General features: G+C 37.4%; 2 protein-coding genes across 12 annotated transcripts; one reads left to right on the forward strand and one right to left on the reverse strand.

Moving 5' to 3' along the window:
* Positions 1 to 18,946: 18,946 nt before the first annotated feature.
* Positions 18,947 to 54,929, forward strand: LOC110111761. 11 transcript variants are annotated; one of them, XM_028701007.1, is made up of 15 exons: positions 18,948 to 19,175; positions 19,333 to 19,393; positions 28,047 to 28,176; positions 32,473 to 32,816; positions 35,142 to 35,179; positions 35,505 to 35,584; positions 36,043 to 36,110; positions 37,402 to 37,702; positions 38,280 to 38,392; positions 38,479 to 38,544; positions 52,472 to 52,562; positions 52,693 to 52,760; positions 52,998 to 53,035; positions 53,127 to 53,333; positions 54,826 to 54,929. In XM_028701007.1, exons 1-14 carry the CDS (start codon positions 19,150 to 19,152, stop codon positions 53,302 to 53,304), a joined length of 1,602 nt encoding a protein of 533 aa, XP_028556840.1. In that variant the 5' UTR covers positions 18,948 to 19,149; the 3' UTR covers positions 53,305 to 53,333; positions 54,826 to 54,929. The 11 variants fall into 11 exon arrangements, with proteins under 11 accessions (XP_028556842.1, XP_028556845.1, XP_028556843.1 ...); XM_020843799.2 differs by lacking the exon at positions 54,826 to 54,929 and having other exon boundaries at positions 53,127 to 53,692; XM_020844002.2 differs by lacking the exon at positions 54,826 to 54,929 and having other exon boundaries at positions 18,949 to 19,186; positions 19,322 to 19,393; positions 53,127 to 53,692.
* A 1,273-nt stretch (positions 54,930 to 56,202) lies between these two features.
* LOC110112325 (cellulose synthase-like protein D1) lies at positions 56,203 to 59,869 on the reverse strand. The gene is made up of 3 exons (XM_020844545.2): positions 59,116 to 59,869; positions 57,407 to 58,990; positions 56,203 to 57,326 (listed from the first exon to the last, which is right to left on the reverse strand). Exons 1-3 carry the CDS (start codon positions 59,700 to 59,702, stop codon positions 56,378 to 56,380), a joined length of 3,120 nt encoding a protein of 1,039 aa, XP_020700204.1. The 5' UTR covers positions 59,703 to 59,869; the 3' UTR covers positions 56,203 to 56,377.
* Positions 59,870 to 72,089: the final 12,220 nt, after the last annotated feature.

Consider the following 72,089-nt stretch of genomic DNA (forward strand, 5'->3'; position numbering starts at 1 on the left):
TTTAACTATTTTGACTTTTTTAAGTAAATATATTTGCTTAATAATTTAAGAATTTTAATGTCGTTGCTGGCGTGTCAGACGCGTGTTGAGTCGGATCAATACGTGTCAGACGCGTGTTGAGTCTGATACGTGTCGGATGCATGTCAAGTCCTATGTGTGTCATATATTACATACGTTTTTGAAGAGAAATGTTGGTGCATCATAAAATTCTTTAGTTGATTGAGGTGAATCTTATTTCTGGAAAAAATTTTCATAACAGCAAGCTTCTGGCGGATTACTTTGGGATTCAGAATAGTTTTGTTAGAAACAATAGGGTTTGTATGGTCAGGTGGGTTAAACCTTCCATACCGTTTGTTAAGTTGAATACTGACGGCTCTGTTAAGATTAGCAAAGCTGGTATATATGGGTAAAATTATTAGGAATCACCTCGGTAACCCCATTGCGGTTTATTCTGCTCCTCTGCCTTCTTGCTCTGTTTTGACATCTGAATTAAAGGCTTTGGATCATGGTTTACAGTTATGTTTAAGAATGGGTTTACATAATGTGGATATTGAAGTGGATTCCACTCTTGTAATTCATATTATTAACGAGAAAGATGTTTGTTTCCCTCATAATGTTTACACTATTAGGAAGATTAAAATTGCTCTCTCTTTGCTCAACTTTACTATTTCTCATATTTATCGTGAAGGCAATGCTTGTGCGGATTGGCTGGCTAATTTTGGTTTTCAAAGTGATATTATGCGTGAGCATCCTGTACATGAGCTGCCTATTCCTCTTAAAGGAGTGATTAATCTTGAGAAGATCGGTTTACCTTACATTCGTCATATCTAAATTTATGCTTTGGTATCCTTCGGTTTGAGTTTTGAGCTGTGAGTTGGTTTTGTTTCAGTTGGCTGGTATTGGTTCTCTTTTGGCTGGTGTGGTTTTTGCGTGTATTCTGGAGTTTTATTTTGACTGGTACAGGATGTTCAATGGGAATTGTAAGGCTGGGAATCTTCTTTTAATCCGCTGGCAGTATATTCTCTTATGGGTTTTTGGCTGGAGTAGGTGGAGAAAGTGGGGGGTTTCGCTCATCAGTACGTTGTTTTCTGGGATTTACTACTTTAGTAGGTTAGTGATGTGCGGGAGGTTGCAGGTCTACGGAGTTAATAATTGCTATAAGTGTAATTGTGGTTTTAGACATCAGCGGGTTGTTTTAGATGTTATGGGGAAGAGGTATTACCTGCTTATTAGCTGGGCTTGCTGGATCCGGCTTGACTTTCTGATGGGCTATATTGTCAGTTGCTATCTCTATGTTATTGAATTATTATCCTGTTGGCTATTTCATCAATCTAATACTTCTGATTTGAGAGTTCTTTACAGGTGGGTATTTTCTTTAATGGCGCGGAACATCAACGACTGCAAGGTACTCTTTGTTTTGGTTTTTTATTTGCTTCTCTACTCTGTTTTGTCTTAACTATTTTACGTTAGATTTATGAGTTTCAGTTCGTAGAAATTGTTGATTAAATTTCCTTTATAAAAATATTTTTGTATTATTTTGAATCTATTGTATGCTTAATTCTTAAATATTAATTTTATATACTCATCTTATAAGTTATGTGTATTTAACTCTTCGTTCTATATAATCAAATCACAAAATATTATTTTTTAATGTTTTTTATTTTATATTCAAAAAATATATTTCACTCTTATGACTAATATAATCATTTCTCAATTCACCTTTTTTAATTATTGTTGCGTCCTGGAGTACTAGCGGCGGCAGAGAAATAAATAGTTTAACGTCTTAGCATTGTACGAAGATCCAGCACACAATCATATAAGAGAGAGGGTGTAGCATTCATAAGAGACACCAGAGTTTTTCCAAAACCCCTGAAAAGGGAAAAAAATCACGGGGCCTGGCCCAGTTTGAATGAATCCACTAGTATTTGCAGTCGATTACAAATGAGGCCCTTCTTAGGGAGAAGGCAAGCCAATGTACGTCATATAGAGCGCATTATATGGTGGGAGTTACAATAATCAACATAGACATGTTTGTTTGGTTGGAAGGGTCATTGTCGGTGATGGAGGTCAGAAGGATCATAGTCGGCAAGAGACAGATGTTAGAAAGACCGTTGTCTGGGGTTGTAAGTCGGAAGGACCGTAGTCGGCAGGAGACCGAGGTCAGAAAGGTCGTTGTCTGTTGATGGAGGTCGGAATGACCATAGTAGGCGACGGAGGTCAGAAGGACCGTAGTTGGCAGGAGACCGGGTTCAGAAAAGACCGTTGTGTGTTGATGGACGTTGGAAGGACCATAGTAGGCGACGAAGGTCAGAAGAACATTAGTCGGCAGGAGACCAGGGTCAAAAAGACCGTTGTCTATTGATGGAGGTAGGATGGAACACAGTAGGCGACGAAGGTCAGAAGAACCGTAGTCAGCAGGAGACCGGGGTCAGAAAGACCGTTATCTAGAGATGGAGGTTAGAAGGACCATAATTGGCAGGAGACCAAGGTCATAAAGACCGTTGTAGTAAGGCGGTACTCTAGTAGAACTCTAGGCGTCAAGTGGTGGCCGAGCAGAAGTCCGGGCCTTAGGTGGTGTCCTGGTGAAGCACGGGGCCTTAAGTGGCAGTCCGGCGGAGCTGAGGGCCTCAAGTGGTGGTCCGACGGAGCAACAAAGTCAGGCAGTGGTCCGACGGAGGTGATCGAGGGCCTCAAGTGGTGGTCCGACGGAAGTGAGGGGCCTCCGGCAGTGGTCCGGCAAAGGTGAGGGCCTCCAGTGGTGGTCCGGCAAAGCTCCGACGACAGACCATCGGTGGTCGAGGAGGAGCTTATTCCTTCTCTTCTTCTCTTCTTGCTGGAGGTCGGAAGGACCATAATTGGCAGGAGACCAAGGTCATAAAGACCGTTGTAGTAAGGCGGTACTCTAGTAGAACTCTGGGCGTCAAGTGGTGGCCCAGCAGAAGTCCGGGCCTTAGGTGGTGTCCTGGTGGAGCACAGGGCCTTAAGTGGTAGTCCGGCGGAGCTGAGGGCCTCAAGTGGTGGTCCGACAGAGCAACAAAGTCAGGCAGTGGTCCGACGGAGGTGATCGAGGGCCTCAAGTGGTGGTCCGCCAGAAGTGAGGGGCCTCCGGCAGTGGTCCGGCAAAGGTGAGGGCCTCCGGTGGTGGTCCGGCAAAGCTCCGACGACAGACCGTCGGTGGTCGAGGAGGAGCTTATTCCTTCTCTTCTTGCCCCCCCCCCCCTTTAAGAGGAATAAGGGGTCTATTTATAGATTTTTGGAGTGACATGACCTGTAAATAGGTGAGAGATCAAGGGTAAATGGGGAGTGGTTGGATGGACGGCCGATATTCAATCCCTTGATCATGCACCGTTCGTCAGATAATGGAAGGCCTTAATGATGTCGGAATTCGGTGATCTTGGGCTCGTTGGATTCGTCGAGTCGAGTCGCTCGATTCGACTATAAGCACGTCATGTTTAGAAACTGTTTGATAACCCAAATTGTGGTTTGAACCTTTCAACAACGCTTCGGGTCCTTGATTTGTACTCATTTGGGCCCGGATTGAGTCGAATTTGGTGTCGTTGGGTTCGTCTTTCCGAGACGCTCAGTTCGATTATAAGTTTGCTGATCGGAGTTTGGATGGTTCCAATTTTAATTTTGGAAGTTTCCAACTTGATTTTTCATCGAGATTCGTGCCCAATCAATATAATTTTTATAGGACGTATCAATTATGTTTATTGATTTTAATGGAACCCCACTTATCTATCATTCTTATGAAATACTTTATAAATGTTTTGTTTCAGTAGCAAGAAATTAACTGTAAGTTTGCAACAGTAATGAAGAACAAATTGAGGCTTCTCCTGCATGGATATGATTTCTCCCTTTGTTTTGGCGAATATTTTATCTGTTTGGGCAACCATAGCTTTTTATAAAGTTAATTGTGAAGTTTATGTGGAGAAAATAATTTAAGTACTCTAGTTGTAAAAAGTTGCTTTCAACCACAAAAATTTCAAAAACTGATAAGGAAACAGTAAGAAAGTAGAAGCCACACAAAATTGTGGTTGTCATGTAAAAATAAATAACAAGAAAGCTATCCCAAACAGACCGTTTGTTTGAGAGGCATGTTTCCAGGAAGAACTTACAACACGCGCATATTGCTAGATATATACTCCCTATACAATTTGGATATTAAATATTGTGAATGCTAAGACATGCTAAATACAACTAAAATTTACAACAAGCTCGAAATTTTGCTAGAGCTTGACATGCGAGCTCGATAAATTTGACACACGAGCTCGTTCACAAGTCGACCCAAGCCGTCTCGTGTATCGACTTACTCAGTTGCAGCCGTAAACAATAATAAAAAAAAAAAAACACCTACATAAAACCAAATTTGAGTATTTTCTTAAAACTATCTTTATTTTCAAAAACAAAAAAAGAAATCTAAAAAACATAAGCTACACATATTTTTTAAATTATCAGTCGGTTGCATGTTGCTTGGTACCATGCCATTCACTATTGTCCAGTAGAAATATATTTTTTCATTTATGTTTCCTTTATGATAATTTTGATCCATTATTTTTTCACTGTTTTTAAAAAAATATATTAAAAAAAATTACTTCAAAAATATTAAAAATAAAAGTCTCAAACAAAAGCTAAATGGCAATCCAATTTGACAAGTAATGCTAATTAATTGTCAATGTAAAAAGTTAGGTATTGGTTGATTATGATACACTCTTAATTAAGATTGTAGCTGTTGAGAATTTGTTGTTGCTGTATTAAAGAGAGAACATTGTTAATGTTACAGAAACCTGTAACTTGAGAGTAAAACATAGAAGACTAATTTTAATTGAGAACAGTCAAAAATTGTTTTGTATTTCTATATATGGGTATATAAAGAGGTAAAGAGGACAGCTGCTGTGTTTGGTCAGAAGAAGTGGTTCTCCTTTACAAGTGTAGATAGAGATTTATTTTGTTTGTTTTAGGGCATCTCTAACCGAAAATTTAAACTTGCTTTCCACTCCAAAATGCAGTAAGCCACATATCAAATAGTAATTTATTTTTAACTGAACTTATTTTCCAACTTCAAAAAGGAATATTCTTTCTCTATCTATTTTTTTTAATGGTGGTGAATAGTGCGATGCAAATATTGGCGTTGCATTATTCAAAACATAAAAAATATATTTTTGAATGCCGCTCGGTTGGACGCTTCCGTGAACTGCAAATGTTCGAATGCCACTTTTTTGGAGATATATGCCCTTTATCATATTGCTATTCTTTGAGGTTGTTGTATTGACTGCTCCATTTGCTTGGTAGTAGTGGCCGTCGCTTTATTGATTGTCAATTTGTGGCGAAGTTGCTGAGATCTGTGTGGATAATGATTTGGTGAAAAAGTCTGTTGTATAATCATGTGACGTGACGGTGAATTCGACAAGCACGAAAGCATTCTTAATGAAAATGGTAGTCAATTTTAATGTGTTTTGTATGAGTATATATGAAAGACTGAGTTGTTAGCAAGATAAATAGCTGATACACAATGAATACATGTAATTTGATATATTCAAATGTTGAATTCAAGTATGGGTGTTAAAGCCATATTTATGTTGATGATAGCAACTCCCAATGCTCTATATTCAATTTCGATAGAAGACAGTAAAAGTGCATTTTCTGGTGATCATGGGGTGACTTAGATCGAGGGGATTACAAATGAAGAGGTGAATGACTAGAGGTAGAATATTTCTGATTGACGGATGGATGTGGAGAATTGAAAAACTTTGGGGATTAATGATCTGGTGTGTGTAGTGAATGGGGATGGGTGCTAAGGTTGGAGGGAATTGGTGGTTTCAATTGAAATTGGTGAAGTAGTTTGTGATGTTGGGGTGAGTAACTATGGAATGCAGAGCATTTGAAGGCATTAGAGAAGTTTGGGTTGATATGGAAATGTGGATTCATCCAATTGGACATGGTGATATATAATGAGATGACCTATTTGAGGATTGAGCTATTTGTAGCATTTGTGACTATTGAGTATCTGAGAAAGGCACATGGGTAGTAGCCATGGAAAGTAAGCACACCCGAATATGCAAAGATTGATTATTGGAATAGCACCTTTATTATTCTCAAGAATAGGAATCTTAGGCAAAACTTAAAAGGTAGGCTTATCTTTTTCCTTATTTTTTTCAACTACTTATTCAAATACTTATTACTAGTATCATCTCCATATAGCTCTTCATTTAATTAGCAAGATGATCTTTCTTAGTAAAATTTTCTCAAGTTTTTGTTCTCATTCATCATCAAAATTTCAGACTTACTTTGAGCATAACATCATATCTCGTATGACTTTGTTGTTTTTTTTTTTAAGATTATACTCAATACTCCTCTGAGATGTAGTTTAATAGTTTTTAAAATGTCAAGAAATGTAAATTTGAGTCACATTTTTAAAATGAAATGTAGGTAAAATGTAATTGGTTTAGCCACATAATTTCTTTTCTTATAATCATATTTTTTAATAAGAATAATTATTAATGATGTAATTAAAAATGTTAATCATAAATTTTGTTAACACTTGGATGATATGCATCTTTTATCACAAGGACTTTGCAAACAATCACTAGCTATATTCTTGAAAAAATGTTTATAAACTCTTTATTTATTTTATTTTGCCTCATTCTTGACTATCAATTTTCCCTCTATTTATTTTGTTAACTGGCCTAAATTGTGCTAAGAATATCAAGCTTAAAATAACCATGATCATGAATCTCCCAACCATAGTGCTAAGCTCGTTGAGGTGTCAATGAAGTATGTAATGGAAATAAATACATATTTTCACGGGTTTCTTCTCTTAAAGGTTCATTTGACACTAATAAGATTGGCATTTTAGTAATATAATCCATATAAAATACACATTCAAATCTATATAGGTTAAATTGATCAACACATTATGTAAGTCTAAGATGGGGTAAATTACATGCTAAGAGCATATTCAACGTTTGTCAAACTCAAAGTTGAACAATATATCAAACCACCCAAAGTTGCCTCTCGACTGATAATTTGCAAATGATCAATATAGTTTAGAATATTCTATAAACATATGATTGATTGTCATTATATATTGGCCAAAGTTAACTCAAATTAAATCTAGGGTGATTCAACTTTTGTTAATTGGGCTAAATTGTGCTAAGACAAACAAGTTTAAAATATCCATCATTCTGAATCTCTTAACCATTGTGTTAAGGCTTGTAGAGGTGTCAACGAAGTATGTAATGGAAATAAATACACATCTTCATGGGATTCTTCTCTTAAAGGTTCATTTGAGACTAATAAGATTATCATTCCGGTAATATAATCTATATCAAATGCACATTAAAATTTATATAGGTTAAATTGATCAAGTCATTATGTAAGCCTAAGCTAAGGTAAGTTACAAGCTAAGAGGTTATTCAACATTTGTCAAACTCAATGTTGAACAACATATCAATCCATTCAAAGTTGTCTTTCGACTGGTAATTTGTTTCTAATTTATGGCCTTAAATTAGGGTGGTGCCCAATATGGCTGGGACTAATTTGACGTCACCATTTTTCATTAGGAATCTATTTGCCTGAAATTGTTTCAACATTTGGTCTTTTTATCTCAAATTTCTCTTAGAAAATTTAAATTCTGACTCTAAATCATGATTAAGTTTTTGTAACCTAGACATATTTTGGGAAATTGGATTTTTTATTTAAGTAAATACTTAAGGATAATTTTTTGTAACTCATACTTTATTGGGTGCAAATGATCAACATAGTTTGGAATATTGTATAAAAACATGAATATTCTATAAAAACATGCACATGATCAGCATATTTCTTATAACCTTCTTATATATACAAGCTAGCTTGCAGGAGGCAAATTTTATAAGCTAACTTGAATTCCTAATTTTGTATGCTCTATATATTCAACAATATTTTGGTTATTTTGAATGTTAGGACTTTTCACTTATATTTTAAAGTAGGCCAATGTGATTTTTGAGTCTTATTGCTACCAATTAAGCAAGGTGACTTGTTTGAACATTAATTGTGGCTGTTTACCTTTATTTTTAATTAATTTAAAATGAACTATTATGCTTGATGAACTACTTAATACTCATTTATTTAATTTTTTTAGATTGTTGAACAAGCTTGAAAATTTTTTGAGGAGAATTTGGTAAGAAACTCTAGAAAGATGCGAGCTTCTTGGAGAGTGCTTACATGAGCTCAGTGGTAACTAAGTGTAGGAGCATCTCAATGAGTTCATGAGGCTATGATTGACTTCAGAGCTTGGTGAATTTTTTTAAAGTATTATGGGATTGAATTTGATTGGCTTTAGTTTGGATTTGATAATTATACATGGATTACATTAGTTGTAGACACGTAATTTAACTTTTATTTTTTTCTTTAAAGTTTAGTAATTTAATTTTCTTTTTTTTTTTTTAACTTTTGGTCTATTATATGAGAAAAATATAAATGAAAGTGTTGAATATAAGGAAGAGCGTTAGCTTGATAAAAAGCACTCGAGGTTAAAATGTCCATGTTAAATACTAATGCTATATTTTGTTCTTGTTGGAGCAATTTTAGTCAAATATTTATGCATAATCTTATGGTGTCCCACTTTAGGCTTATGCTCCCCCTCTAATTAGTGGTGCTTCAACCCCATCCATTCATATATATAGGGCTAAGTTTAGAGGAAGAGAATACCAAATTATATCTTTATATTTTAGCGCAAGAGGAATCCCCATTTTCTCTATCCTTAAACCACGAGCTAGCATTACAAAGAAGGTGATGAAGAGCCACTTGGATGAGGAAAAGCTCAAAAAACACTTTAGATTATATGCATAGGGATGCTTTTGATGATGTAAGATTTTTTTTTCTTTCTTTTTTTTTATTTATTTAATTTTTTTTTTAGGATCAAATTTGAGTATTAATAATTTTGTGTCAATTAATTTTTTACGTTTAATAACAAAAAATATTAAATATTAAAAAAAAACTTAAGGCTTTCAAATAAACATCTAAAAAAAGAGACCAAGATGTTATAAATCCCTTGAAATTTATAAATAATAAAAGAACTTTTCCCTTTAAAATTTCTCAACAAACTCTCTATTTTGTTGGGCTATCATATCCAAGTGCAAATAAAGGCAAAAAATTGTTGAGCCATTGCCTCTTAATGGACCTATATGTTTCAATTCCAATAAAACGGGATGTGGCTAAGAATATGATCAACTTGAACTCATGATTGAATAAGAATGAACCCTAAGTATTGCTATTGCTATTGCTATTGGATCAATAAGAATGAACCCTAAGTAGAGAATTGCTAAGGAAGCTTTATTATTTGGTCTCACACTATCGCAACCAAATTGTTGGGAAGAAGTGGCGGGTTGCAAAGAAAATCATTTAGGAGATAAATTGTAGGTTCTCATACTATATTATGAGGAAAATTATATATATATATATTGTTGCGGGCTAGAATATACGCAGCAATAGAGTTTGAAAATTTCTGTCTCAGCACTGTACGGATATCCAGCACACAAACAGAAGAAAAATAGAAACAGCATGATTTTTACGTGGAAACCCTGGAAAGGGAAAAACCATGGGGCCATGCCAAGTTTCTAAAGTTCCACTAGTGTTTGCTTGAGATACAAGAGGCTGACTCTTCCGCAAAAGTTAGGACAATCAGATTACAATGAATCACTTCTGGATTGAAATTCAGTTACAATGTCGGGCAGAGTTCCGGCGTCACTTGAAGATCGGGCAGAATTGTGGCATCCTTTGGAAGTAGAGCAGAATTCCGGTGTCGTTCAGAAGTCGAGCAGAATTCCAACGTCGGTGGTCGAGGAGTTTCTTCCCTCATAATCTTCTTCTCTTCTCTTCTCTTTATTCTCCTATTCTTCTTGCTTGAGTCCCCTCTCAAGAGAAATAAGGGGCTATTTATAGTTTTTTGAGGACGGCATGACCCATAAATAGGAGGAGGATCAAGGGCAAAGGTGGAGAGGTTCAGATGGACGGTCGATATTGAATCCCTTGATCGTGTACAGTTCGTCAGACATTTGAGGGTCTTAATGATGTCGGAATTTGGCGATCTTGAGCTCGTTGGATTTGTCTCGTCGATCCACTCGATTCGACTATAAGTACTTCATATTTGAAAACCGTTTGGTAACTCAAATTGTGGTTCGAACTTTCCAATAGAGCTTCAGGTGCTTGATTTGGACTCATTTGGGCTCAGATTGAGTCGAATTTGGTGTCGTTGAGTTTGTATTTCCGAGACATAATTTTTTTGATTATATATATATAAGATATGTTTTAGGTTCCATATTATATTATAGTCATTAAAATTCATATAAATATTTTTTCGAGTAGATAAAAATTCTCTCAAAAGAATTTAACTTTTATAGAAAAAAAAAGACTAGGATCGTAAAATTCAATATCCTTTTTTAAGAGGGTTTATTTCTATCTCATTATTATTTATTATTATGTTAGAAATATATAGATAGTCTCAATTTTAGGTTTTTTCAGTTCATTTCTTTATTTATGTAGGTATAGTATAACATCATTATTCACATTAAATATCTTTGTGATTTTTTTCTCTTTTAATGATTTAAAATAAAAAGAGTATTATTTATTTTAATTTAAAAATAAAATATTAATTCACTTAATCAAATAATGATGTGACAAATTTTTATAAGGCTTTTAGAAATTAAAATAGTCTCATATAGGTTAGTGAATATTGGCCGATGTGGGCGTTATTCATGCCGGTGTGATAACAGGGATCAACAATCCATTCTGAACTAGTTGTCGCCCCTTTTTTTTTCTTTAACCTGAAAGGATTAGTTTTTTGGTCATCATCTGGAACTTTTATTTGGTCCGGTCACATGACGTAGCTCTATGTTCTGCTACCAGTAGAATCGCGCCATGCGTTCTCACTATTTACCGCGCGCCCCGACAACCCGACACGGAACGGACCCAGGATGGCTAGGTATTTCTCGATTTTGCTAGGTATTGCTCGGTATTGCTAGGTATTGGTCGATTTGCTCGACAATAACCAATACCGAGCAAATACCGAGCAATGCTGAGCAAATACCGAGTAATACCGAGCAATACCGAGTTGTATCTAGTTTTTTTAGAAAACTCGGTACAACTCAGTATTGCTCGGTATTGGTCTTCATAGAGAGGTATTTCTCGTTATTGCCAAGCAATACCGAGCAATATCGAGCAATACCGAGTAATACCTCGCAATACGCGAACATAGCATTCCCGGGTTCCGGTCTGGATCAAGTCGTCGGGCCTCGCAGTAAAGAGTATGAGCACGTGGCGACATGTTATTGGCGGCAGAACGTAGCTCTACATCCAGTCAGAGGACGTAATAATTGTTCCATCATCTGAGACTCTTTAGGGCTATTTGGCAAAAGTAGAACATAACTTTTATAGGATTTAGTAAATCCTGTAAATCCATTATTTAATAAAATCTTGGATATGCTAAATCATGAAAATTGTTTGCTAAAATAATTGTTAAATCTTGTTAAATCCAATGAAACTATTTCGCAACATCATTTAGAATTTAAGGTGGTTGGTTCATTTAAAATTTAATTTAATTACATGTTAAGTACAAGTTACTTATTAATTTTAATTTTAATCATAATTAACAAATTATAATGATAAATAATTTAATTAGAAATTAGCTTGACTATTAAATTATTTAATGACTAATTATTGTATTATTTATATAATTACTTGTTTATGTGTTAATTTAATAAGTATTTGATATCTAATTATATTAATATAGTTTTTTTAAATAACTAGTTATTTAACTAATAATCCTACTAATGATTTAATTAAATTTAAATTATTATTTAATTAGTTTTAATTATTCATTATATTGTTAATTATTTCATTATTCATTTAATATTATAATACTAATTAATTATTTGATTATTATTTATAATATTATATGGTAAGTATACTATTTGAAATTATATTTAATCCTATCGGTTATTTTGAAACAACTAATTATTTAGGACATCTTCAACCGAATTGCATACTCTCATTTGCCGTCCACCATTCGCTCCACCCGAACTCCAAGTCGCACGCTGCATTCACAAGGTGAACAACGCGACATCAATATTGGCATCCTACTATTGTTCACTGACGTCAAATCGTACGTTTATATATGATTCGAAGGAGCAGCAACAACGACAATATGAGAAAAAATATGCACAAAATTTTTGTTTTATTGTAAGGAAATGAAATTTAATTAGAGTTGAGTTACTGCATTTTAGAGTATTACTATATTTTGGAGTAGAAAATGAGTTTTTCGGTTAGAGATGGTCTAAACTAATAATTTAATTTGTTATTTTTAATTATAAATTAAATTATTAATAATCTCATTAATCACTTAAGAATTTTACTACTCGTTAATTATTTAATTATTATTTACACTATAAATTGTACATTTAATATTTTCTATTTTAAATTATATTAATTAAGCTAATTACATTTTTATTACTAATTATACTATTAAATATTTAATTAAACTAAATTAAAGTTTTTAATGCATTAATTATATTGCTAATTATTTAACTAATTTACTTAATTATTAATATTTTAAATTATTTTAATTAAGTTAATCAATAATAGCTTAGAGACGTGGTTTGCTTTTCATCTTCTCTTTTTCGCAATGCTTTAAAAACCGGATCAAACCGATCAACTTAATCGGTTGAAGCAAAATAGTAATAATAATAACTGATATATCATCAAAAAATTATATTGAACGTTCACGAATCTAGAGGAAAAATCAAGCTGTAAACTTTCAAAAATTAAATTCGGGATCACTTGAACTATGATTTTAGCAAACTTATAGTCAAACTGAGCGTCTCAGAAATACGAACCCAACGACACCAAATTCAACTCAATCTGAGCCCAAATGAGTCTAAATCGAAGACCTGAAGCGCTGTTGGAAAGTTCAAACCACAATTTGGATTACCAAACGGTTTCCAAACATGACATGCTTAGAGTCTAATCGAGCGGCTCGCGAGACGAATCCAACGAGCACATTTTATATGATGTATATTTGTTACTTCGAGCCAAGGCCTTCCTCCTAAGGATGGGCTTCATTTGTAATCAATTACATGCACTAGTGGATTCATTCAAACTGGGCCAAGCCCTGTGGTTTTTCCCCCTTTTTAGGGGTTTCCACGTAAAAACTCTGGTGTCTCTTATGAATATTTCACCCCTTCACTTATCTGCTTGTGTGCTGGATCTTCGTACAATGCTAAGACGTTAAACCATATATTTCTCTGCCGCCGCGAATATTCCAGGACGCAACAGTTTGGCGCCGTCTGTGGGAAATGATTCCTAACTGGGGGGCAAACTTATGCAAGTTTCTCTCGCCCCTCAGGTATCAACCAATGATGCATCAATGTCATTAGAATCTTATGTAAACTGGGGGGGCAACCTTGGCCATGAAAATTCCTCCAAATCTTCCAACATCCACAATAGTATCTTTGGAAACTATTTTTTATAAAGCTGCTATCAAATGCAAGGATTTTTCCAAAGATTGCAAGCTGTTTACAATCTCTAGTTGAACTTCTCCTCATTGAGCATGGTCTTAATCTCAACCTCAAAAAGATAATAACGGTCTAATGATAGACCAATCTTCACATTTGATTTGGGTTGCATACAACATATGCTTTCTTTCCAATCAAGGCATAATCGATCCCAGGGGGATTAGATTCGACCTCTTCCATACAGGTTAACATCATCAAGTGAAGCTCTGACAAACAACCTCGGATAGGTCAAACATCCTTAGTGGATTTCATCGACCTCTTCCATACAGGTTAACGTCATCGAGTGAAGCTCTGACAAACAACCTCGGATAGGTCAAACATCCTTAGTGGATTTCATCGACCTCTTCCATACAGGTTAACGTCATCGAGTGAAGCTCTGACAAACAACCTCGAATAGGTCAAATATCCTTAGTGGATTCCATCGACCTCTTCCATACAGGTTAACGTCATCGAGTGAAGCTCTGACAAACAACCTCGGATAGGTCAAACATCCATAGTGGTTTTTCTCGACCTCTTCCATACAGGTTAACGTCATCGAGTGAAGCTCTGACAAACAACCTCGGATAGATCAAACATCCATAGTGGATTTTCTCGACCTCTTCCATACAGGTTAACGTCATCGAGTGAAGCTCTGACAAATAACCTAGGATAGGTCATTCATCCTTGATGGATTTTCTCAACATTTTTCATACAAGTCAAGCAACGCTTTGACAAGAACCTTGGATAGATAAACAATTCTTGGAGGCTTTCCTGGACCACTTCACATAGTTCAACATCTTTGATGGATCCCATCAACCTCTTCCCTGAAGCATTTCGAAGCACTTCTTGGTTCCTTCAAAGAAGGATTAAATCCTCGATAGGCCTCCACTAGCATCCTTAGAGGGTTGCGGTTGACACAATATTTGACCCCCACCATCAAATTGTTAGTTATATGCCCCCGTCATCATGCATACATTCTATCTTCAACAAAATGCAGCTTAATTATCATCATCAGCTCATCGTCTGTTCTCTAACGTCGGAATACCACCTAACCACTTTCAAGAGGCTTTCATTGCCATACTCCATGCATTAAAGGATCGATTTATAATCGTTGAATCTCTCCCCAAGGAAGGCCACCGTTGGGTTGTTTCTAACTTTTGCAATAAAGCAAAATTTCAATCACCATCAATGCCCTCCGAGCTACCAATCCACACAAGGACCGGCACAAGAGGGCAATGCTTTGATTGTCGTCGGCACCCGAGCTGCCAATCCACAAAAGGACCGGCACAAGAGGGCAAAGCTTTGATCACCACCAACATTCTCCGAGCTACCAATCCAAAGAAAATTTTGGACCGGCACAAGAGAACCAGGCTTTGATCGCCACCAATGTTCACTTTGATCTCCACCTAGGCTCCCCGAGCTACCAATCCAAAAAAAAAATTTGGACCGGCACAAGAGAACTAGACTTTGATCGCCACCAATGTTCGCTTTGATCGCCACCTACGCTCCCCGAGCTACCAATCCAGATGAATGCTTGGACCAGCACAAGAGAGCAAGATTTTGATCGCCGCTGACAATCTCCGAGCTACCAATCCAAAGAGAGGGCTTGGACCGGCACAAGGGATTGTGCCTTTCATTCTCCACCAAAGGAGGTATTTATAGTTACATGAGGGGAGATGAAAAGTCTCTCTAGAAATTTCTATAAATAATTTTGGGAATTTTAAGAGACAATAATTTATTATTGTCATTTAACATATAAATAAATATAAGAATTCAAAAAGTCATTACTTAAATTTCTGAAATTTTTGGGAATTTAAAAAGTCAAAATATATGGTGGCGTAGCTGCTATGATAATAAAAGTTTCGGTTTTTTCTAAAATCTGAGGCAGAAGGCCTAACGGCCAAAAAAAAAAAAAAGGGGGAGACGTCATGGCTTACATGAAAACTAGTGTACACATTATTCTTTTAATACTATACAGTTATAACTTCAAATATTAGATTGGCCTGCAACAATTTAGCATTAATGAATAACTTCTTAAAAGTTATCATAAACATAATAACGGAAGATGAAATCCTCAATTTATTAATAATCTACATAAACACTAGACATAATTCATAATGTTATTTGATCTAATGATTAAGATATTATTTGTAAAATTTTATTATAGATATATATACGTCTAATTTGTTTAATAGAAGTATATTAATCACCTATTAAACAAAAATGAAGCAAAAGTCTAAATGTATCATACGCTTAACATTATAATAATATTATCAGTCACAAGAAGCTCATAAAAGTACAAATATATATTTTAGGACTCTACAAGCACTGGCGTTCGAAAATAGGGGGACAAATGATATGTCACCAAAAATTAACTTGATCAGGCACGAATCTCGAGGCAAAAATCAAGTTGGAAACTTCAAAAATTAAATTCGGGAGCACCTGAACTCCGATTTCAGCGAGCTTACAGTCAAACTGAGCGTCTCGGAAATACGAATCCAACGAGCCCAAGATCATTTAATTCTGAAATAGTTAAGGCATCCAATTGACCAATAAACAGTCCATGATCAAGGGGATCAATATCGGCCGTCCATTCAAACACTCCCATTTTGCCCTTGGTCCTCCACATATTTACAACCCATGCCACTCTCAAAAAACTATAAATAGGCCCTCATTCTTCACATGAAGGGGAAGAGGAAGAGGGAGAAGAAGAGAAGAAATGGAGGAATTTGGGAGCTCTCTTGCCATCGACCACCGCCGGAGTTCCTGCCGACCACCGCCAGGATTCCTGCCAACCACCGCCGGAGTACCTACCGACCACCACCGGAATTCCTGCCGGCCACCACCAGAGTTCCTGCCAACCACCGCCGGAGTACCAACCGACCACCACCGGAATTCCTGCCGGCCACCACCGGAGTTCCTGCCGACCACCGCCGGGGTTCCTGCCAACCACCACCAAATTTCCTGTCGACCACCTCCGGAGTTCTTTCCGACCGCCGTCGGACTTCCACCCGTTCTCAAACCACCGACAGACTTCTGCCAGTTCGTCGACCGCCTTCAGACTTCCACCAGCTCACCGACCGCGGCTGGACTTCAGCCCAACCATTGCCCACTGACGGACTTCTACCAGTCCGTCTACCGACGTCGGACTTCCACCAATTCGCAAACCACTGACGGACTTCTGCCAGTCCGTCGATCGCCGCCAGACTTCCACCCGTCCTCTGACCGCCGTCGGACTTCTACCAGTTCATCGACTGCCGCCGGACATCCGCTTGCCCGCCGACCATCCTCAGGCTCACATAGTTTGTCATCCGCCATCGGAATTCTACCAGTCTGTCGATCACCGCAGGACTTCCGCTAGTCCGCCAACTACAGTCCTCTCAACCACTGTCATCCAACTACCATCCTTCCGATTTCCGTCGTTTGCATACTATGGTCCTTCGGACCTCCGTCGTTTGCTGACTACATTCTTCGTCGACTATGGTCCTCCCGACCTTCATCGCCCACCGACTACGGTCCTCCCGACCTTCGTCGCCCACCGACTACGATCCTTCTGACCTTTGTTGTCTACCGACAACGGTCCTTCCGACCCCCGTCACCCGGTGACTACGATCCTCCAGACCTCCGTCACAATACAACGGTTCTTCTGACCTATGTCGCTCACAGAATACGATCCTTCCGACCTCCGTCACCCACCGAATATGGTTCTTCCAATCTACATCACTCGTCGACTATGGTTTGCCGCCCCAAACAAACATATCAACATTGATTCTTCCAACTTCCACCATGCAATACATTTTATATGATGTATATTTGTTACTTCGAGCCAAGGCCTTCCTCCTAAGGATGGGCTTCATTTGTAATCAATTACATGCACTAGTGGATTCATTCAAACTGGGCCAAGCCCTGTGGTTTTCCCCCCTTTTAAGGGGTTTCCACGTAAAAACTCTGGTGTCTCTTATGAATATTTCACCCCTTCACTTATCTGCTTGTGTGCTGGATCTTCGTACAATGCTAAGACGTTAAACCATATATTTCTCTGCCGCCGCGAATATTCCAGGACGCAACAATTACCTAGTAATACTGAACAATACCGAGCAATATACGAACGTAGCAATTCCGATTCAAGTGATCGGGTCACACGGTATTCAATAATACGACGTGACCAAATGTTATTTGCGTCGGAACATAGAGCAAGTCAGGTCACCTGAGGTAATAATTGTTCCCGTCTTCGTTGCTTCCCAGGAGTTGTAGAGATTGCACGAGTCACTGCTTCGGTTCTTCGTTGTTGTTCGACTTCGCTCGTTCGACGACGTTCCCTTCCTGTCGGATCGGAAGTTAGCACATTTTGATCGGAAGCAATGACCGGAGCTCGCTCGCTGTGAAGGTAACATTCTCCTTTTCGTGCGCTTCTTCGGCCAATTCCCATAAATCCGCCAAACTACGGGGCTGTTTGGTATCGGATTTATCATGGGATTTAAGTCAGATTTACGCTAAATCCAGCCAAACGGTTTTTGTGCGCGCGTTAAATCCCAGGATTCCGTAAATCCCGGATTTACGGATTTACGGCTTAAATCCCGGATTTACTAAATCCCTCGTTTCGGTGGATTTAACGGGATTTAACATTAGAAGCGCGCGAAAGGGAGAAAGTTACCTTCACAGCCAGCGAGCTCCTGTTCTTGCTTCCGATCAAAATGTCGTAACTTCCGATCCAACAAGAAGGGAAGGTCGTCGAAGGAGCGAAGTCTAACAGCCACGAAGGAACCGAAGTAGCGACGCGCGCAATCTGTACACCTCCTGCGAATCAACGAAGCCGAAGGAGCGAAGTCGAACAGCCACGAAGGAACCGAAGTAGCGACGCGCGCAATCTGTCCACCTCCTGCGAATCAACGAAGCCGAACAACAACGACGAAAAGAAAAGATGAAATATAAACCCTAGACGCCTCAAAGTTATTATCGTTTAACTTAATTTATATAATTTAAACAAATAATAATTAAGTTATTTAATTAAATAATTAATAGTTGAATTAGTGCATAAATTAATTATCTAATTTAACTTAATTGAATAATTAATGATATAATTAGTAATTAAATATTAATATAATTAGCATATTTAATATTTAAACTCTGATTTTGGTCCATGTTAGTTTGTAATTAATTTTATTATGTTTTATGCAATGATCTTAATTTCATAAATATCTCCTTTAAATTTAAATCCCTAACCGCCATAAATCCTGATATATGTTACCAAACAGTTTCTCAAGATTTAACAAGATTTAACATTTAACATACCAAACAGTTTTTAGGATTTAACACATTTCGGATTTACTAAATCCGAATTTACAGGATTTATTAAATCTCACTAAAGTTAAATCCCACTTGTTGCCAAACAGCCCCTACAGGATTTAGTAAATCCAGGATTAGGGCAAAAAGAGCCAAAACGGAGGATTTATTTGGCCGTGAGATTTTCGGAGCGATCAAATCCCGTTTGACAGGATTTAGCATAAACCCTGCTCAAATCTTGCATCCCCTTTGCTTGCGTTCCAGGTTCTGTCCCGTCTCGTCATTAGCGAACAAGGAGGCTTACCGTCGGCGCCGTTTGCCGTTGAAGACGTAGCAGATGATTGCTTGCATTCCATTCTCTCGGTGAGATACCTGTAAGGCCTTATTTCCTGGTTTTATTCCTCGTCTCTTAAATGCTAGGGTTTTTATGCTCGTCCCACCAGAAGTTATTTTTTTGCAAAGTCCAGCAAGTTGCTTAGTCAAAGTAACATAGTTTTATCCCCTTTAAGAATTTTTGCAGATTGAGCCGTCTATCAAGCAGCGTGGCAAATGCTTTCTGCATTCGGTTGTACCCTTTCCAGGTGTTTATATCATATTTTATCTTTTATTGTATCATTTCTCTCTTTGCTTATGTATTCTATAAAATTTTCCCGAAAGCGTGGTCATCTTTATGCATCTATGCTTCCTCTCATTATAGTATATGGACGCAGAAGCAAAAATATAAAATCACCATTGATAGTCTGAAGCTTGGATGAGGGAAGTTGTCTTTTTTATTTTTGATTGATGGTACCAAGGCATTCTTCAAACGCGACACACCATGACCTAAATTAATTATGATGAGAACTATACCAAAGTTTTCTTGGCCAACACTCATAAGTGAAGCACCATAACTTCCTTGATTATGGTGATAAGTAGGCAAGAATTGGCTAGGATGTCGCCATCACATCTTAACTCAATTGTTTTGAAAACTGAGCAATGGTTGACTAGGTCTTAAGATTTGATTTGATAGAAAAAGTTTTATATTTTGAATTGAAAGACAAGATAATTAAAGAACAAAATGAATTTAAGAAGAATTAATCTCTTGTTTTCAAGAGACTAAATGGAAAAAGTGTGTAATTTAGTGCTATTGGAGGTGGTTAGAAACTATATTGTATGTTTGGAGGGCTAATAATAACAATGAGGTAGGGATTTTGGTAGCCAGAGAGTTAGAAGATTGAATTATTAGGCGAATAACATTAGTAATATGATGCTTGTTATTGGGTTAATTGTCTTTGAGGATTTTATAATATGTTTAGTGCATATGCTCATTAAGTTTCATTGATTTCAAAAATTAATTTTGGGAAGGGATGAATGTACTACTTATATCTAAGGAAGAGAGGATAGTTATTTAGATTGACTTAAATAAGTATTCTGATTTCATTAGGATGGGCTATGGAGGTTTCATGATGGATCAATGTTGAAATAATCTCAAATTGGAGTCCATCATATATCCATCTATATCTATTCATGAATAATAACTTATCATTTGCAACAATCCAACCATCCATGGACAATAACTTTCCTTCTATAACAATCCAACAGTCTATCAATAATATTCTAGTTCTATTGTGCAGTTAATTTGGGATTAGAAAATTAAAAACTAGTTTATAAATTTTATTTATTTTCTAGATAATTATTTATCCACCTATTTATATATAGATTTTTATTTCTTTTAAACGGAAGTATTCTCTATTTTCCTTTCTTTTCATTCTATTTTTTAAGATGACATCAGAAACGTTAAGGTTCTACAACCTATGAGGTTGATGAGTCCTTTAGCATGGGGTACTCCTCTAAGTTGATGGCTCTTGCACCGACACTAAAAGCCAGTCTTCATCTCGGTAGAGTGGCGAAAAGATATGTGAGGGATCCTACTTAAAAAAAGATAGCATCATTTGCCACAAAGAAGCTTATGGTCAATAAGCTGGCAATAATGCTGAAAATTAACCTCAAAATGGAAAAATTAGTTCCAAATATGGAAAATCCATGATGAAACTTTGGACAAGAAAAACTTAAAGAGAACGAGTAATAGAGATAAATCACAATAGATCTCTCATTCCTATTTCAACCATCTCAACATCAAATTGAAAACAACCATTTAGTCTTTTTGCATAAGCTTATCCTATTGGTGAACAAGGATACTTATTCAATGCCCTTTATCAACTGGCATTATTTTAAGAAGTATTATAATTGGTGTTCTTCTGGAATGTCCCTTACTAGTAACTTTATTGTTCTAGTTATTTGAGTTGTTGTAATCCTTGTAATGTTGTTTGTTGATTTACTATATTTATATGTATGCATTTCTAGTTTCATATTACAATCTATGTTAGTACAAATTCTCTTAATGTGCCATTCTTGTATAATTGTAACATTTTCAGTATTACTCAAATATTTAGTTGACTTAGTTACAATGTGGTGTGGTATGATATTGGTTTGATATACCTTGTGCTTGTAGCATTTCTAGTTTCCATCAAATATCAAAAGTTTCTTTTATAGATTTATGCGTTGAATGTATCTATGAAACAAGCTATGCTTATCTATTAAATTGAAGGTTCAACCTATTTGTAGGAGTCTAAATCATTCAAAGTTAAAAAATAATGATCAATCATTCATGACAATTGAACTAAAATTTTGAAGCTTCTTAAGAAGATTTTCTCCTAGCAAAATCATTGAGGATCTAATTCTGTTTACTCCAACAAAATATAGATTTATGTTCTCTTATAATGTTTTGAAGTCCACTCTTGTTATTCCTAGTGGAGAACTTCTCCTTAGAAATGACTGTATATATCCAGTTTGACCAGTCACACATCATGATGTCTTTGATTGGATTTCTCTTTTTTTGGAGATTTTTAAGAAACTAATTTCATTATTTCCTAGGTAGAGATAGTTTCTATTTAATGTGGCTATAGATAAACTTTATTTATCCAGTTGCATGTCTTTTGAAGTTTTTTTCAATATATTTCGTTTTCAATAGACCTTTGAGAAGCTAATTCTCTTTGCTTTATCTCGACAAATTCTTCCTTAATAAGAATCCACTCTTACGTAGATCTTTTGAAAATGCTATACTCATTACACCGAGAAGAAATAGTGTTTGTTTAAATTTGGTTGTAGATAGACCTATTCTATCCATTTAAAGACTTTGAAGCTTTCAGTACATTTTCATCCTCCTAAATCATTTAAAAGCTATCTCAGCCATCCCCAATCGAGATAGCCTCTACTTGTCATATTTGTGTATCAAGTCAGTTTATCTGATTATAAATCTTGTGGTTTTTTAAAATATTCGTTAAAAAATTTTTGAGAAGCTAATTTTTTCTCCTCTTTCTATCGATGCCTTTTGATTGTTACATATTTCTTTTTCAGGAGATTTTAGATAAACTAATTCCATCATTTCAATAAAATAAGTCTTCAATTTGAAATCCAATATCCCCAATGGATATAGTGCTTGTGTTGAGATAATCACCAGTTGACAATAGAGATCAAGTCCAATTCCAACTTGATAATCCTCTGCTTATCCATTTTGAGAAAAATCTTCCGGTTGACAATAGAGATCAAGTCCAATTCCAACTTGATAATCCTTTGCTTATCCATTTTGAGAAAAATCTTTAGTTTAGCATTTGGATTGGGTCTAGCTTTCGAAAGACTACTAATATCAATCTCAATCCAGTTCAAATAAGTTTTTGTGGTGCCTCTCATTGTGAGAAACTTTATTAGCTCACACTTGAGTTGATTCTCTTACACGAGCTCTTGCTTTTTGTAGTCTGATCATTCCTCTTAGTCCTATGTACGATCTTCTATAGAAGATCAGAAAATCTTGCAATTTTCTTACCCCTTATAGTAAGATATACACTTAGTTTTATTTATACAACGTAGAATTGAGAGAGATGTAATTAATTTGATATTTGAAAATTCCAATTTAATTCCTAGACTCTTTAAATATGGACAACGTTGCCATTGTCAAGTCCAAAGCCCTAGATGAGAAAAGTGGAGGGTTGCGTTAAGTAGTCGCCAACTAACGTAAAATTTATTGAAGACATGAATCATTTAATACCTAGGTACGATTTTACACTGGCGCCCAGGTGCGGTATTAAATAAGCATGGGTTCTCATATCATGGACGAATGTAGGCAAATAAGCTAGTCCATAAAGCTAGAATTATGATAGACACTTGTAATATAGGTTCTCCTACAGACTAATTAATGGAATTAATAGACCTTATGATTCCCCATAAATATTCCATGCATTCAAGAAATTATATGGGTTGGAAAGAAGGCTAAGGAGATTGATAGTTTATGATTTAAATTTTGGTATTAAGGCATGAGTCATACTAAAAATGATGTAGGTGTGATTATAGATAAGCGTTTGAAGGATAATGATATAGAAATTAATAGAAATATAGATAGAATTATAGCTTTAAAGATTATTGTTGATGCTACGATTATTAGTTTTATAAATGTTTATTCTCCTCGAATAGGTTTGGATATGTGTCAAAAATTAAAATTTTGGAATGACTTAGAAAATTAATATTAAAGATATCTCTTGAAGAAAGAATTTTTATTGGAGGAGATTTGAATGGACATATTGGTAGAGAGGTAGAATGTTTTAAGAGCACGCATAGTGGATGTGGGTTTGGAGTGACTAATGAATGTGATAAGACCAAAATTTTCTCAAGCTTATGATTTTGTAATTGCGAACACCTTATTTAAAAAAAAGGGTGGAACATCTCATCACTTATAAGAATGAGTATAGTAAAATTCAGATTGATTATTTTCTTATAAGAAAAATAGATCTTTTAGATTGTAGTTGTTATAAAATTGGTTCGAGTGAAAGTTTATGTACATAATACTGTTTATTAATTTTAGATTTTAAGATCAATGGCATAGTATGAAAAATAAAGTTAAATGTTGTCCTAGGATTAGATGGTGGCATTTAAAGAAAACTAACATAAATATTTTTTAAGAGTAATATTTAAGTTCTTAAGATTTTGATTGTACATGAACAAGCTAATATTATGTAGGAAAAAATAAATAGTGATATTTAAATGCTATAAGGGATGTGCTTAGAGTATCAAAATAAAATGTTCCTAATAATAAAAATAGTTGGTGGTGGAATTAAAATATACAACCAAAGATTAAAAATAAGAAGCTTTGTTATAAAATTTGTTTTGATATAAACATTCATAAATTTTGAAAAGATATAAAGAAGTTCACAAGGAGTTTAAGAAAGAAGATGTGATGTAAAGAATTTAGCTTTTAATGATTTACATAATAGATTAGATACTAAGGAGGGTGAAAGATATATGTATAAGTTACCCAAGCAAAGATATAAGAGATGTAAAAATTTAATTCAAGTGAAGTGCATCAAGGATGTAGATAAAAAAGTGCTTTTATTAAAAGAGGATATTCAACAAAGATGGATGAGATATTTCAATGAAGATTGTGAAAATATGATTGACTTTAGTTACCATAACACCCTAAATGAAAATAGAGATTTATTTTTATCGGCGTATTGGTAAATTTGAAGTTAGAGAGTGATGGGGACATCAACTCATGGAAGGTTTATCAGAGGCGTGACCGCCGATCTACGATCACGATCGAGTCTTTATATTTCTAAGTTATTTATGTTATTTTCTTATTCATGTATTTTCTATTTTTTAGTATCGTATATTTTGTTTTTATTACATTCCAATTGTACCCTTTTAGTGGGAATCATCGTATTTAAGCCCGGAGGGCAAGTTTGTCTTTTATTTTCTTGAGTTCTTTGTACTTGGCTATATATAGCCTCATGTTTTATGTTTTGAAGGTAATGAATGATTATTGAAAATTTTCATGAACTTGTGTTCTTGAAGCTTATGTGAGAGCTTGAGAGAGAGAGAGAGAGTTAGAGAGCTTGGTGGAGCCTAGGATAGGCCGCCCGTCATACCCAACAGTCACCATCGGTGGCTCTTGGTTCTTCTTCCTTTTCCCTCTCTTCCTCTTACCTCCACCACCGACCAACCCCTTTCCTCATCCCCTCTCAATCCCACGGCCCAATTCACTACCCGAGCCCCAAGGCCCCATCCCCCCCCGCCGTCCATCTCCTCCCTCTATTGCCCCCTTTGCCCTCTTGAGTTTCCTAATTGGATGTGAGTTAATTGGGGATAATTTTGAATTTCAATTCCCTTTGAATTTGAATTCAAAATCTTTCCTAAAATAATTCATCTATCTTAGGAAAGTATTTATTTTGGATCTAATTTGAAATTCAAATACAATTGGATTTAAAATAACCCTTTCCTAAATCAAACCCTAAATTAAGAAACCTTAATTGCTTGCATTAAATTCCTCCCTTGCCCATGCATGCCGCCAGCCCCATTAAGATCCCCTTTGGAATTATTTCCAAAACTCAAGTGACTCCTTTGGAAATAATACAAATCCTCTTTATTCCCCTTTGGCCGAAATTTCAAACACCCATAAACCTCCTTATTTCTTTCTAAAATCAAGTCTCACGTTTTGGAAAGCAATTCCCTACCTTCTCTTCATTGCCGCCGGCCTAGCCTCCCTTACCCACCCTCTTTCTCTCCCAATCTCCTCTCTCTCTCAATTAACTATCCACCTTTGCAAAATCTGAAACTTATTTCAGATTTTAAGTTTTGGCTCTCATCCCACTCACTAGCAAGAGAAACTTCTTTTTCTTTGTCAATCCTCAAGAACTCTAGGAAGGCGAAAGGAGATTTATTATCCGGCGCCCATGAATGGCGGATCCAGCAACTGAATACGGCTTAACTTGGGATGAGGATGGCTTCACCGATATTCTACGATCTTTCTTCGACGTAAATCCAAAGATTGATCATACTGTCGAGGACTATTTGGAGCGTATTCTAGACACCTTAGTGGAAGAAATCGACGAGCACTTCGAAGGCGTCGAGTGGAGGATCTCCACCACTCCTTGACGAGAGGTTCTCTTTTCCCCATTTCATTATATTTCTCTAGTCTAACCCTATCTTGTGCTTGATTGTAGTCACAAAGGACGACTCTCCTTGCTACTGCTAAATCTAAGCTTAGTAAACGTAGGGTTTTGAGCGTGCCTCTTTGCTAACTAGTTTCATTGTTAGATTAGGGATTGTATCTGAAACTACTATTATGGCATCATGTTATTTTCTAACTTGTTTTGAAAGTTTCAAAGCTCTTGTTTTGTGATTTAGCCTAAGCGGGTGTGTTCCCTTATTCATTTTAATTTGTCGTTCAAACTGCTAATTAGTTAATTCACTTTTATTCTAATCAAGGATTGTGCAACTTCCTAGCCATTTGATTGCATTCATACGTAGTTCTGCATTAGAGAGGCTTTAAAGAAAATGAAGTATGCAACTACTGTTGGACCTGATGATATTCCAATAGAGATGTGGAAATGCTTTGAAGATGAAGAAATTTCTTAGCTTATGAATCTTTTTAATGTTATTTTGAATACTAAAAAGATGCCAAATGAGTGAAAGAGTGTGCTGATCCTATTTTTACGAATAAATGTGATTCACAAGAGTGTGCGAATTATAGAGGAATTAATTTAATTGTCACTTTAAAACTATGGTAGAGTTTTATTGAGCATGGATTATGATGTGATACTAATATTTTTCAAAATCAATTTGGATTTATACAGGATGGTCTATTATGGACACTATACATTTATTGAGCAGCTTGATGGAGAAATATAGAGAGAATAAGGAGGATCTACATATGATATTTATTTATTTAGAGAGCATATGAAAAAAATTCCAACAGAAGTGCTCTAGAGAGTTCTAGAAAAGAATGGGTTTAATGCTTATATTCAAGTCATTAAGGTATGTATGCAAGAGCTTTTACTTGTGTTCAAGGTTCAACTTTAGGCTCATATTTTTTTGCTCTAGTCATGGATGTTCTTACTAGAGATTTGCAAGACGTTTTATCCTGATGTATGCTTTTTGCTGATGATATCCTTCTTGTTGATAAGACTAGAGAGGGAGTTAAAGGTAAACTTGAATTATGGAGGTCAACCTTAGAGTTTAAAAGTTTTCCTTTGAGTAGATCTAAAACATAATACCTGGAGTGTAATTTTAGTAGTAATAGCTCTAGTGAGGGGATTGTGACTTTAGGTTATAAAGTCATTAATAAGAGTACTCATTTTAGATATCTCGAGTCTATTGTTCAAAGTGATGGTGAAATAGATGGGGATATTATTAGTAGAATTCAAGTTGGATTGTTGAAGTGGAGGAATGCATCGGGCCAGTTGTGTGATAGAAAAGTACCCCTCAAACTTAAGTGAAAATTCTATAAGATAGTGGTGAGACCTGTAATGCTTTATGACACATAATGTTGGTCTGTAAAAGAGAAGTGTAAGATTAAGTGTTGCATAGATGAGGATGCTTAGGTGAATAAGTGGCTTTACTCTTAGAGATAGAATATGGAACAACCATATATGTGAAAAGTTTGGAGTAACTCCACTGGCAGATATAATCAATCATGTTATGCTTTTGTGATATAATCAATCATGTTATGCTCTATGTCACCTATGGCAATGCTTTGCGCCTTAAATCAATTTCAATATGAATCGATCATACTAAGTCCCTGAACTATTGTTGGTCATGCCTAACATTTCTAAATCATGTTCAACCATACTCAGTGCTCTCAAGCCTTTTCGATTCAAGACAAATCCTAAAACCTCATCATGGGAGGATGTTTCATTCGAGATACTACTACCTTGATTTGATTGGGATACTTGGTAGAAGCAACCGATAGCTGTTAATTAGACTCTTTGGAAAATGTGTCTCTTAGCCTTACAACTTTGATAGACTAGGTCCACTAACTTGACCTAGGACAACCAAGTTGGCGTCCTTAATTGAGTGTTTTTTTAACGATTGAGGATGTAATTACTAGAGAGGCATGCTCTTACTACATAAGATTTCAATTTCCTAGAATTAAACTAAATTCTTGTTGACTAGCTAGGGAAATCTTTGTGGACTTCAACTCAAATTATCTCCCAAAATCCCCTATTGTTCTTCCCAAAACTCCAAAAGAACATAAGCAATATCCCAATGAGTGCATAACTCTTTTAGAGTTCACAATAATATGAATATACGAGAATCCAATGACCGAGACATAACTAAGTTTAAAACTAGGCTTGATGGACACCATGGTGATGGTAGATGCATTATATTATGTTCAATTTTGTTTTGATACAATCATCAATTTTCTAGGATTACCTTTGCGGTAGAAGTTTACCCTGCATCTCTATAATTGGGGGGATGAAGGGCGGTCAAAGTTCACTGGACAAGCGCAAGAAGCATCAAGTTTCTACAATTTGGAGACCAATCTCCACGGAGTCAGGTTCCTATCTTATCAAATCACGTCTTTGTTATATTCTTGCTCTCAGTTTTACAGTTGGTTTTGACCGTCTTTGATTTTGATGTACTGGTGGTTAACAACTATGAGGTTTTTATTTTTATTTTTACTTTTATTTTTTGTTTGGTTTAATACTAATTTGTAATTTACGTAAACAACTGTTTTCATGAGTTTTTATTTTTTTTTAACTTCACATTATTCATAATAGTTCTTTCAAAACATGAGTGGATTGATAAGTTCCCTGACCTTAGCTTGGGCTGGGTTAGATATATTTATGTATCTCAGTTTTCTTATTTAATATGGATTGTACTTATGTGCACAGTGATTTCTTTAAGTTTTTTTCTATTCAATTCGTGAAGTTTCTTTTAGCATATCTTGAAACATTAATGAATTTGGCGCTAATTTGTTTTGATTCTTTAATCCTTCATATTTGCTTGTCATGTTTTGGTCATTGGTAGTAATCCATCATCATTATTCAACTTGGGGTCCAATGTGCTTATTTAAATACTTTTTGGGGCTAGAACTGTATTAAAAAATCCTTTTTTCAGATGAAGTGATATTCAGTGAGTTCACTATGTGAACTAATTTTCTTTTTCGAAGAATCCAGGTGAACTGATAAAGTTGGGATATTCATATTTAATGGGCATAGTGGGTGACATTCATGAAATATTTTCTATAAATAAAACTTTATCAGTGGCAGAAATTTTGATTGATCCATTCTATTTTAATTAATTCTGAACTACCAACTGTGCTGTCATGCCAAGATTCATCTGGTAATAGTTACAAATTTTGACTCACATTCTAACTTAAATCATATTTTGAAATACCAATTATGCTCTAAGTTGCAATCCTTGCATGAGAAAAGAAACTTAAAAGATCAGTTGAAGGGTCTGTGATGCGATAGTGATGGGGAGTTCTTTGCAGCATGAAAAACACAATAAAAAGTATTGTGGTATGATTGTGTTGAATGAAAAGGACAATAAAAGTCTTTTGGTATGATTGCGGCATCATGCAACGGTATGCACATAGAATATAGTGCCTTACAATATGACAACTAGATTTGCTGTAGTATATAATGTAGATAATTTATTATATTAAACACAGGGATAAACTAATAGTATGATATACAAATTAAAACTACTTGTGATACAAATAATAAATAATTTATTCAATAAGATTTAAGCTTCATTTGAGATAGCTTTTTTACTATTTTCTTAGTAGTTTTTTAGTACAAAAATTTCTAGTTCAAGGAATATTTGTACTAAAAAACTACTTTATAAAGCAGTAAAAAAAGTTATCTCAAATGAGACCTTAATTACATTAAATATAATTAGTGTGAAGTAAACTAATAAATCTATTTATTATACTTATTTTATTATAAATTATTAAAAATAGGACTGCTAAATTATTATTTAAGGGCATTTGTTTTGTTTTTTTTAGAAATACTCTATGATCATTTGAACTATTTATCATTTTAACATATCATGTCTATAGAATAAGAATATTTACCCTTGGTTGTATATTGTATTAATGATTTTATCTTTATGTTTGCTACTTTAATTTTCCGTGTAGTTAATATTATAATATTTTAAAATAGTTCATTAGATAAATTATGTGATAATTAGAGAGGAAGGGTGATGTGAAACCAAATGCGCAGGAGCTCATTAAGGAATTTAAGAACAAGTTGGTAATGTAATTCCACTCAATAGCTTATTGTAATAACAAGGCAATTCAATAAAGAATCTTAGTTTTTCATTTGCTTAGGCGAAGGAGCATATGTAGATTAACCAAAACCTAGTAGATAAGCAAAAATAGTAGTAATACTAAGAGCTATTAACCAACAATCCACAATTTAATAATGAGAGCTTTCACCTTTGGAGCCCATACGCTCAAATAGTCTAGGCTTTAGCGGCAGAAGAGTCTCCACATTAGAATCGAGGTCACTCCGAGGAAGAAGGAACCAAAGATCGTCGTTCTTGGAAAGATGGCCGGAGTGGTGGAGGAAGATGGTCGTCTAATGATGATCCAACGTCCCTTTGGTCTTTGCTAGTCGATCACGTCAACTAAGGCGTATTGGATACGGTCGATGTAGTATTCAACGGTGTCGTCGAAATCAAAGCCCACGTCAAAGAATGACGATTGGAGGATGTCAACTTGATCTCGATCGTCATGCACAAACCCAAAGTTCCATTCGGGTTCCGCCATGCATGATTTGCATGGAGATGAGAGAGTACGACAAGAAAACCCAAGAGAGGAGAGGTGGTGGCTGGCTTGGAGAGGTGGAGGGGAGAGACTAGATTTCTTGGTGGCTAGATTTGGTTGGGGTGGATGGAATTAACTCTAAATCTGAAATTATTCTCAGATTTAGATTAATTTGAGAGGGAAACAATTTGAAATTTGATTTCAAATTGAATACAATTAAGGCCTTGATGGAGGAGTAATGTGGGGGAGCCAAAGAGGGGAGGCCGACGGTATAGAGAAAGAGGGGATTGGGTTTTATTCTAAAAACTGAAATTAATTTCAGTTTTAGGGGTTGGCCGGCCGGCGGGAGGTGGCAGCCAAGTGGCCGGCGGCCTGGGAGGTCTTGGGCTAGGCGGCGGCAAGGGCAAGGGGAGGGAGAGAGGGAATTTTCTAGGAGGGATTCGAGCGGCTACGAATTCACTAACCTCAATTAGCTTCAACCCGAATTTCCACACAATTAACTTGGGCGAACACTATAACTCACAAAGAGATCTAGTTTCTCCGACAAACTCACTAAGAGATCTTGGAGGAATGCACTCACAAAGAGAACAAAGAGCAAATTTTTTCATTCATCAAAAACTCATTACAATGCATGAGGCCTCATATAAGTAGGCCAAAAAGAAATAAAAATGAAACGACACAAATGCCCTTCCGGGCTACATAAGCGACTCAATGCCCACAGGGGCAAACTAGGAAATAAGAAATACAAGCATAAAATAAAAAAAAATGCAAATAAATCAGAAGTACAGGCTCTGGATCGTAGCCGTTGATCTGCTTCTTCGGTAATGGTACACGTGTCGAAATCTAATGTCCTCATCAGAGGGAGTGAGAGTGTGCATGAATGAGTGAAATTCTTTTCAAATTTGCCCCATCATATAGCTCAAAAATTATGATATAACTTTAGCTGTTTTGATTTTAACCATTTAAAGTGTATCAGGGGTACAGTTAGTGCCATCTTATTCATATTTATTAAAATAAAATTATAGGAGGGTTGAATTCTCTTATTCTACCAGAAAATGTTGGACGACATTGCCTTTGCCCGTCCCCAAAAAAAAAATTGTAGGAAATGTCAATATCCCCCTTGAGTAACATTTTGATATCAAGGGCAAGCTTTGACGACAACTACAAGTTCTTCTAAGGGTGGTTGCTTCATGAATTTTTCTAGCTACCAACAACCATTAAACCAACCGGTGGGCTTATCATTAGTAGTCTATTCCTCGGAGCAAAGTATTGGCAAAAATCAATTGAGTCTTTTAATTGGAGGCTCATGAGTGGCTATGGTGTGTTCAACCCCACAAACATAGAAGGGAGATGACATCCATACTAAGTTGATGCGATCACACCATGTTGAGTTGGTATGGGCTGATCTATTACCTTACTCTCTTTAGATAAGATTTGCTACTTTGCATCATCCACATGCCCAAAGAGGAAGACACCTTGACTTTGGCTTCTTTTGTTTGTTCTAAACCAACTTTGGGTGTATTACTCTGAGATAATTAATTTAGATAGTGCTAAGGGCAGGGTAATAAAACTTTAAAATAAATTTAAGTTTTGAAATAAACTATGTAATACTGACGTGTCATATATTCTTTCTCTAATCAAAGACCTACATGATACCATCATGTGTCTAATTATACAAAATGGATAAAATTTTTTACCTCTAGTAATTCTCATCGTGATTGTTTTGATCAATTTGTTATCAAATTAATCTTATTCCATCAATTGGTATCCAGGCAATCTTATTACATCATTTCATATTATAGCAAACTGATAACATCATTTGGTGTTAGAACAATCTTGTTATGTCATTTGGTATCAGAGCGGTCTTTTTACATCAATATCGTCCAACATTGTATTTTCTACAAATAAGCTGGAACTTTTTTATGTTTAAGGTATTAAACTGTTGCTCGGTGAGTTATATCTGCCACATAGGAGTTAAGCATGCTCTTGCTTTTTTTTTGAATATCCATCACCGATGTGGGAAATGTAACTTCTTTGTCGCATTTGTATGTAATATTTGTAATTATATTGGTATTGCAGTACACATATCAAAAGTTATGAAAAGTGGCTCCACTGATCCCCTTATGAATAATTTCAATAGTGAAGATTCTGCTCCAGATGATTCAACTGGTGGTTTGGTTGTGAGATTGACTTCTGAAGCTATGGATAACAAGAGTGAGACTGAGCCTCTAGAAGGAAATGAGACCACACCTGTTTACTGCAAAACAGAAAATTGCTCAGAAAACCATGACAACACAACTATTACTGATTCTAATACAGTCATACAGCAGGCCGAAGATATTAGAGAAACTCTAACTGTCTTGAAGCCAAACAAAGATTCTGAGATAGTCGATAAGGATATAAAACACTCAATTTCTATTCAGGTATGCTTAGAAAATACTCATTTTCTGTTTATGTGTTCTTAGTAATTTCTTAAATATTTCTTACTAAAAAATGCAGAGTTTATGGAACTTCATAAACTTTTTTGTTCCACATTCAAGCCAGTAATTGGACCCTGGGATTTTTTAATCTTGATAACTGTTACATATACTTCTATAGTTGATTCTACATTTGACGGATGGTAACACTTTATACTCAGTGATTGGCGGTGGATGTTTGAAAAGTTCATTTGGAAGATGCCATCTTCAGCTGCAACAATATGTAAAAGTAGCTGTAAAACTGTTATGAAAAAAATAAATTTTTTGAAAGTTTTTGTGGGGTTTAGAGATTTTTCACTCTTTAGAAATTCAGAAAACAACTTGCTTATATCTACCACATTAATATATCTAAATGTAAAAACCTTCTTTCCATTATATAAACATTTAAAAAACCGCAAGAGAGTTATAGCCAAACATAATTGTGTCAATTGTTTGGAAAGCAAAGCTACGAAAAACTGTCCCAAATGGACCCAAAGATGTAATCCACCTTATTCTCTAGGCAGACTTATTTGATGATGTTGTAGATGAGTTTCAGTCTTTAAGACCTGTTTGATACAGTACTTGTTGTCACTTAGTACATAGAATAACAGAGGGTTTAAAATTCATTGTTTAATGAGAAGTAATGTTTCACCAAGTCCCTTTTCTGATAACTCATTTGATTTTGATTATTAGCTCTATATAATGTTTAGGTACTACCATTCACCATAATGGATATTGTGCTTTCAGTTCTTCAAACACTTATTGTAAGCACCTTCTTACAACTAAAAGCGCAATCATAACCCTCATAGTAACGGCCTTGATTAACAAACTTAGAACAAACATCATTACACTATTTATTTCCTTCTTGTGTTTGACCTTCATAAGCTTCAATACTAGATAAAGAGAATCCCTAAGTTCCCTATAACACTAGTTGACCTACCATTTCTCCTCTTATCAGAGAAGAATATTCACAACCTTGTACCAGCTTGACATGGTGGCATATCTGTAATATCTAACAATGGACTTATTTCGAAGTTTGACCTGTGATTAAGCAGGAGTATTGCATGAAAGATTAAGCAAAGAAGAATCAGAATGATAAATTTGTAGTAAAGCAGAAGTAGTAAGTTTTGTAAGTGGTGAAATTTTGTAAGAATTTAACAGTTTTGTTTGTGCTGATGCTCTTTTATATGAGCCTGTTGGGTTATGTATGACGTGCTCAAACTGTATCTGTAATATCTAACCATGAACTTATTTCAAAGTTTGACCTGTGATTAAGCAGGAGTATTGCATGGAAGATTAAGCAAAGAAGAATTAGAATGATAAATCTGTAGTAAAGCTGAAGCAGTAAGTCTTTTAATAGTGGTGAAATTTTGTAAGAATTAACAGTTTTGTTTGTGTCATTGCTCTTTTATATTAGCCTGTTGGGTTATGTATGAAATGCTCAAAGTGTGTGCATCACCGCTCTGTAATTTAGTTCACCTAAAGCCTAGAGCTTCTAATTAGAGCATATCACATTTGAGAACTTGGCCCTAGAGAAATTTCTTATTCATCTTCATTTAATGACTTACGAAATATCTTCCGTAATATTTTCATCCAAAATAGCTCTTTGTATTTTTGGCTGATGTTTGATTTGCGATGCTATTCTGAAATACTAGCTGAAAGAATTATAGTAGAATTGCATATATGATTATCTATGCATACCTTTACATAAAAAAGGCACTTTTCTTTGCTATTTGAAAATTATTTGGCTTTATTTATTCATACATTTTTTCTCTTGTGGTCTCAGTCCATAGCTTTGTTTTTTTTTTTTTTTGTGGAAAATGAATTAATCATAAACATTGTTCAGAATTTTTAGTATGCAAACGTTATGATGTTGGACGATGATGAGTGTCGAATGTACTACATCGCATTTCAAATTCTGCCAACTTTGAAGCATGCCAGGAAGCTGTCATTTGTAGTCGTAAGAAAAAAAATGTAAACGTTTATTTTGCTTGGTCAAATTGGTTGGTTTAGTTTACAAAAAAACGAGTTATAGAATTATTAAGAAAATGACGTTTTTATTTTTATGATTAGGTAAAAGAAAATGCATATTTACTTAACTTCCATGACTTTTACCGAATTTCTTTGCTTATACTTAAGAAGCGAGTTAAAAAAATTGCCTTTCAACTCTTCTAGTTGTCACATTTGAAGCTACCTTTTGCCTCTCCAGTTCAGCCACATATATCATTTTAATAGACTTGCTACAAATTTTTGCAACATCAAATTTGCTTAATGTTATTCCCTTTTATGCAGGTTGATGCTCCTTTGATTCGTTTTATAAAAGGAAAATGGTAAAGCATACAACGAGCTCTTTTCTTTGATCTCTAATATTCAACCTTAAAACTTTGAATTTGAAACTTAACTTTTCTATATTGCATTCTGAATCACCTTCTTAAACTTTTTTTGGTATGGCTGTGGTAAATAGAAACACTGCCACAGTTTGCACCCACTTGTGCAGTTGGTAATGACATTTACTTTGAACATGCAGGCAGCGGGAAAGCTGCCTGCCACTTCATTACCAACTGCTACGCTATGTGCACACAGTGTTACCAAACTGGTCTAGATTGCTTTTCCAGAATTTGCATGCAGTGGTTATTTTTAACTTTCTGCTTACAGGGGATTAACACAAAAGCAAATTGAGGAAGAGACGGGTGTGAAAATTATACTTCCATCAGCTAAGGGTGATGGTTCTGTTGGTAAGATGTAAAGCACACCATTTGCGCCACTATGTAATAAGTTTTTTAAAATTGTCCCTCTTATAGCAAAGGACAGTGAACATGATCTCTCAGTCAAGATGGTATTTTCCTAGGTTTCCATTCTTTTAATTCATCAAGCTAATTTAGTGCACCTTATGAATGTAGATATTTGCTTCTCTTACTGATCTTTTTCATCCTTCTGTTATTATCAAGATTGCTTAAATAGCTTTAAGAGATCTAAAATTTGGACTATTTTTAAAACTAGAGAATTGTAATTTTAGCTGTGAAATCATATGTTGAAGGGAGTAGGACAACGACATGCAGTAAGAGCTTTTAAGTAATTGATGAATGCACTGATGGATTGATGGGATTTCATTTGTTGTCTATCTTTTACGTTTGTGGGTTTACTATTTCGTTATTAGATTGCTGTTGCATCTTTTTCTGGTTCTTTTTCACAGTTATTGAAGCTGCATCCCTGGAAAATGTCAATAGAGCATCTGAAAAAATTACAAACGTACTTGAACAGGTTGGATGCCCTCATAACATTATGCTTAGCATAATAAAACAGTTTAATTAATTTAACCATTTTTTGTGGTAATTATGCATGTAGCATTTTCATGCTTTTGCTTTCCACGACTTAATGATTTGAATTAGTTTTTTAAGCTCAGTTATCTGTTGTTCTCTATGTTGCATCAGTGATCATTTTTTCCCACTTTTGGTTCATAATCTCCTTGCGTGAACCTGCAATTTTCAAGCTTTTCTTCTAGTTTTCATTTGGGTACTGTTTTTCATCGTATATGTTTTGATGATGTTAGGCAATAAATTAGCAGTTTTACCGATTACATTGTTGGGTGGCAGCCCAAAGTTTTACTTTCCATCTTATTAAGTTCAGCTAGTCTGGAATTTCAGGATAAAACTTGTGGTTATGAGGATATTACCCTTCTAAAGTGACTGGCCAGCACTGGCATTTTCAATCTGTAATGCTGAGTGATCTTTATCCGTGACTGCTGCTAAACTTTCCAAAAAAAAAAAAAACTGCTCTTCTAATGTTCTCAAAGCCAACAACTACTGACCTTTGGGATTCGTAGCTTTATTTCCATATTTTAAAACGTGCCTTGTGGATTTAGGAGATTTTGGTTGGAGATATTTGGGAAGTCATGAATTTATTCATTGATTGAAGAAATAAAAAATTAGAACTACAAATGACTTGTTTATTTTGTAATGACCAAAATTTGGTTGCTTATATTTTGGTAGATTCCATTTGGTTGGAAATCAATGTGGGTTTCAAACTCCACCATGACCTCAAATGATGGCTTCTTTTCACATGCAAGAACGCAAGAAGAGTGAAAAAAAAATCTTCCTTTCTAAAACATGTTCTATGCACAAGATGATCAAATGGGTCCTAATATGAAAATATCCCATTTAGTAATTAAAATGCAATTTCAATAATTTTCTTTTTATTAAATCATTCCACTAACTCTGCTAAAGACTTGGTTAGAAAATATTAGAGATGATCTTTCTTTATTAGATTTAGATAAGAATTTGACTCGTAACAGGACACAATGAAGAAAAAAGATTCATGTAGCTGACCCCACATAGTGGGATAAAAGCTTGTTGTTATTGTTGTTGTTGTTGTAACTCTGCTGAATATGTAGTGTAAAATATCATGCCTTTGCGGGGGTATGCATATGACAATTATTGGTTATTTGTGGCTTATTTTCTTACTTCTATCATAATTTCCTGCTATATTTTTTATGTGCTCTTCTTTTTAACGCTACTGCTTATTTGAATTTTTTTTAACTTGTCTCAAACTTCAGGCAGTGAAAAGCCCAAACCTTGATTACTCCCATTTTGTATCTCTCCCGCTTGCTATCCACCAAGAACTGGTAGAGAAGCTAGAAGGATTTCAGAAATCTGTACTTGAAGAAGTTAATATGATACCTGGTGACATGGATGGTAGTTCATGTGATGATTCTTCTGATGAAAAAGATGATGATTCCAAACATTTGAAAGGTCCAAATACCACAGTTAAGCTCAAAGCTCAAAACAATAATGAAAATGTGGGATTAAATATGGATGCTGATGGCACAAAGTTGTTAAAGTCATCTACCTCGTCAGGTGCTGCATTATGATCTGCTTTAGTAAATTATTTTCCATTCGACTTGGTTGTCTCACTTTCAATTCTATCTATGCGTTATTTGGCAATCTTGTCATGACCTAACTTAATAGAAAAGCAACAATTCTTAATTTTGTCAAGTTGTGTTGCTAGAAAGTACAGCATTTGGTTACAAACCTTCTTTTCCTCCCTCTTCTCCCTACGTATGGTCTTCCACTCATACAAAAAATGGAAACGTTCCTAGGAAAACTAATATCCCTTCATCCCTCACAACATTGTCCCTATGCCGCAGCTATGCCAACATCTGCATCTATTCAGTATCTTTGTGCTATGTTTTTTTGGTGCTGAATTTGCTTTAGCAAACTTATACATCTTAAATTGTCCACCAATTTTGTTGTACAATTAAAAAATTTTCTTTCTTTGTGTTAAAATGTTAAGGAGCATTCCTTTTAGCAATGATTTGATTAATCTTATAGCATGTAAAGATTATGCTTATATCATCAATGTTGACATTCTTCTAGAATTTTTTCCTTTAAACTTTTTTTTTTTTTTAGTAGAAACTGATCATATTATTTACAGCAATGGGTATTGATAGGTCCATATTTATTAAACCTCAAACATTTCACTTGACTGTGCTTATGCTGAAGTTATGGAATAAGGATCGTGTTGCTTTGGCTACAAAGATTCTTAAGGTATCCTTTCTTTTATTGAATAGATGATTAATATTAGGTGGTTTGTCCTTTTTTTTTTCTTCAAATGTATCCTTTACACTAAGCAGGACATTTCTTTGAAAGTATCGGATGCTTTAGAAAATCGACCTGTTTCTATAAGGCTAAGAGGACTGGTATGATTCTTTGTTTCCAGTAATTTGCTCTGCTCTTTCAAGATGTTCATACGCTTAAGTTTATGAATTTATATTGTTTTCTTCAACGCTGATTTGTGTTCGTGCTTCTGTGAAGATCATGTTACTTCTGAGCTTATTTTTGTGAGAGCATATAGTTTTCTTGATCAACAGTATGTTGCTCTTTATTTGTCATCTATATTTTACTGGAAGCATGCTTTCTTTGCAATTAAAGAACTACCATTTGGAGTTTCTAGATCTGTGCTATGTTCCATTTCATGTTGCTAGTTAAGAAAATCAGCATAAGTTTCTATAATTTTTATCATTTTTAATGAACCTGGTATGGTCTTTGGATGTGCTTAGGAGCTTGGGTGATCCCATTACCGGCTCTTATTGGAGTTTCAAAAAAAGATGCAAAACAATATGAGGTTTTTAAAAGCATGTTATCTAATTTTTCTAAAAATTTCTCCTAGAGAGAAAATTTTCTATATAGGGTTTACTTTGGATGTGTGGGACTGAGATTTTCTATTGACGTAAGCCGCTATGATTAAATAAATCTTGGTCTAATACTACAACACAACAACAACATCAAGCCTTTATCCCACTATGTGGGGTCGGCTACATGAATCCTCTTCTCCCTTGGTGCCTCCCTCTGGAATGGCACGTCTAGGTCCTTGGTGCCAGTGAAGTCGAGACACTCCTGTAGGAGCCTCCCGTGACTTCGCTCCTACGGTCCTCTCCATCTATCTTCGATCCTCCACCATTTGGTCTAGTTCTTTCATCTCCCTCAACCCTCTCAGCCTCAACATTCAGAGGTTACATTATATGTCGGGCTTTAGGCCCTTCATGAAATTTTCCCCCAACATCGCTTCTGAAATCCCCCTCAACCGTCTTGACAACAACTCAAATCTTTCCTTGTACTCCATGATGATCCCCACTTGAGTCAAGACAAAGAATTGCTTGTATAGGTCTCCTCGAATAGCTCGAAAACGCTCCTACAAGCAATTCTTAAACTTGTAACAATTCAAAAATATAAAAGTAAATATTTGAAATTAAAAAGGGTAAAATATGGAATTGTATATTTTGAAGTTATTTGCATATGGTTGGAAGTCTTTTAACACTTGAAAATGGTTGTGTGCTTTAGAATGAGTCTCAAGAATCTGGAGCAAATTTTGACAAAATTTGAAAATATTACTGTTTGAGCATCTCAGCGTTGAGTGTCCGAGCACCTTGGCGCTGCTACAGTACTTGACACCAAATATTGACATTATAGCGCTCCATTCTGAGTATTTTGAAAATGAACTAGCTTCGGAGTGCTAGATGATAGCGCCATAGCGCTAGGCCATTATCTTTATTTAATATATTTTAATATCACTATTCTCACTCATTCAACGCATGTAGACAGTCGAAGTAGAGAGAGGTTTTTTAAGAGAGAGAAACTCCGATTTGAGCTGCTTTATATTTTTTTTAACCTGTCAGGCTAGTTAGGAAAATTGTTCGGATCAAGATAGGTCACATCATGCCTATATTAGTTTTTAAAAATTCAAAGTTTTTTCAGATTTTCTTATTAAAGTTCTATATCCATTACTGAAAAATGTGGATAATTTTACACTGGTAAAACTTTCACCTCGTAAATTTTTATATGTTAGGGAGATTGTGATTATGAATGTTTTGAGTTTTTTTTGAAAAGTTTATACCGAGTTTTTTGAAGTTTCTATGATTTTAATTGAATAGAAAATAATCTGAACTTTGAAAATTAATGTCGTTATACGATTTAAGTCTTGAAATGATATTTTACACAATCCATGATAATTAGGTTATGTTTTGACATTGTGCATTTTACTTGGTAGGTATTTTATTTAAGCATGTTATACAAGCTTTGAGAATAGAAATTTACTGATTACTTTACTGATACAATTATGGACATTAATACTTTACTGAAATATACTGATTACTAATAATGAGCATGTGACATACTGAGCACGCGATATACTGAGTATGTGATTAATATACCAATATGATATTGATATAGATTGATTGGATAGTATATATACATTGTTATAAGATTTTATGGCATTGATTTTTTATTTGAATTCAACAGTTCTTTACCGATGCTTTAGTTTTTACCACTTTATATGATTGCTTTACTAATTGGTAGTATTGATATGACGATTGTTTTATTGTTTTTCCTATACTGATTTATTAATGCATCTTGGAAGTAAAAACAGTAAAATAAATAGAAGAAAAATGTAGGAATACAAACATGGGGGTTGATTTTTTATTACTTTTTTTAATAATAACTAAAGATACGGTTGATCTACTATTTGAGAGGTAGATTGGCTCTCCCACAAATCCTAGAAAATAAACTTAGCACATATCTTCCTAACCCTAGATAAAACACCCCGTTAAGTAGCCCTTACACACAATAAATAGAATTGGAACCTTAACAACATAAACATAATTAGGAAATATTCCTAAACAATTAAAATCCTCCAAAACAGCATAAACAAAATTAGGAAACCTTTTTGAACAACTCCCCCTTGATTCCTCCTCAATGACTAATAGCTCCTCTGAGCCCCACAAAGGGGGCTGAAATCTCCCCCTCTATGGCCCCTGGTTCAGACTAGCCAAAGGGCTGATTCTGCGAGGGTTGGGCTGGTTTGGGCCGGCTAGGTGGCCCCGCGGGCATATTAGAGTGTCTAAGTATATTAAGAGATACTAGCCTATTTATAACCCATTACCTTAGAGAGAAAGCAATTTTTTGTTTGAGTTATTTTAATTTATCGTGAGGGATGCTAGCCTTCGTATGATTGAAAATCATTTCTTCACTCTTTAACTAGTGTTAATGTAAGTCACTGTTTCTTCATGCATATCTTCAATAACTTAGCATTATCTTTGATCACCTAACCAATTCGATTTTACAAAATCAATATGAAAATTCTGATAGGAAATACTTGAGTTCGCAAGCAACCCTAACCCAAATCGGTGATCAAACAGTGAGAATACTGCTGTGGACAGCAGGAAAACAGCACAATCCAGGGAAATCTGAGAGAAAAAATCAAGTAGAGATTTGTATTCCACTAGAAGATGAAGTAAAATAACAAAGATACAATTGTTCTTCAATTTGAGAGGAAGAATAACTCTCCAAATCTCCGGCAACGCCAAGAGCCCAAAGCACAATAATCCTAGATCTCAAATCTCATTCCAATTCAAGATAATCCTAATTCCCCTCCCACTCCCCTAATTAACATCAAAGGAGAATTACAACTTACCTAATCAGCCCTTACATTCAAAATTTTCCCCCAAAAAATTGCATTAAGTCCATCATGGGGCCCACAGGAGTTCCGCCCCCCTCTTCCTATTTTTCTTCCGCCTAGTATAGACCTGGACTGGTCCAGGCTAGACCGGTCCAGCCAGCCCTGGTATTGGATCTCAAGCACACTTCACACCTCGCCACCATCTCCTCAACATCTTTATGCATCCCCTTCCAGTAGAGCTCAGCTGATAGCCTCTTGTATGTCTTTTGAACTCTTGAATGGCCTCCAACTGCTCTGCCATGGAACTCATGCAACAAGTTGAGAATATGTATGGAGGTTCGTGGCATCACAAACCTCCCTTGATACAATATTCTCTTCCCCTCAATACAATAACTAGGATGGCTACTCTTGTCTTTCCTCAAATCTTCCCTGATCTTTTTCATTTCTTCATTCAGCATGCTTTCTTCTTTGATGCCCCCAGTCGATCATCAAGGGAACAAATAAGGCCAATTCCTGGAGTTCCCCCACATATCTGGATAAGGCGTCGGCCGCCTTATTTTCCACCCCTGGTATTGGATCTCAAAGTTATAGCCCAAAAGCTTTGACATCCACCTCTGATGTTCCTCGGTCACCATTCGTTGTTCCAACAAGTATTTCAAACTCCTCTGGTCCGTACGAACAATGAAGTGCCTTCCCAAAAGATAAGGGCGCCATTTCTGAATGGCTAAGATGATGGCCATCATCTCTCTCTCATATACTGACTTCAAGCGAGCCCTGGTCGATAGCACCTGGTTGAAATAGGCTACAGGCCATTGATCTTGCATCAACACTGCTCCCAAGCCATACCCTGATGCTGAAATCTGAAAGAGCTAACACTGAAACCGTCATCATGGCCTTTTTCAATCTCTCAAAAGCCTGTGTTGCCGCCTCTCCCCACAAAAAATGTCACTCTTCAGTTGCTCAGTCAAAGGCCACACGATGGTACTATATCCCTTCACAAACCTCCTGTAGTAACCAGTCAGACCTAGGAAACCCCTCTAACTCCCTCATATTCCTAGACCTTGGCCATTTCTGCATTGCCTCAATCTTGGACTGGTCGGCTGCCACTCCTTCAGGGGACACCATATGCCCCAAATATTCTACCCTGGACTGGGCGAAACTGCACTTCTTTAGGTTAGCTTTTAGCTGATGTTCCTGTAGGATCTTAAGAACTTCCTTCAAATGCTCCAAGTGCTCCTCCTCAGTTTGGTTGTACACCAAAATGTCATAAAAAAGACCAGTACAAACTTCTTGAGGTGCTGTCGGAAAACTCTGTTCATCAAGGTCTGAATAGTAGCAGTGGCATTAGTGAGCCCAAATGGCATTACCAAGAACTCGTAATGCCTCTCGTGCGTCCTGAAGGCCGTCTTCTGAATATCCTCCTCTTTCATTCTGATTTGGTGGTAGCCCGACTTCAGGTCCATTTTAGAAAACACTATTGCTCCGTGCAACTTATCAATCACCGGAATAGAGAACTTATCCGATACTTTTTCTTTGTTCAAAGCCTTATAATACACACAAAACTTCAAACTCCCATCCTTCTTTTTGACTAGTAGGACGGGGCTAGAGAAAGGACTCACGCTGGGTCTGACTATCCCTGCCTCCAACATCTTCCCTGATCAGCTTCTCGATTTCATCTTTTTGAATATGGGGGTAGCGGTAAGGTCGGACACTAATTGGTGACATCCCATCTTTTAGAAGGATTGCATGCTCCTGCTCTCTGGGTGGTGGTAAGCCCTGAGGTGGCTGGAACACTTCCCTGAACTGTTGTATGAGCGATTGCACCACCAGTGGAATGGCTTCCTCATCCCCCACACTCACCCTCTCCAAGCGCTGCAAGCTCCACCAAATATCCACCTCCCACCTCCTGTATGGATCTGATCATGGATTTGAGAGATACCTCAGCCTTGGTCAGCCCAATATCACCCTGAATTATCCTCCTTCCTCCCATCAGTAGTTCCATCCTCAATGTCCCCCAATTGATCGATCTCCCCCAATGTTTGCAGCCCCTTCATCCCTAGGATGACGTCAGTACTCCCCAATTCCAAGGGAAGGAAGTCCTCCCTCACTTAGATCCCCTGAATCTTCAGCACTACCCTTCTACAAACTCCTCTACCCATTTCCACCTTTCCCGTGCCCATCATCACCCCATAGCCTCCTGTATCCACTAACTCCATCCCCAACAGCTCAACGATCTGGTTGAAAATGAAATTGTGGGTTGCCCCATTGTCAATCAACACAAGTACCTCACGGTCAGCTATCTCTTTTTTCATTTTCATAGTGTGACTCGGAGCGAATCCCACTACAGAGTTTAGAGAGACTTCTGCCACATCTAGGTGCAGCTTCTCCTCCTCATCCTCTTCAGATCTGCTCCCACCTCCCTCCTCGTCATCACAGACGAGGAGAACCTGAAGAGTTTGGTCCTTACACTTATGCCCCGACATGTACTTCTCATCACATCTGAAGCACAATCCTTTTTCCCTCTTATCTTGCATCTCTTTTTCTGTCAGCTTTTTGAATTGTCCCCTATTTCCCCCTCCAGTTTTCTCCTTTGGCGCTTACTTCAGACTCCCTGGCGCTGCCTCTTTTGATGGTAAGAAGGTGGTAGTCATCTTATATGATCCCCCTGAATAGTTCCCTCGAGTTCCTCTTTTTGATTTCTTCTGATCTTCCACCAATTGCGCCAGCTCCATAGCCTTCCCTAGGTTCCTCGGCTCCAGCACCCTGACTGCTATTCGTATCTCAGGTTTAAGCCCCTTCATGAAGTTCCCTTCTAGGGCTGACTCTGAAATATGATCCAATCTGCTAGCCAAGTACTCAAACCTGTCCCGGTAATCTGCCACAGTCCCCTCCTGAGTCAAGGCAAAGAATTGCTCATAGAAGTCTCCTCCCCCACCGGCTCGAAAACGCTCTAATAAGCATTCTTTGAACTCTCTCCGGATCTGAATAGGCTCCCTCCTGTCACACCACTGATACTATGCCAAAGCTTTTCCTTCCAAACACAATCCCGCTGCCGTCAGCTTCTTTTCCTATGTCAACTCGTTGACAACAAAGTAACGCTTCACCTTGTAGATCCAGCCATGGCCGTCTTTACCCTCAAAGACAGGCATCTTCAGCTTCCTCACCTGTGGGTCTCCCCCGTGCCCCCTGAATCCTCCATAACCTCCCATACCTCGAGAAGGAGGTGCTCCCCAACTGTCACGATCTTCCCTCCGGTGATTGTACCTGGACCCTTCATTATATTCCCTTCTTCTCCCTTCAAAATCAGCACCATGGCGATGAAATTCTTCCCTTCTCCCGACGAAATTAGCACACCTCCGATCATTTCCCAAACTCATCTTCTTTCTAGAGAGCGGCTCTAGAGGTGGCATGTCGTCCTCACCTTCAATGATCTCCACTTCCGGATTTTTCCTCCCCCTAAATGTTTCGAATTTCCTCCTACCCATGACCTCCGGTGGTCTCTCTTGCTTCCGACGTCGTAGGATTGGTCTTCAACTCCAGCAGCTTCTTCAACATCTCTTCCATCACTGTGAATTTCCCTTCTATCCTTTCATTGTTGGAGGTAATTTGGTTTTGAAAATCAAAAATTTTTTTTCTCCAAATCTGATTTTAGTTGACCGATCTTGCCTTCCAGTACTTCTACCTTCTTCCCTACCATCGAAAGCACTTTGTCCCAGGATTGGACCGAGGGGTATCCGGGGTGGGAGGTTTAGATCTAACATCAGATCGGGGAGCAGGAGGGCCGGTGGGTGGTCGGCTGGTGCTCCCAGGTGTAGGTCGTGTAGTAGGAGTGTAAGGGGTGGAGCTACCTGAAGGCCTAAACGAATGCCTAACGTCGTGGGACTGGCTAGGGTGTTGGGACCGACTCTCCTCGAGGTCTAGAACAATACTATACGCATTCTCCAGGGTAGTAACATTCCGGGCAAAAAGCTCATTGCGAAGATCCTCTCTCAACCCGGTACGAAACATGGACAGGATCTGCGTGGGGGTAGCAGCGGTCTCCCCCTTGCATCTAATCAAGTAGCGTCAAAGGATGCGATGTAATCCTTGACTGGCTTGCTACCCTGGGTCAGCCTATTCCATTTGTCTAGTAGTCTGAGGAAATAGGACGGAGGCACATACTTGTGTTTCAATTCTCGCTTCATAATGAGCCAATCAATAATGAGATACTCATTGCGGGCTTCCATAAGGCTTTCTAAATTAGACCAAAATTGCCTAGCCCTACCCGTGAGTTTCATCTCAGCAAAACTAACCTTCCTCACATTAGAAATGTTGTACCACTTGAAGAAACTGTCCATACCTTTGACCCAGTCCAAAAAGAGCTGGGGATCGAGCATGCCATCAAAGGTAGGAGCATCCACTTTGATATTTTTCATGAGTGGTACATCAAGGTCGTGAGGATGGTTATGTCCATAGTGGGAGCACGATGATGGGCACGAGGGGGTCCCTCATCGTGGTAGACGTCATCCCCATACATGGACGGAGGTCTAGAAGGGGTGTTGGGAATCGGGTTTTCTCTAGCTCGCTCTAATGTGTCAAATCTCTCAGTGGTGTTCCTACGAAGCTCCGCTAGGTCAGCTTGATTTTCTTTCAACTGCTGGCTTATGGTGTTCATCTGACCTACCAAGAGGTCTAAAGTCCTTCCTAATTGTTTCGGGTCCATTCCTAGACACAAAGGGAGACTTAGGAGGGGATCTAGAGAGAAGACAGCAGCTAACCACTAAGTAAACACACTTAAGATGACCACAGAAGGTGCAGAAATCACAAGGACAGCAAGCTAAACAAAAGGGGTAAGGTTCCCTAGGCAATTAGTGAGGTAGGTAAGTGAAGGACAGCACTTAGACGACTAAAGGATGAACCTAAAAAAAATGGTGCAGGATTTTCTGGACAGCAAGCATAAAATGAGTTTTAACATGAATTTAACAATGCTATGTATGCAGAAACTAGACACAATAGTTACGTAGCACCCTAGGAAGTATTCTAGAAAGAAATTCCTAGCCTAACCAAGCTCTGATACCAAATGATGCAGGATTATATGTAAAACAGGAAACTTGCACAAAATAATTAAAGAGCAATTTTGGATTTTCGTTATTAGCGATTAAAACAACAAAATAAAACTAATAAGTGGTCATTTTCGTTTAGGCTAAGCTACGCAAGAAACTAAGCGAAATCAAATCATTTAAGAAAATCAAAGCGTTGCATGCGAAGTAATTTCTAACATAACCTTGGTCTAACAATGAGATCCAAAAGCAAAGACGTAACAAACCTATGCTTACTAATGGATGGCGATAATTAAACACAATCTCTTGCTTGAACAATCTCTCTATGAAGTAAGTAGAGTGTGAAAGTACACGAGTTAATGAAGAAGATCACCTTATCGGAGAAGCGTCTTGATTCACCACGTACCTTCCAATAGTTCTCCTCCATAGCCTTGGTCAAAACGACTAGTATGTAGTTGGCGGACTTCTCTATGAACCCATCAATGTTTGGATTCAAGTCGAAGGATGGCAAGTTGAGAAGATCCATGAAAGTTTAATCGTCTTACGCAAGGCCGGATTCAAGCTCCGAATTGGCCGTTCATCATAAGCAAAGAGAGAGAGAGAGAGCCCAATAAAGAAAGGAGGCAGATAGATGGAGGAGGGAAGGGAAGGCTTGCGGCTTGTAGGGGAAAAGGGTTAGGGTTTGGAATAGAATTGGGTTGAGAGAAAGGAGAAATATTCCAATCTCCAAATCTGAAATTATTTTCAGATTTTGAGTGGAATTGGAGGAAAAATAATTTGAATTTGGGTTTTCAAATTATATGCAATTAAGAGCCTTAATGGAGCATTCAAGAAGTGGGGCCCATGCAAGGGGCCGGCGGCATGGAGAGTGGGGAGAGGGGTTTTGTAGAGAAATTTAAATCTCCTTCATATTTGGTCTCTTCAATTTAGGAGAAGAAAAATTCCACCCAAATTAAATTTGAATTATGTCATGAAGGAGATTCAATACTTTTCTAAAATAGCTTCATAATTTAGGAAACTATTTGAAATTAAAAAATTGAATTTCAAATGATGAAAATAATTTCTCAAATTATTTGAACTTTTTAGGCAAGCATTAAGGTGGCACTGACTCCTCATCCATGGAGACAAACAAGGTGGCTGGCGGTGGGCATGGCTTGGGTGCGGCGGGTGGAAGAGCTAATGGAGAAAAAGGATTGGGTTGGTGGTTAGGTTGAAGTGAGCTTTGGTAGGAGGGGTTATGGGGTGGTGGTTGGTGGTGGGGATGGCCGGCGGTGGAAGTGGAGGAGAAGGGAAGAAGAAAGGAAGAAAAATTAAGAGCCACCGGTGGTGATTGTTGGGTACGACGGGTGGCCTCTCCTAGGCTCCACCAAACTCTCAAATTCCTTCTTAAGCTCTCACCTAAGCCTCAAGAATACAATTGCTGGAAATTTCTTTGATTATCATTCATTAACCTCAAAAGAACAAGATGAGGGCTTTAAATAGCCTCTTACAATGACATAAAACAAAATGATTCAAATACCCTCAAGGGGTTACATGACTCAATCCCTCAAGCAAGGGTAAAAAGGGAAAATCCTGAAATAAAAATACATCACTAAGGAAACAATAATAAAATAAAAGGTACATCGGATAAATCGTGGCCGTTGATCTACGGCCATGTCGATGGTATACTTTCCAACTAATGTCCCCATCAGAACAACTCTCCAAATCTCCTACAACGCCAAGAGCTCAAAGCACAAGAACCCTATATCTCAAATCTCATTCCAATTCAAGATAATCCTAATTCCCTCATATTCCCCTAATTAACATCAAAGGAGAATTACAACTTACCTAATCAGCCCTTACATTCAAATCTTTCCCCCAAAAAATTGCATTAAGCTCATCATGTGGCCCACAGGAGTTCCGCCCCCCTCTCCCTGTTTTTCTTCCGCCGAGTATAGACCTGGACCGGTCCAGCCGACCCCTCCTGGCCCGGCGTGGGAGCAAGCGTAACAAATTCCTCCACATACCTTTGTGTTATTTGCATTGGTAAAAAAATCATCTCCATAGTTTAAATGCTTGTTATTAAACGAAATTAATATTTAGATACTGTCATAAAACTTTTCTAAGCTTATGTTGATTTAGCGGTGGACGAATTTATCCTACAACTTTTGCAAGTTTAGTTCTCATATAGTTTCTACAATCCTAAACATCTTAAATGTCGTTACAATTTGGCATTAGAATGATTATTTTTTAATCATTTAACATCTTTTAGTCTTTATGATTTTACGAAATCCAAAACTCTTAGAAAGAAAGTTTTATTACTTAAACCTAACAATTTCTAGGCTGATGCTCTAATGCCTTCAAAAATTTACATATCTAACTTACAAATTCATTCCCTTATAATTCTTTCCTTCTAGATAGGATATTGAATCATAACCTTAGAAAATTTTAGTATTGCATTTCAGTTATCAATGCAAAATTGAACTGGAACCTTGTGTACATGTGGACTACTAATCCACTGCATAACCAGGTGTCTAAGCCTGTTAGTTGTTTTTTAATTTGAAAACCATTCTTCAAGAAATATGCGTCAACACTGATTCCATATAAATCCAAATGAAGTTCTAAACGAAGTAAAAGTTGATCACTCAAGCTAATAGAAAATTATAAACATTTTTTGCTTCTTTTGCAAAATCAATTTCTTTTTCTTCCTTTTGTTGTATACTTCGAGATTTGGATCTGTTCTGACTTATGGTTTCATGCATTAGAGTTATAATGGGTTTGTTTCCCCGCAGGGAATCATACTTTGAGGGTAATCGATATTGTAGCTAGTAATCTTTGTAAAAACTGAAAAAGATAATATAAAATAGAGAAAAATAGTTGTTTTTTATTGCAAATCGTTTCTGCAAGAAGTGGCTGTTTTTATAGGCTATTCCATAGGTCTTATTAAAAGAAAATAATCAAAGCGAATTACAGGAAATAAAATAATAAAAAAACAAATGACTCCCTGCATTGGTGACCTCGCTGAAATCCATTGGGCAAAGGTTGGGTGTATCTGTATGCTTCAAGCAGCTGGAGCTGCTTTGCTGCAAGGGATCTGTCGATTTGGGAAGATGCGGTGATGTCCATAGCATCAACCGTAGGTCTCCAAGCAAGTACTACTGGCGAAGTAGGAGGTCATACCTACACACCAATGGCAATTATTTGCTTGAAAAAGTATTTAACTTTATATGCTTTGTTTAGTCATGTTGAATAGGATTATGCGTTTTAAAGATTGCAACTTTATTATCACAATAGATTTTTATAAGCATTTTAATAGACATTTAATTCTTCTTAAGGTATGTATCCATAATATCTCACAGAAGCCATGTGCAACAGATCGACACTTGGCATTTTCTATCTAACAAACTATTCACATTGATATTTTAAAACATCATTTTAAGATTTTTGCTAAACTATAGGAAATACCAAAAATACCATATTTAATACAATTTATCTAGAAATTAATGCAAATTAAGCCGACCCATGAAATTTTAACTTCTTACTTTCAAAATGATCATAATAAAATATTTTTTATATATTAAAAGTTACATGGTGAAAAGCTTGTAACACTCATTTTAATTGCAATTTGTCTCGTATTTTTTTATAAAAAACTTCGGAATTGAAATTAGAGATATAGTATTGAAAGCCTACCTTGAGCTGAGCAATTCCCTGAACAACGCTCACAGACAAATCCCTTACCTCAACCTCTGAAACCTCTCTCTTTGTTTCTCTTTCTTTTTTTCCTCTTCTTCTTTTCTCCTCTCTTCTTCCTTCTCCGGCAAGCTCAGGGGCGAGGGGTTTTGTGCAAATGGATTTAGATTTATATATATAAACATATTTCAGTGGATACTGCTGTAGCGCTTTGACACGCAGCGCTACAGTGCCATGCTGGAATATTGTGGATTCTCCTAGATTCCTCCAAGCTGAGAACTCAATGCCACGAGGGCGACCTCTAGTGCCACAACACTCCTAGAACTCTCTCAAACAAAGAGCTTAGCACCGTATTGCTCCTTACAATGCCGCTGCGCTCTTACTGCTCCCTTGACTCTTAACATGCTTTTGAAACTCTAGATTTTAACCGTCATTTAAATTTACAAAATTTCTAATTAAAAGATTGACACAAGAAGGTTAGGGGATTCGTACCAGTTCTGTAACGATGGATGTTATAGGGGTCAGGATTTGCTCGCTACGTGCCAATTCGCTCATCCTGGCCTGTTTGTCTGCTTCTTCAATTAGGTAAAACGGTTTAGTTGAACCAGTTTTGTTGGCGACCCCATGTGGTGGGATAAAGGCTTGACGATGTTGTTGTTGTTGTTTGATGTACATTCAAATCGATTGAAACCAACGAAGTAAATTGTCTTCATTCAACTGGATGGTGGTGATTTGAATGGATTGACTTTCATTTTGTCTCAAAATCGAAGGATATTTGAATGGAGGTGGAGTTGACGTAACTTCATATCACCTTCCTTCTTCGATTTCATAAAAATTGAAAAAGAGAATAGAAAAGGAGAAAAACTTTTGTAGTTTTTTATTATAAATTGTTTGTGCAAAGGACCAATTTTATAGTCTATTCCATAGATCATGTAAAAGGAAAATATTATAGCAATTTACAAGAAGAAATGGAAAAAACGACAGCTGTAGGAACCCACAGATAGGTGACATGGTGAGATCCATGGTCCTAAGGGCGGGCAGATCCTTGTGTTTTAATCAGCTGGAGCTGATTGGGTGCGAGGGATCTATAGATTTGGGAAGGAGCTACAGGGTTCACCGCAGCAGCCGAAGATCTCCTAGTAGGTGCAGCGTTGGCTAGGAGGTGAGACATGTCCTTGGCAGGCTCCAGGCGAATGAACCATTCAACACTTAGTAGTTCTAGAGTTGTTAGCTGACTAGTTTCCATAAGGGTGAAGTTTAGTTTTTCTTCTACAGGTTGTCAGGCTGGTTTGGATCCCTGAATAACACAATTTGTTGAGGAAAATATATACCTTCTTGAACGAGTCAAGGTTGGACAAACCTAAGCCCACGTTCCCTGCACCCAGACCAACGCTATTGGAAGTATCATTGAATTATTGTGTTAGGTACAAAGGAAGATTTCTGCTTAAAATCATGACGTGAAGTGGCATATTTGAAGTGAAGCACATCCGTTTATAATTTTATGCATAGTTCCCTTAATGTGTAATTATCAAGCAAAGCATTCGCAATACTGGTACTCTATACTCACAAATTTATGCTACATTAATATGCCAATCAAATAAAATATTGTTAAAGATATATGGAGAATGAATGTAAAACAATACAAAAAATACTTAAAATAGCTATAAAACTGGAACGTCTAAATCAAGCAACATGCTTATAAGAAAAGGCCAAGAAAAAGAAAAGGAATCGATTGTTTAAATCCACATGCTCCATAACGCAAAGCAAAACCAAGGTAAGAAAGCGTTGAATTTCATCAAATAAATCCTCGCCTCTAGTTAAGGTATATATATATATATATTCCCGCTCAGTTTTGATTTCATTTTCTGTAAATATTTTTTTCACCACCTTCTAGTTTGTTGCATTTATGTAATTTAATTTGTTAATTGCGGAATAGACTGAAAGCACTATGATGATAATTTGCAGGCATGCATGAAGGGTTCACCAGCTAATGCCCATGTCGTATATGCTCCAATAGAGGAAGTAAGTGGAGATGGACGCTTGTTACGTGCTTGCCGTATCCAAAAACAGTTTCACCTTATATGTGAATTTATAGATTTTTTTTACTTTCAAGAGAAGAATGGTCTTTAGGAAGTGGAGATGTTGGAATAATGCAGATGAGTTATGCCTTGACTTTTGCTATGAAGAGGTTATCATTGATGCTTATGTGGAAGCAGGTCTTGTTCTTGAAAAGGATGCTCGTCATTCTTTAAAGGTGGGCTTTTTAATGTGATTTTCTACTCCTTTCTTTTTTGGGAGATTTACATAGATACCACCTTACACTATTCTATTTACATTTTTAACATCTGAAATTTTAATATTACATACATACCACCCATAGTTCATTTTCATATCAAATATGAGTGGTAGAAATAAGAACAGATATCATAAAAACAACATAATGAACCTTTTTTTTATGTTAATAATGACTGTTTTTTTTATTGAATTGTAGCTCCATGCCACTTTGATGAATGCAAGACATAGAAAAAGGTTCTCTTTTGCTGCGTGATATTCTTTACTAATTATTTTATGCCGCATCTTTTGTGAATGGTTATGACTAATTTTTATGGCTTATTTTTAGAAAGTTTCGGACTAGAAGAAATGATTCATTTGATGCACGAGATATATTTAAGAGATATGGTTCAGAAGATTGGGGTGAATATGCCATTCGGGAGGCCCATCTTTCTCAAAGATTTGTTTTTGATGAAAGCGGATACTACCATTGCTGTGGCTCAATACCCTTTCCTGGGAGCATCTAAATTGAGTGATTTTTAACTATGTAGTCCAGGTGAGACTTTTTTTTTTCCCATATTAGTTTCTTGTCATTGATTCTTGTTTATATTCTTCTTGTTTCCTAATGGGAACATTTTACATTATACTAAAAAAAAAGAAGGTAAATCTAAGGATTTGAGATGAGAATTTACCTGCTACCCACGAAGTTGATCATAACCAATTAATACAAGGTTTTTGGATTATTATTATGGGTAGGCAATCTAGTTTTAATCAGCATTGCAATTCTGGAAGCTTGATAGTAAATCATGTTCCAGACCAATTCAGCTCTGTAATTATTCCTCCAACCTATTACAATGCAAAGTTCCATTTTTATTCTTATAATGTAACAGCATTGAATAAGATTTTTACCATCAATCATGTTTGACCACAAATGACTTTGGCATAAGACGTAAGTCTAGCACTGACAGATTATATTATATTTATAACATCAAACTTACTAGATACAAATCACATACAATAATGCTAAGATGATATTTTTCTTAATTTTTAAACTGAATATAATAAACAGTAATTTAGTTGTCTTTCATGTCTCGAAAATAACGCCTTCTAGTTGATTTAACATACATATGCATGTCAAAACTCTCATTTATTAAATGAATGATGTAATACTACCGTGAACATGCCAAAAATCAAATTGAAGGTCATAAATTTTTGGGGTGGGTGTCTGGGCAAGAAGATTAACAAATAATATCTTCTTCATTGAGGAAAGAAGATAAAAATTTATTAAAATAATCTTAAGCATTATCATTCTTTATTTTTTAATGCTCACAACAAATTGATTTTTTAACATGGCAATAAATATTGGAAAAATATGACTAACATCATATTTTCGGTTAATAAGATATATTCATATAAATGTTGAAGGTTTTTGAATATCTCCAAGTGAATGAATTATCATGAAAAGAGTAGAGGATTAGATTTCACTTCCATGAAAGAAAATTTATGATGTTTGGCAATTTCGTATTTCTCAATGAAAACTTTAATGTTTACATTTATAAAAAGAGGAGACATATAATGTAGGAATCTAAAAGAGGAATTGTCTAGTATATAATGATGGGTATTTTATTTGAGGAGCATGGTGTTTAATTAAATTAGGAATATAAGTAGAGTATTAAAAAAAAATTTAAAAGAAGCAAATTAGTAAAACAAAATGGTGCATTTCATTGAATGCATAAACAAAATCAAATTGTTTAGCTCATTGTTACAGTATTTTTAAAATTTCATTCGACTAGTTAGGTTGAATGGTGCATTCTTTAGAATGCACTATTTTGTTTGGCCAGTTTGCTTCTCTTTAAATTTTTTTAGGCTCATGATCCTATTGCTAATTTAAATTACGCATAATGCTTTTGTTTATAATATTTGGTAACGATGGTCTCAAATAGTATCATTATTTAGGGAGGATATTTGGGAGCAAAATAGATGGTTATTGTCTTCAAATTGGTGTAGCCCATCATTTTCTCTAATTTGTGCAATCATTTTTCATGCAGTGAGGTCTTGAAACGCAGAATGATTAGTGAAACATGCTATATTTGAAAAAAGTTGGCAAAGTTTGTTGTATGATCAGTGACTCATTAATCTATTTTTCAGGCCTTAGGAGAACTAGTTGCTAGAGAGTAAAGTTCGAAAATATTTTTGTGGGAATTGAAAATTTCCTTAGCTTATCATTTTTTTTTTTTTTTTTTTTTTTTGCTAGAGAGTAAAGTTCGAAAATATTTTTGTGGGAATTGAAAATTTCCTTAGCTTATCATTTTTTTTTTTTTTTTTCTTTGAGTCTGTTTGGTTCGACGAAATATGTATGCCCATTGATTGGTTTTTTTTGTTTCCACCAAAGCTATTAGGCTTTTTGTTATGTTTCTAATATTTCTTCTTGATATGATTATTTTTTATAGTAATAAAACAACTTGTTTTCTTTGGGAAAATATTTTTGTCCTCTTAGGAAAGTTTAGTGAAAACAAGCCTCTTAGATTTTTTGTAAATTATATGGATGATAATTTAAAATTGAGATGGTCAAACACTACATTCATCTTCTTTCTTAATTAGTATGAGTGAGAAGATCTCATTTAGATATGGTAGGATTTCAAGATAATCAAGATTTGAATGAAAATATGATGGAATCTATTATTGAGTCATACAAGAAATTCAAGTACTCATATTTCTACTAATTGTTTAAGAATCATAGCATCATCACTAAACTTTATCTAAGACCTTAGTAGTAATGAAGCTCCAACCAACAGACTTTCATTGCATTTAAATATTCAATGATAGAGAGTGTCTACCTTGCTTATTGAGAACTTCATCTTAATCTCATTGATGAGACGACTTCTTTAAGTTTGTTTTATAGCTTTCGTAATGCCTTTTGCGATTATTAAGAACATGTATGATTCATTGATTTCAGGCATCTTGGTGTTTCATAAGTATGACTTGATCATGGAATCAGCTTCATCCCAAAGAGCAAATGTTAGGTCTTTTATATCTAGATGAGGATAAAAAAATATGGAGTTTTTTCTCTTCATACGATCAGACTTATGTAAATCATTTCATTGAGTAAATTACATGAAGACAATCTATCTTTTAATAAAGCTCTTATTTCAATAAAATTATGTAACATAGTTTTCATACATGAGTTCTTTTGCCCCCATCTTTTTACGTAAGATGTTGGACAACGTTCGGAGACCAACAAGAACAAGCCATATCACTTTTTTTTTTCTCGATACCGCTAGGCACCGAGCGACATGACATATTCTGATTGGTCTCCGTACAATCCGGTGTGCGAATTCGCACAGAATAATTTCTACTTACATAAAAATTTTGAAGATGTTTCACATGATTAGATTAATTCAAATATAGCGTGACTTCTCAATACAAAATCTAACGGTCTTCAATCTTCAAATCAAATTAAACATCCTCCTAATAAAAACAGAGGTGCATCTAATAATTTACAAATCTCAACCTTCCCCTACATAAGTACAAAATTTAAGAAAAGTATGCTGCACACTACTTCTCTCAATCAAGCTCATCAACCCCACTTCTCCTTCTTCCCTAAATTCCCTCATTGTAAGAATGGCCAATATCAGGCGGGCTTATCGCAATCCACAACAAGGAGATGGTAATGGCAATCAACCCCGACCACACATAAATAATGGTCGGAGTCTTCCCCCTTCTTCCCATCAGCCCCTTACAGAAAGGATACATATGAGCCAAAACCCAGAAGCTAAAGAACAATCCGCCAATCAATTTGCTCCACTGCGGAATAACGCTATAGAGCGTCCTCGATACGCCGATGAAGATAGCAATGATGTTGACAGTGAGGATAGTGAGCGGCGGGACGAAGAGAGCGGTCCATTTGACTATATAAAGGTCGGCGAAGAGATCTTCGTCATCCTCATTAGCAGATTTGGAGGTGAGAGTGAAAGAGATGTCGATGCCGGCAATGACTTTGAGAAGGCCTTGGAGGACGGCGGCGAGGTGGGCAGAGGTGCCTCCGATGACCCAGAATTGTTCGTTTCGCCAGTATTCTTCGAGGGAGATGCCGGACCATTTGACTTCGAGGATGGAGAGGAGGGAGAGGGTGAGGGTGATGAGGAGGAGGTAGATGAGGAAGGTGGTGTTGAGGGATTGGACGACGAATTCGCCGGTGAAGAGGGAGACAGCGGGAAGAAAGCAGTAGATCACGAGGAAGATGGAAGTAAAGGGGTAGATTCCGACGTTGATGTAGGCGACGCGTTGGAGGAATTTCAGGCGGGAGCTCGCGAGCAGAGCATTGTTCTTGGAGAAGAAGATCTCCACGGACCCTGTAGCCCATCGCAGCACCTGATGCAGGCGGTCTGTCAAGTTAATTGGTGCCGTCCCTCTAAACGCGTCGCGCTTAGGAATGCAATACACTGACCTCCATCCCCGATTATGCATTCTGTATCCCGTCACCACGTCCTCCGTCACCGACCCGTAGATCCACCCGATCCTATCCCCCCATTCCGTCTTATCCTCATACCTGCAAAATAAAAATTCTTACTTTCAAACTTCTGCTTCATCTCCCAAGAAAAAAAAATTGTATTATGTTAACAAACATACCAGCAAGAAATGACAGATACAGCCTCTGCGACTGTCAAAGCATCCAACGGCGGCCGAGGAGCAAGCAACGCACCAGGCGGCCTTCCATTCTTCACAGACGGATGGTCTGCTAATGGCCGCCCTTGAAACTCCGCAAATGCAATCGAATCCAAAAAAATACCGGAGTTGCCAAATCTTTCTGGCATGTCAAGATCTGGATGCTCGTTTAGCGGCTGAGACTCATCATCTCCCTCCCCTCTCTTTCGCACAACCTCTGCTTTCCTCTTGTGTTGCCCGTAAAGCCCCAAATACTCGTTCGCACGCGGTGGACAGAAACCGTAGAGCGCGTATCGCCGAAATAAGCATCCAGTTCCGACATACATTGGACCCTGTAATCCATCCAATGCGCGCATGTTCCCGTCGAAGAAAACTGTGTTGTGGTTCGCATAACGGTCGGACGGATCGATTCCCTCGAATCGTTGGGGATATTGAATGTAGCAAATTCGGTCGCCGCCTCGATCCATCATGTAACACATACCTTCGCGAATGGCGAGCGAATTGTATATGTAATGATCACAGTCGAAGTTGAGGATGAAAGGGCCGTTGGAGAGGATGGCAGATGCGCGCACAAGAGCGTTCATTGCGCCGGCTTTTTTATTATGGTCGTAGCCATGGCGTTTCTCTCGGGAGACGTAGACGAGCATTGGAACCCGAATGTCGACGGAGGTGAATTCGATGAACGGATGGTCCCCTGTGTTGCCGTAGACAGGGCTGTGGTCTGGTGCTTTGATCATGATTTGAAGAATGCCCGCATGGTCTTTGTTGGAGTGGTCAGGGGAAGGGGATTTCCAGGTACCGGGCCAGTGGGTACCGTCGGCCATCCATGTCGCTATTGGAATGTTGGATTTCGCTGCGGCGGGATCTTCTCCATTTTCTTTCGCGAGGCTTACGGCTTTCTTCTGTTCTTTGGAGTTTAGGGTTTTGGAGCGCTTTCGGATGGATTCAGGAAGGCCGTTGATCCGGACCTTGAATTCGTCGTATTCGCGCTTGATCCAGCGCCTATCCTTCACGAAATCTGGTTGCTTTTTGTTTTTGGTTGGATCCAGTTTCAGGTTGAAATAGGCCTCAGGGTTGCGAGGCTCGACACAGTGTTTGCGGCAGAAGGGCACCCAGATTTCGGCGAAGGAGGCGGCTTCCGCCATGGCTTCAAAGGTGAGGAGGGCGGCGCCGTCGTCGGAGACATAGATGGCGAGTTTATCAACAGGGTACTCTGTGGCGAGGACGGAGAGGATGGTGTTAGCAGTGACGAGAGGGGGCTCTTTCTCCGGATCGGCGGTGGAGATGAACACATCGATTCCAGGGAGGTCGGAGAGGCCCATTGGGTTCGACGGCGAGGGAGACTCGAATTTCTCCTGGAGTGCGGCGAGGTCGGCTGCGCGGTTGATGGGGTTGATCTTTGTGAGGATGTCGAGGAGCCAGGAGAAAGCGAACCAGATCTCGCAGGCGGTGGATAAGCCCCATAGCCATAAAGCATCTGTGTTTGCATTCGTTATTCTCCAGATTAGGAAGCCGATTAGACAAACCAGACGGCCCAACACCAACAACCTGTTTGAATTTAGTTACCGTTAGACCTTACATGAAAAAAAATTTATACAGAGAGATGAGTTGAACTTAAATATTTTAAATTTAGCATAAATGTAATCATTTAAACCTTCTTCGACTTTAAATACCTGTATGGGCTTAGAATTACGGCTGGTACTCGGACTTTTCTTGTGAGGGGCTTCCATGGCTTATCCATGAAATCCGACATATTCATGCCACCGCCGGCATCATCATAGCCGCCGTCCGGCGACCAAAAGGCGTTGCCAATGCCGTACGTTCCCTTTGACTCAAAAAGCCACCTGTTGTGATCAAAATCGCCGGTTTGGCTACGGAGAAGCATCGACTTATTCTGGCTCTTCAATAAAGATAAACGTCGATCCATCTTGGCAGAGGAATCTCCTCCGCTCCCACCGTCGTCACGCTTTCTCGCACCACCGCCACGCTGATTCGTTCGCTTGGCTGCATTGGTAGGCGGTGGAGGAGGGAGGTCTTCAGACTTGGTGCTGGAGCTGCCGACGGCGGTGTAGGGCTGGTTGTCAGGGGTGGGGGGCATGAGTACGGTGTAGCTCATGAAGTCATTGGGCCCGCCGGAGGACGTGGAGGTGAGCTCCGGACCGCCGGATTCGATGTCGCTGCGGGAGGAGCTCAACATGCGGCCACTGGAGGTCCGGCGAGTGGATTTTACCCCCGATTTCTTTGGTGATGATGACGACATGTCGATTTCTTTTGATTTTTTTTTCTCGGACCGTATTTATGTTCTGAAGCTTTTCACCTTTGGTTGTTTGGACGCCATTTATAGCTTAAAAGGTGGTTTTGAATGGTTTGCAGAGCATTTGAGAGCCGACGGTGCGGAGGGAATTAGGAGAGAAAATGAGAGGTGCAGAGCAATTTGCGGCGTAGAGAAACACACCCAACAATTTCCATATATAGAAGCTTATTAAACTTAATATATTAGTTTAATAATATTTTATGCTATTTTTAATTTTTAATGGTTTATTTTAATTAATTAGTAATTTAATATGTTATTTAATTAATTATTTATCTAAAAATTTATTTTAATTAATCGTTGATTTAATAATTTTTTTAATTTAATTATTAATTTCAATATTTTAGTTTATTTTAATTTTTAATTTCCTTAATATTATAGTTTAAATAGAAAGGAGTGAAAGTTATAAGAGCTTTTCATTTAGAGCAAAGTGGTAGGATGTTTGAAATGTTTTCAGCCTGCGTTCGATTCCCATGGGGTCCGGGCAGGATGTCTTTGGTTGTGGTGGGCGGGGATCGTATTTCTGACATTTTTTATATATTTTATAACTTTTTTAATTTAATTATCAATTTCAATTTTATATTTTATCATATTTCCATTGGTTTTTTTTTTCGACGGAAAATCTTTCCGATGCGTCGAATAAAATTCCGCCGGAAACGTCCAAATCCACCGGAAAATATCCCGATTTCCGCCGGCAATATGAGATATTACTGTAGTTTATTGATGTGAAATTACTAACAAGGATTAGCATAACAGCGTGCTAATTCTCACTTATAAAAATACATTGTTTATTGCTTTCTGTTCTACTTGCAAGAAATGGCATTATATTTGGGGATATCATATGTTTCTGACCTACATTTCCTTCAAAAAAATTTCGTTATATATTCCTTTTCCTTTCGAATACCTTCCCACTCAATATAATAATTAAGCCGTGATTAATCAATATTAATGACATAATGCAGCCTTAATGAAATAATTAAGAACCAACGGAATTGATGAGTTGTAGAGAAAGGAGACAAAACAAACCAAATAGAACTCTTCATCATCTGTCTTGCTTGGGATCTTCCATGCATGCCAGCATCATATCAAAAGTGAGATCTAATTGAGGGATCTTTTACTTGCAAGGTAAAATGAGAGCTTCAATATTTATATTATTATATTAATGAAGTCGTTTGCAGCGATAACAAATAAAGGAGGATTACAGCTGAAACAATTAGGTTGAAACAAAATAATCTAAAATACTCAAGAAAAAGATGTAATGGAATGTCTTACCTGTTGAAATGCCACAACTAAGAACATAGAATCTTGATTCACCATCAATAATTATAAAAAAAGTTAATATTTTGGCTTATCTATTTATATAATTTAATTGCAAATACTTGACAATGCAACACATGGTTGATGGAATCACTCATATGAAATGAAAAAAGAAAATCATGAGGGAAATAAATTGATATTAGTTCTAGTACAAAAACTATGCGAAGAAATATAAGTTAAAACATGAATAAGCTCAATCTTTTTAATTGAATATATCATCATTGAAGAAATATAAGTTAAAACATGAAATGAAACCTTATAGCACAGGATATTAACATACTATGATTGTATTAGCATGGACTTGATATTTTAAAAATAAAAATTATGTTGACTTTCTTATAATGATAAAACTACAAAAAATCATATTCTTTATTAATTACTTATTTATATTATAATTATAAAAGTTATTTATAGTCCCCCCCCCCAATATGAGTTCATAGTCTTTTATTTTAATTAATCTAAACTTAATTGAGAATGAGTAGAAGATGTAAAGCATTATAAATTTCAAGATTGCAATTAATATTACTTTTCCTTTTAATTTCTAATCAATCAAACAAGTTGTTGACCTCATTTTTGTATGAGGTCACTAAGGACCCATCCAGACTCCAGATAAATCTAAAACCTAGGATTCTCCAAGATCAAGACCTTAGGATCCATTCTAGATCCTAGGACCCTTCTAGACTTCAGACCCTAGGATCTACTCTAGACCCTAGGATTCTTCCAGACCAATCCAAATATTAGGATCTATTCTAGAACCTAAGACTCTCCTGGATTCAAACCCTATGATCTTCTTAGACCCTAGGAGCTGCCTAGACCTTAATTCAATTCAAACTTCAATCAAATCCAGACTTTAAACCCATTCAGATCTTAATCTCCAGTTCAATCTTAGATCTTATCTTGGATATAGCTTTAAACATATCTAATCATTTATAATTCCCTAAATGATTATAAATGATTTGGATAATTCAAACTTAACCTATCAAACTCAAAATCCAGATCAAATCCAAAATCCAAACCCAAATCCAATGCTAAAAGGGCAAGTCCTAAAAGCCTTTTTCAGCAAATTTTCAAACACTTCAAAAACCAATCAAATGACCTCCGATTCATAGTCTGTCAGTTGCATATTGATGGGACATGTCTCTGAAGGTAACCCTCCAAATTTGAGCCCATTCTGAGGTCTCTAACCTCAGAATCTAAATCTAAATCCAAAGGCTGTAAAACCTTCAAATATTTACGGCCTATGCCACTGGACCTGCCATCCAGTGGATTTTGACCTTAGAGCTTTCTCCAAAGCCTCTAATTACTTACAGACCCTTAATTATAACTCACTGAACATTAAACTGCATTTTGGTTAACCCACTTTGACCCCCAGTTGACCAAGGGTCAAAATGACAAAAATACCCCTATGGGGCTTAAATGGTGAATTCAAACCAAATGAACTCTGAATTGAAGGCAACTACTTCCAGCAAGTTTCAAATGTCATTTCAAGTATGTCGGACCCATTCCCAACCCTTGGGTCAACCTGGTTGACCAAGTCAACAGATTTGACCCAAAGTCACTTTAAGGGTCCAAGCAGGTGTTTTGAACCAATTGATCTCCCCAGACCCTGGAACCACACCCAATATATTCAAAATGTCATTTCAAATTGATTGAACCCATTTCCAGACCCTTGACCTACCTGATTGATCAAATCACCCATAATTGATTCAAGGCCCATTAAAGGCCCAATAGACATATTTGATCCAAATGGCCTATTCAATCCCTGAAACCACCTCTACCAGACTTCAAATATCATTTCAAACCTGCCCAGTCTAGACCCACCCTTTGGGTCAATCTAGTTGACCCAGTCAACCTAGGTTGACTCAAAATTCCCTTAAGGCTTTAATGGGTTATTTTAACCCATTCAATCCATTGAATCCATTTCAAGCCTCAAATCAACTCCTAATTATAGCCTAACCATGCTTTGGATGTTGGCCAATCAAATCCAATTAGAGTTGACCAAGTCAACTCTAAGCTTGGGTTAAGTCTATTGCGGTGGATCCAATATTGGTTAATATCATCGAGCAAAGCTCTGACAAATAACCTCAGATAGATTATACATCCTTGGTTAACGACACCAGAATTCCGTCAATGGACTTCTGCACAAAGTTAAATTTCTATATGTTATTGAATTTCCTCCTGTCGCTGAGTTTTTGCCTTATAAGACTTTCGACGTCAGACTTTTCCTTGACGTCGGACTTCTGCTCGTCAGCGGACTTCTACCCGACGTCAGACTTCTGCTAGTTAGCAGACTTCTACTCGTCGTCGGACTTTCTACTCATCGACAAACCTTCGTCGCTCTTCTACCCGACGTCAGACTTTTGATCCTCAACGGACTTCTCCTTGACGTCGGACTTCTGCTCGTCAGCAGACTTCTACTTGACGTCAGAATTCTGCTCGCTAGCAGACTTCTACTCGTCGTCAGACTCCTGCTCGTCGACAAACCTTCGTCGCTCTTCTACCCGACGTCGGACTTTTGCTCCTCAGTGGACTTCTCCTTGACGTCGGACTTCTGCTCGTCAGCAGACTTCTACTCGACGTCAGACTTCTGCTCGTTAGTAGACTTCTACTCGTCGTCGGACTTTCTGCTCGTCGACAAACCTTCGTCACTCTTCTACCCGACGTCGGACTTTTTCTCCTCAGCGGACTTCTCCTTGACGTAGGACTTCTGCTCGTCAGCGGACTTCTACCCGACGTCGGACTTCTGCTCGTCAGCAGACTTCTACTCGTCTTCAGAATTCTGCTCGCTAGAAGACTTCTACTCGTCGTCGGACTCCTGCTCGTCGAAAAACCTTCGTCGGTCTTCTACCCGACTCAGTGCTTCTATTCGACACCGGACTTCTTTCTGCCGTCTGACTACTACCAGTCATTGGACTTCTGCCCGTCGACGAACTTTCATTCAGTCTTCTGCCCGATGTCATACTTTTCCCCGACGTCAGAATTCTATTTGACGTTAAGTTTCCACCTTTCGTTGGATTCCTGTCCGTTGTCAGACTCTACCCCGACGGAAACTTTCGTCGGTCTTTTGCCCGACACAGTACTTCAACCCTACATCGGACTTCTTCCTCAACGTCAGACTTCTGCTTGTTAGCGGACTTCTACTCGTCGTCGAACTTCTGCTCGTCGACGAAAACTTTCATCGGTCTTCTGCCCGACAGAGTACTTCAACCCGACATCAGACTTCTCCCTCGACGTCAGACTTCTACTCGTCGTCAGACTTCTACTCGTCGACGAAAACTTTCATCGGTCTTCTGCCCGACACAGTACTTCAACCCGACATCGGACTTCTCCCTGTCATCAGACTTTTGCTCGTTAGTGGACTTCTACTCGTCGTCGGACTTCTGCTCGTCGACGAAAACTTTCGTCGGTCTTCTACCCGTCACAATACTTCAACCCGACATCGGACTTCTCCCTCAACGTAAGACTTCTACTCGTTAGTGGACTTCTACTCGTCGTCGAACTTCTGCTCATCGACGAAAACTTTCGTCGGTCTTCTGCCCGACATAGTACTTAAACTCGACATCAGACTTCTCCCTGTCGTCATACTTCTGCCCGTCGATGGACTTTCGTTGGGCTTCTACTCGACGTTGAATTTCTACCCGTCATCGGACTTCTGCTAGTCGATGGACGATCGTCGGTCTTCTACCCAACGTCGTACTTTTACCCGACGCCGTATTTTTACCCGACGCTGGGTTTCTGTACTTCAACAGTCTTTTTAACCTCACTCCTTACAATGGTCTTTCCGATCCATCTCTAAAACCTAACATCAGAACTCCGCAAAAGATCTCTCGAAGAGAAGAGAGAGAAGGGAGAATCTCTGAACTTCCTTGCAAAGAGAGAGGCCTTGGAAGACCAAGGAAACACCTCAATTGTAAGGATAGAGGGAGAAGAGAGAGAAGGGGGAATCTCCGGACTTCCTTTCCAAGAGAGGGGCCTCGAAAAACCGAGGGAAGGCCTCAATAGTAAGGACAGAGGGAGAATAGAAGAAGAGGAAATCTCCGGACTTTCTTGCCAAGAGAGGGGCCTCGAAAAACCGAGGGAAGGCCTCAATAGTAAGGACAGAAGGAGAAGAGGAGAAGAAGAGAATAAAGGAGGAGAAGAATAGAGGAAAAAAGAAGGGGCAAAGTTTCTTACTCCATAAGGGGGTATTTATAGGTGGAGGAGAGAAGTTGGAGGAGTTATAAAAAATAAAAAAGCCTCTCTCCCACTCTCCCTCTTAGAAAAAAAAGGGCACGGTTACTGTAGCAACCGAAATGCGGTTGCTTAGATTTCATTTTGCAGAAATACTGTAGCACGGGTACTGTAGCAACGGATGCATTACATGGAAATGGCATTTGTAGAAAACACTGTAACAGTCGTGGTTACTGTAGCAACAGCAAAATACAACATTTTTTATTTATTTTTATTGCGCAATTTTTTATTATTCGGCCAATATGAAAGGTCGACACATATATTTTCGGACTTCTAAAGCTTCGACGTCCGAAAATAGGGGGGCAACTGATACGTCGTCAAAAAATTATCTTAATCGAGCGCAAATCTCGATGCAAAATCAAATTGGAAACTTCAAAATTTAATTCGGAGACCATCCAAACTCTGATTTCAACAAACATATAGTCGAACGGAGCGTCTCGGAAATACGAACCCAACGACACCAAATTCGACTCAATCCGAGCCCAAATGGGTCCGAATCATGGACCCGAAGCGCTATTGGAAGGTTCAAACCGCAATTTGAGATACCAAACGGTCTCCGATTTTAACGAGCTTATACTCGAATCGAACGGCTCGACGAGACAAATCCAACGAGCCCAATATCGCCGAATTTCGACATCTTTAAGGCCCTCAAATGACCAATGAACAGTGCACGATCGTAGGATTCAATATCGGCTGTCCATTCGACCACTCCCTATTCACTCCTGATCTCACGCCTATTTACGGGCTATGGCACTTCAGAAAATCTATAAATAGAGCTCTCATTTCTCATAAGAAGGGGACCAAGCAAGAAGAGAAGAGGAGAAGAGAAGGAAGAGGAGGAAGAAGCTCCTCCTCGACCACCGACGGAGCCTCGTCGGACCACCGCCGTAGTTTTGCCGCACCACCATCTCAAGGCCCGACGTTTAGGCCCGATGTTCAGGCCCGACGTTCTAATGAAGGTCCGACATTCAGGCCCGACGTTCTGCTGAAGACCCGACGTCCCGCTTAAGGCCCGACATTCAGACCCCGGTCTCTTGCCGACTACGGTCTTCCCGACCTCCGTCGCCTACTATGATCCTTCCGACCTCCATCAACAAATAACGGTCTTTCTGACCCCGGTCTCCTGCTGACTACGGTCCTTCTGACCTCTGTCGCCTACTATGGTCCTTCCGACTTCCATCAACAGACAGCGGTCTTTCTGACCCCGGTCTCCTGCCGACTACGGTCCTTCTGACCTCTGTCGCCTACTATGATCATTTCGACCTCCATCAACATACAACGTTCTTTCAGACCCCAGTCTCCTGACGATTACGGTCTTCCCGACCTCCGTCGCCTACTATGGTCATTCCGACCTCCATTAACAGACAACGGACTTTCTGACCCCGGTCTCCTGCCGACTACGGTCCTTCCGACCAAACGAACATGTATATGTAACTCCTACCATGTAATGCAATCTATATGATGTACATTTGTTACATCAATCCAAGGCGCCCTTCTCCCAAGGAAGGGCCTCATTTGTAATTGACTACAAATACTAGTGGATTCATTCAAACTGGGCCATGCCCCGTGATTTTTTCCTCTTTTCAGGGGCTTTTCACATAAAAACTCTGATGTCTCTTATGAATGCTACACCCTCTTACTTATCTGCTTGTGTGCTGGATCTTCGTACAATGCTAAGATGTTAAACCATATATTTCTCTACCGCCGCGAATATTCCAGGACGCAACAGGTAGTTATATTATCAAGCTTTTTTTTATATATATAGAGAATTTATTTTTAACAAAAAAAAAAGATTGTGATTTATAAAATAATTACTATAAAACCCTGTTTGAAATAAATTTGTTTATATATTGACAAAATGTATAATATTTCAACAATGAACATATTCTATGTCATTTGATAATTTTAGTTATAATTTTTTTTTCTCTTTCTATGACTTTATGTTTAACACATCATCAAAATTATCTTGATCAAGCACTAATCTCGAGGCATATTTGAACTGAAAAGTTGCAAAATGAAATTTGGGATCATCCAAACTCTGATCTTAGCACCCTTATAGTCAAACTGAATGTCTCTACAAGGCAAATCCAATGACACTAAAATTGGTCCAATCTGAGCCCAAATGGGCTTGAACTAAGGGACTGAAGCATGTTTGAAAGCTTCAAAGCATTAATTGTGTAACCAAATAATATCTAAATATGATATGTTTATAGTTGAATCGAGCGCCTCGACGAGATGAATCCAACGAGCCTATGCTTATTTAATGTTGACATCATTAATGCACTTCATATTTGAAATTAATCGAAGGATCCAAACTCTTCAGAATTTTCAACTAATTATCATGTATCTTTCAAGTAAGTGTAATTTGAATTATTAATGAAATTTTATATAAATAAAACTGCATATAATAAGAATTCCATGAAGGTATGCCCATGAGGTAGCTATGAAGGAATGCTAGTAGTGGACAAAGTCCTCACTGAAAAGATCATATGAGAGCAATTGGTAGACTAGATCTCTACTCATGTCTATGAGGCAGCCTCAAAGGGAAGCTAGTAGTGAACAAGGTCTTTACTAGAAAGACTCAATGAGAGCAAGTGGTTGACAATGTCTTTACTTATTCAAAAATCTCAAAAGGTTTAGGATTATTCAAAAATATTTAAAGATAAATGTCTCAGAAGGAACATGTGTCCATAAAATCGCAGCCATCAAAAGCCTCAAAAGGTAGATGTACACCTAAAATTTAGGAAAGAATAAATATGAGACCTTCATATTTAGAGTTCTATTCAAACTAGTTTTACCCAACATGGCATCAAGTAACTTGTTAATTTTTTACATTTGAACTCTTTTGCTCATGTTTGAGAGTGTTTCATATGCATGCATGTGTTGTGTGCAATAGGCTTTGTATTTAGATTAAGGTGCATGGGCACATTATAAATTTTGTTATGTGCTATTTACACTATATATTATGTATTCAAATATTGATGTAAAGGAGGATTCAGATATATAAGAAGGGATGTAATTTTTGTTGTATATTCTAGAAATTTGAGCTTGAGGACTATTATGATATTTTGTTATAAGACATTTGTTTATCCTTTATGTACAATTTCAACCATTATTTAAATGCATTCGGCATCAATATATGTTTCAATTTTGTAAGGTACTTCAGTTAATATTACAACATAGTATTTTCATGATTTATTTTTATTTAAGCTATTAAATTTCATTTTAGGCTACGATAGTCTACTGAGTCATGTTAACTCACTCATACATTTGCTTCAATTTTTTGGTTAGGAAAATAGTAAGGAGAGAGCTAAGTAGTTTAATAGCAATCTTTTATATGTGTTGTAGGTATATTTTGGTTAGTTTGATTCTTTTTGCATGCTTGGCTTTATTTTATTTCTCTTTCTGTTGCCAAGGGATGTTGTAGATAGATCGTCGATTGTATATGTATTTATATTTTTGAAAATCATTTTTGAGATTTAGTCTTCCACTTTATATTGTATTAAGCAATGGCTCTACAGGTTATACAAATTGAAAGTTTAGTTTTATCAACATTTCTACAATTGGTTCTTGAGGTGAGTTTCTATTTCTTGTAATAATAGGACATGGTATGATATGTTGGGGTGTCAATATTGGACATGACCCTAAAATTTTAGGTTCAGGTCAACCAAAACCCAAACCGGGTTGGGTTCAGGTTAGAAATTTTGACCCTTTTGCAAAACGGGTCGAGTTTGGGTTGACCCAGAAACCCAAAATTAACCCGTTTTAACTCGGACCGACCATTTCTCGGTCTTTGTCCATCCAATCACGTGAAGAGATGTCGCATCAGTCATTGCGTCTGCCAGCCATTCGCGTCTGAGCCATTTGCGTTAGTCGTCGCGTCCGCGCCATCCACGTCAGCCATCGCGTCCACTAACCATGACTGGATCGATCTTTTACTCGCAAGTCGCATTAGTTTCATGCTCATATACTCGTAAGGTTGCCGGTTCGGGTCCACCATCCGCCATTCTTGCTATCCCACTCCACGCACTGCAGGCACCGGTCTGCCGTCTTTGCCTGCCAGGTCAAACTGTCTCGCGGTCCATTCAATGGCCGGTCAACGATCCAAAGTAATGACTAGCAACAGGAAGTCACTATCTTCGCGTGCTTCTTCAGCCAAATCCCATAAATTCGTGTTGGGTCGGGTTGGCCCGAACCCAAAGCGGGTCGGGTTTAGGTTGGACCAAATAGTACCGAGTTAGTTTCTGGTTTCACCCGAACCCAACTTGTGACCTGAAATTGACACCCCTAATGATCTATATGGTATTGGGTCATATAAGGTCAAGTTATGACAATAACCATCATATGATATATGAATATAAAAAAAACTCAGAAGGAATACACCTCATAAGGTATATGTACGTCAAAAAATGTTAGAAGTATAAAAGCTTCAAAAGGTACATGTACAAAAAATTTTAAAAGGCTAATAGCCTTAAAAGATTCGGGATTTTCCAAAAACCTTTAAAGACAAATGCTCATAAGGAACATGTGTACATAAATATCATAAGAGAAAAGCTTCAAAAGAAATATCTATATTTAAAACCTTAGAAGACATAAACCTCATAAGGTGTCAGATTATTCAATTCTTAATGAAAGCTCTATGAGCAAAGGAATCAATATAGATCGTCTGATAAAGCACTCCGAATTCGTACTAGATTTTCTTCATATTTACAAAGCACATCATTCCCAAAAATCTATAAATAGGCTCTCATTCTTCACATAAGGAGTAAGGAGGAGAATGAGAGCTATAGAGAGAACTTACTTGGTTTTTTCAGACACCACTGTCAACGATCACTACTAACTATTGCTATCGACAACCATCATTGCTACCGACGATCGGTATCAGAGATCACTGTCATCTCCGGAATACTCGTAATATTTGACTCTTCTATTGGGTATATTTTTCTATTTATTTATTTTCTTAATATTTTTTAAAATTTAATTTAATGGATTCAAAAGAAACAGGAAATGGAAATTTTGGTTTCTTAAGAAACCAAAATTTTGATTTCTGGTTCCTACTAGCTTGAACCGTTATTGCTTCCTCCAATTCGAACAACTATGGAGGAATTATTGTGAACGCATAATCAATCCGATAAATACAGCTTGCCTTGCATGAAAGAAGAAACACAATCAAGTTGATCGAGCTTCTCGGCCAGAGCGAGAGAGAATTTGAGTAAGAGCAGTGAGAAGAAGATTTCATGTCAGAGACTTTAGAAGGTTAGAAGTTATTTTTTCGTGCATTCTTTTTATTATTGTTAATTTGAAAAAATTTAGATTAAGAGATTTATTTAGCTCAACTGTCGGGACTTTAGAAATATTAGAATAGTTGTGAAGCACTATTGTAGATATAATTCATTCTAAAAGTTGTAATTATTCAATAATTTGTGAGCCATTTTATTATTTATTCTGAGTAGTTAATTAGTGTTAATACTTAATAGTTATGACAATTTTTTAAATAAATATTAAATATTAATTTGTTAAAGCACAATAGTTTTGTAATTAGTATTTGATACGTCATCTTGAAATTATCTTGATCGGGCACGAATCTCGAGGCAAAACCCAACCCGAAAACTTCAAAAATTAAATCCGGGAGCACCCGAACTCCGATTTCAACAAGCTTACGGTCAAACTGAGCGTCTCGCAAATACGAACCCAACAACACCAAATTCAACTCAATCCGAGTCCAAGTGTTCCCAGCCCGAAGTCCTGTTGGAAAGCTCGTACCACAATTTGAGTTACTAAACGGTCTCCGATTTTAACGAGCTTATAGTCGAATAGAGCGGCTCGATGAGACAAATCCAACGAACCCAAGATCACCGAATTCCGACATCACTAAGGACTTCAAATGTCCAACGAACGATGCACGATCAAAGGATATATTCAACATCAACCGTCCATTCGACCACTCCCTATTCGCTCCTGATCTCACACCTATTTACAAGTCATGCCACTCCAGAAAAACTATAAATAGATCCATCATTCTTCACAAGGGAACTCAAGTAAGAAGTGAGAAGAAGCAAGAAGAAGAAGAGGAGAAGAAGAAGAGAAGAGGAGAAGAAGAGAATAAGGAGGAGAATCAGCTCCTCCTCGACCACCGCCAGAGTTCTTCCTGCCGCCCGAACACGCCGGGATTCTGCCAGATATTTGGGAGAACGCTAAAAGTCTGCCCAACTCCCACGGGATGCTGAAATTCTTCTCAATTAACGACAGAGTGCCCTCCTGACTCCGAAACTCCGCCCGAGTGATGTCGGAGTTCTCCTCTGCCACCAACAGACGTCGGACTTCTACCCTACGTCGGACCTTCACTCTTTGTCAAGTTTCTACCCGACACCAGACTTCTACCGGTTATAGGACTTCGCTGGACGTTTATGTGAAGATGGATTTCTTTCTATTGTTAGACTTCTACCTGACGCCGTCCTTCAGACCTTCGTCGTTAGACAACAGTTCTTCCAACCTCCGTCGCCAACCGATTACGATCCTCCTGACTCACGTCTCCCGCCGACTACAGTCTTTCTGACCTCTGTCGCCTGCCGACTATGGTCCTCCTGACTTATGTCACCCGCCGACTACAGTCTTTCCGACCTCCGTCGCCCGCCGCCCGCCGACTACGGTCCTCCTGACTGACGTTGCCCGCCGACTACAGTCTTTTCGACCTCTGTCGTCGGTCCTCCTGACTTATATATGTCGCCCGCCATCTATAATCTTTCTGACCTCCGTCGCCCGCCGACTACAGTCCTCCTGACTTATGTC

This window comes from Dendrobium catenatum, unplaced genomic scaffold (genome assembly GCF_001605985.2).
Source record: "Dendrobium catenatum unplaced genomic scaffold, ASM160598v2 fragScaff_scaffold_1617, whole genome shotgun sequence".
Lineage (NCBI taxonomy): Eukaryota > Viridiplantae > Streptophyta > Magnoliopsida > Asparagales > Orchidaceae > Dendrobium > Dendrobium catenatum.

Excerpts from the sequence above, each read along its gene's own strand:
- LOC110111761 (XM_028701007.1), top strand. The coding sequence starts at position 19,150 with ATGATTGCTTGCATTCCATTCTCTCG. Across the intron at positions 19,176-19,332 it reads GCTTGCATTCCATTCTCTCG|ATTGAGCCGTCTATCAAGCA; the intron begins GTGAGATACCTG and ends GAATTTTTGCAG. Across the intron at positions 36,111-37,401 it reads TTACAAACGTACTTGAACAG|GCAGTGAAAAGCCCAAACCT; the intron begins GTTGGATGCCCT and ends CTCAAACTTCAG.
- LOC110112325 (XM_020844545.2), bottom strand. The coding sequence starts at position 59,702 with ATGTCGTCATCATCACCAAAGAAATCGGGGGTAAAATCCACTCGCCGG. Across the intron at positions 58,991-59,115 it reads GTAATTCTAAGCCCATACAG|GTTGTTGGTGTTGGGCCGTC; the intron begins GTATTTAAAGTC and ends AAATTCAAACAG. Across the intron at positions 57,327-57,406 it reads GTATCTGTCATTTCTTGCTG|GTATGAGGATAAGACGGAAT; the intron begins GTATGTTTGTTA and ends TTTATTTTGCAG.